Source organism: Calonectris borealis, chromosome Z (genome assembly GCF_964195595.1).
Source record: "Calonectris borealis chromosome Z, bCalBor7.hap1.2, whole genome shotgun sequence".
Taxonomy (NCBI): domain Eukaryota; kingdom Metazoa; phylum Chordata; class Aves; order Procellariiformes; family Procellariidae; genus Calonectris; species Calonectris borealis.
This window is the reverse complement of record NC_134352.1, coordinates 891100-963188: the sequence shown is the minus strand read 5'-3', so window position 1 is coordinate 963188 and position 72089 is coordinate 891100. Positions and strand designations below refer to the sequence as shown.

At 43.6% G+C, this 72089-nt stretch overlaps 1 protein-coding gene and 1 long non-coding RNA gene across 2 annotated transcripts; one reads left to right on the top strand and one right to left on the bottom strand.

Moving 5' to 3' along the window:
- Positions 1 to 32690: 32690 nt before the first annotated feature.
- On the bottom strand, positions 32691 to 63642 carry PCSK1 (proprotein convertase subtilisin/kexin type 1). Its single transcript, XM_075136596.1, has 14 exons — positions 63448 to 63642; positions 61678 to 61782; positions 58227 to 58337; positions 55239 to 55385; positions 54709 to 54785; positions 52570 to 52658; positions 48348 to 48520; positions 45871 to 46083; positions 44594 to 44694; positions 43390 to 43623; positions 41754 to 41911; positions 39639 to 39772; positions 37380 to 37541; positions 32691 to 35880 (listed from the first exon to the last, which is right to left on the bottom strand). The coding sequence occupies exons 1-14, from the start codon at positions 63625 to 63627 to the stop codon at positions 35518 to 35520; spliced, it is 2247 nt and encodes a 748-aa protein (XP_074992697.1). The 5' UTR covers positions 63628 to 63642; the 3' UTR covers positions 32691 to 35517.
- Positions 63643 to 64340: 698 nt separating this feature from the next.
- LOC142075651 (uncharacterized) lies at positions 64341 to 69911 on the top strand. Its single transcript, XR_012670973.1, has 3 exons — positions 64341 to 64400; positions 64875 to 65165; positions 69762 to 69911. It is a non-coding gene; the product is annotated as an uncharacterized LOC142075651 (long non-coding RNA).
- The last annotated feature ends 2178 nt before the right edge of the window (positions 69912 to 72089 follow it).

The window sequence follows — 72089 nt, the reverse complement described above, 5'->3', positions numbered from 1 at the left end:
AAGGAAACCACAAAGAAAAAATCCATCTCTTTTAATTATAAGCTATTTCCTAGTCTTGCTGGAGAGACCCTGAATGCCCACAAAAAAAAAACTTATTAAAATCTCTTTTTCTCATGCTGATTATTCAAGCTAGCGGATGGATACTATAGCTTGCAGTCCTTAATAACTCTCTGAACAGGTAATGAATCAAGCAGGCCAAAAGGAAAGGCTTGCCATTGACTAGCCCTATTTTAGGTGCTCTAACCACAACGATGCTGCGTTTCATCGAGACCTCACAGAATCACTCCGAGCTGAACTCCAGCTTTTCTGAAGGAAAATGTAGATGTCTCTTTCTCTGATTATAAAACAACAACAAAAAAAAACCCAAACCCGCAGAACTTGTCAGAATTCCTTGATGGAGGCACACTAGATGGGCATTCACTTGGTGGCATAATTTTTTCTTTGTAACGAGATCTCAGTGCAGGTTATGCTGACTGATAGGTGAGGGCTGTGCTACCACTGTGTACCCTCCCGGTTTGGAAACGCAAATGCCCACATTTGCAGGTGAGAGGAAAAGACTGTTCCGTCGGTAAAGCTCCATGCCCAAATTTGCAACACCAGAAAAAGCTTCTGGAAGAAGGACTGCCCGTCCCACGGCCCTCACAGAGGTGGCTTCCACAGAGGCGGCACTGGGGCTGAACATCCCTTCCTCCGCAGGTCAAGGCTCAAGAGGACGAGTGACTTTGTGATGGGTGTAAGGGAAATGGAAGCTCTGCGGTCAGAACAGAGACACACATCACACGCTCAGGACCCTTACGTCACTTACTCTTTTGCTGACTCAGCTTCCTCGTCTACGTGCCAAGATATTTCTTACTACATATTGCAGAAGTGAGGTGAAATTAATTGGTGTTTCTCAAGAGTTCAGATACTTTGGTGAGACACATAATTTGGAAGATATATGTGTTGGGATGACCAAGTTCTGCATGGCGACCACCTGGCATCTTGCTGCTATTTGTCCCTGGTTTGATTTATATTCCAGTGAGAAGCTTCCTCCATCATAGGACCCTTTAGGAGAAAGGGCCACTACAGCAGCCTGGCTCCTTTCCCTGGGATGTAGTCAGAATCCCTTTGTACCCTACAGTAGAAAAAGCATGCGCCTTTTAATTTTTTTTAATATGAAGGGGTGCAAGATGTTTCTTGGGGCTATTTGCATAGTAAACAATTTAATAATACTTGAAGTATTTATTACTGCAGAAAGGGAGAGCAAAAGTGAGACCCACCCAGAAGTGACGTGTCTAATTTAACGTGTTTCTGCTCAGTTCGTGCACCAGCAACAGGCACTGCATCAGCTAAACGCAGTGCATCATCAAGGACCAAACCCAGAGCTGAAACCCTCTCTGACGCTTTTAAAGGCACATATTGTGTGCTGAAAGGTCTACAGACGCTTGTCGGAAAGCCCCGCCAGAAGCCTACAAATCTATTTCATTAACCCCAAAAGAATTCCACCAAGTTGGATTTCAATGTACAGTGTGTCCATTGTTTCCACGGACTGTGCAGGGAGGCAGGAGCGACCGACAGCAGCGGCGCCGTGCTCGGGTGGCTGCCCCGGCGCAGAGCTGCCGCCGGGCTCGGGCAGAGCCGCCCGGCGTTCGGGCGGCGAGCGGCTGCCTCAGCCAGTGCTCTGCAGCCGCGGCTCCCTGCAGGCGCAGCATCATCCTCTGCTCCCAGACTCTTGCCTTTTCTTTCCTCCAGTGACCGATTTGACCCACAACCCAACTTTTTAATTACGGCAAAGCATGCTGGCAGAAACCCCCCACGTCTGAAGCAATGAAGCTCCTCGGAGGGAACTGCTCTCTCCTCGCCGCCACCATCCCACTTCCAGCGGGACTTCACTCCAGAAATTAAAAAATCTGGGAAGATCATAACCAGATCAAGCTGACTGACAGATACACAGGTAGGTCCCTCAGGCCTAAGTAATATTGAAAAACGCATTTCTGGTGGGGATAAGAGCAAGCCAGCACAAGCACCCGACCTACAACCACGACCAGCAGAACTACGTCTGCACGAGTGCAGTCTTTCAGGTTATCGCTTTGCATGTCGGCAACAACCCCATTAAATCCTTTAGATACTCTTGCACACGAAAGGCCAGTAGAGCTATATAGGGTATGTCACGGGGAGACAAGTATATAAAGACTCATTTGCAGAATTAATATTTCCCCTTTTTGTTCGTCTCTGGAGCCTTTCATTACAAACAGTAATTATAGTAATGAACGTTTGCAAGCCAAGAGAGAGACAGTAATTATTCATCCACTTGGGGAAACTGAGGCACTGAGGGTCAAACAGACTATTTATTTCATGGGACCACATCATAAATAAGTTCAGCTTATGGTCACAACTAGGCCAGCGTTGTGAGCAAGTCAGGGGAAAGGAAGAAGTAGAAATTGAAGAGCCACCTCCGCACCTCGCGGTTCGGTGCTAGCCTGGTCTCTGAAACAAGAACTGTCCCGGGGTTGCAGAGGAACCCCCTTCCCAAGGGCCTTTTAGGAAAGGTCTTAGAGCTGGTCCTGCGTGACTCACCTCGTACTCCGCTGCAGTAACTCAGACCCAAGAGTGCACTATCTGAACAGAAAGTGGTACACAAACAACTTCACATGTAAGGAGAGATGTTGATGACCAATGACATCACTTGTTAGAAATACTTTACAAAAACTCAATGGCTACGATGGCTGGTGTAAGATCTTGGCATAAGCAAAATGCATTAATCTGGGATGTGACCCTCCTTTCTAAACCTTATCTAAAGCTTAAATGAACCCACAGTTTTAAGGTTTGGAAGATCGGCTGAAACTTTTTTATTAATTCATATGATTTTATCTTTACTCCATCTTCCTCCATGCCCGAGAGCACATTAAAGTCAGCAAGATAGCTTCACCTGCTACAAGTCTAGTGCAGCCGAGCCAAAACGTGCCCAGCATCTCCATAAGATCGGGTTTGTACACCACAGAAAGAAATCTGGATAGGCGCGTGCGTTGATCGTTATCGACTACTATCTCCTCTCTTACAACAGCAATAGTTTATGATAATGCAGAACAGAACACGTAGAGCAACTCACAGGTATAGGTTATCCTATAGATCTAGGTGGATCAGTGCTAGCAAAACCCTGCCAGGTCAGGTGCTGCCTGCAAGAAGAAGCTGCTGTCCCTGTTAGCACTACGCGGTGCCTTCGTCCCTGCACAGCATCACGCTCACGATTTTCACCCCTGTGCACAACCCAGTAGGTACCACGTACACTGCGCCGGGCAGTCCTGAAAACCATGGGCTGTCCTACTGCAATAGTTGTTGTTCCTTAAGAGCACAGCCTGCCTGCTCTTACTTTGGGAGAGTCTGGGTCTGTAATCTTGATACAGAGAGGTGACCGAGTCTGCTGCATGATTGCCAAGGAATTAATGCTGAAGAAGTTAATTAGTAAATATGATAACTTGTACTTTTGTGCATGCTCTTTGATTTTACCCTTTTGCATTTCTATCCAGTTTGCGGGGTAAACCTATTGAAAAATTGGCAAATAATTTTGTAATTATAGACAACTAAAGGCAGAGCTTTGGGGTCATCTGCCGCATAAATTTAAGGATGAATTACTATATTCAACAAAAAAGTGCTCTTATTGCCAGGAATTGGACATAAAGCTCCTGCTTGTTATTAGAAATCAAAGTTAAGGAAGGAGAAAATGAGGCTCCAAGTTAAGCTTTTAATAAGCAGCAGTACTCATTAGCTAACACACACAAAAAGACATTTGTTGCCTGGCCCTTACAAGACACGTCTCCACTGAATTTCACCTCCTGTGACAGTCTGTACGTCCTGTAACGGCCTACAGATATTGACGAACATGAGATGAGTATTGAAAGGTGCTCTCATTTTTTTATGGGTGGTGAAAACCGAGGCACGGTGGTTCCCCGATTGCTAAAGGCCATTAAGGAGACGGGAAGGGGATCCACTCCCGGGGATCCGCTCGTGCCTCCGCCTGAAGGCCCTGCGCTTTACCCCTGTCTGGTGGCACGACCTGAACGGGGCCATGCTGGGACAAGGTGTCGTGCTTTGAGGAATACAAAGATTCGGGGCTTTTTGGGTGTTCTGGGACTATAGTGGTATCTGACGTTACACCCAAGGGTCCAGCACCACTTCTTCTCCCGTCCAGTTTTTTCCCCACTTCATGGTGAGTTATGGCCGAGCTGAAGTTTTGCGTTTGTTCAATCTTTGCGTTTATGAGACTGAATTTTGAAGCTCCAGCTGAAGAGACCTTGCCCTTTAAAGCCGTGCACAGATGAGCTCTAGCGCGGTGTTTCTGCACGGTAAGCATGTCTATACACTGCTTTTCAACTCTTTCAGTTACAAACCTCGGATCCCGTGAATTACTATACATTACTGCTCCACAGACCACCTGGGTGGGGGAAAGCAATGCAGTTACTTTGTAGTTTTGAAATGACTGAAAATTACTTTGGGAAGAGCTATTCAAAGCTGGGTTGGCTTTTCAATCCTCTGCCTGGGGACATCAGAACATTTCTGTACTTTTTTTTTTTTGACTGCCTCTAACGAACTTTGTCTTTAAAGAGCCCAACGAGGAGGATTCCTGCTGACAGCTCTTTTTTTTTTAAGTAGGCTTAATTTCCTGCCCTTCTCTCCCTTTGCTGCTGGTGCTTTATAGGAGTCGCCAGTAACAAAGAGAGACGTGAATGCTAATCTTGCCAGTTCTCAGAGTTGGTCAAAGAAGGTGTTTTAAATAGGCTGGATGTCACTCTCATGCTGCTACTCAAAGGAGCTGATGGTAGAATTCGGTTTGTGAATATAAATTACAGGATTTCTAGCTTCACTTCCCCACCAGCCCTATCAAATTGCTTTAGGTGCGACTCAATGCCAGATGGCTCCTCACATGTGTCAGATGTCCATGCAGAAAATTCATTTCAGGGTCACTTCTTTGTTTTGTTTCCCTGAAGACCCTATTGATTCCTGCTCCCCACGGGGAAGGATTTTATTGGGAAAGGGAATGCTGTTTAAATGAGGCTGCTGAAAGATCAAATCCCTGAAGAGCAAGTGGCAAACTCAGCTAAACCAGACACACAACACGCAAGAGTTGGGGGAGGGGGACTTACATTCCTTTAAATTGGTTCAATGTTAATGAAACTCAATCAAGACTTAAGAACTTGGTCCTAATTTGCAGTAAAGTTCTTTTGCCATTGCCAGAAATGTTTAGAAGGGTCATGAGGCGGTTAAAATGGAGCTTGATTTAGTTAAACCAGAGTAAACTTCTGTGCTGGCTGAAATTGGCCACAGGAGTTTAGCTTGTGCTTGTAAAAAGAAAGTAATGAGGTAAGCTAAACTGATATAAGAGGTTTAAAGTGCGAAAAGGATGTTCACTCAGGGATTTCTATGGTTCAATTAAATAATTTAAAATGAACAAACTGTGTTTTCGGTCAAACGTTAGCATAAAGGAAAACCTGGTTATAGAAATCGTTATGTTGACCTCTCTGATGATGGGGCCAAATGGAGCAAATGGAAAAGGTAGCTTCCAAAATCATTTAATGCAGCGATCCGCAAATATTGGCAGTCTAAATCTGAGGACTAAAGGAGCGCGGAGGTGGCTCTGTGGCGGCTTCAGCTCTTCATCGCCACAGCAGCATCTTCCTCTGCCTGCGAGCGAGCATCCACACGCAAGGGCCTGCCAAAACACACTCGTCACTGGAGGATCGTTAGATCAAGAACCCAGAATCTGGCAGTTGCCTGGAGCAGGCAGGTTCAAATACAGCTGCAGAAGATTAAAGGATCCTGGAGTCATTCCATGCAATACATCTTTTCTCTGCGCATCCCGTAGGCTTGGTGCTGTCTGGAGCAGGTCAGCGCGCCAGCTCCAGCGTCAGAGCGCGCGATTAGAGTCGGTGACAGGCTGGAAACGATCCTGTAACATTTGCTTTCATACCAAATTGGATTTACACCTACTAAGCCCACTGAAATCAGAAGGATCCCTAGATGATCAGCACTGCTGCCAATTTTGAAAGGCGCAGTCAAATAAGTTGTAATTGCCTCCTGTTTTATTTTAAAATATTTCTTTTTTTTTACAAAAGGAGATGCAGACTAACTTGTGAAAATAAATTGTATTTATATTTGCCATAGGATATGGTTATTATTAAAGAATGTGGCACTAGAAAAAACACATCTATATCTATCTATATATCTATATGCCTGTATACCTATATATCTATATTTCTATGTATCTCTGTATCTCTGCATCTATATATCTGTATATTTATCTATATGTCAATACCTATACCTGTATCTACTATCTATCTATATACAGATATATTTAGATATACATATATGTAAGTGAATAATAGAAAGAATATTACCAGTTTATTACTTGTATTACCCTAGAATTAACTGTGTCAACAACTGCCTTGGCATTGCATTAATTTTACTTTTGGTTTAAGTATTAGAAGAATAAAGGACTGCACTGAAATTTCTCCACCAATTGTTCATTTACCTGCTACTGTATTTTAAAAACTAGAACTTTTGCTTAATAAGAAACTTAAAAAAAATTATTAGTAACATCATTTCTAATAGGTAAAATGACTTATCCCAATGAGATGATGCAGTATGTATACTGTATTAGGAATAATAGTGCATCAAGGATGCAGGGGCCATGTCTACAGAAGGGATATTAAAGACTAAAATCTTGCTGTCAGCCACTTTAGGAGCCCTGATACAGGCAGGATGCTGTGACACCATTTTAAGCACTGTGTAATTAGGCTTGTCCTCAGCAGGATTCAATCAACGCTTCCAGTCTGCCGGCTGTTGCTCTGCCTTCTAATATTAAGACTGAAAGAGCCAAACTGGTTCGAGCCATGGGAGGCAGGCACGGGGATGAAGTCAGGTCCTCTCCCTCCCAAAGGGCCTTTGCTCTGACCAACGGACGCATGAAAATACCCTGTGAAATAATGGACATTCGTTATAATTAGGAACTATTACACACACATATAGAGCTTTGTTGATATTTGTGCAATGGCTGCATTATTCTTCATAGGCAGTATACAGTGTAATGCCTCTTCTGGGACCAGTGTTTTGTGCTGTGGAAGCAGACTAGCAATAATGCCGACTGCGCTACAGACCTATAAAACTGATTGCAAAGCAAAAATCCTCAGAAAAGTAGGCAGAGAGCACACAGTTAATGCAATTAATCACAGCTGCTTGTCATACAGGCTTTTTAGTTATAAAAGTGCAGTCTTTAAAAACAACAGTTGCAAGGCCACTAACTTTTAAATTTCTCTTCATCTTCTTCTTCTTTCTCCTTTAAATTCTTTCATAAGGTTTTAGCTGAAGACTGAGGTATATGTGATCAAGTGCTGGGCACCAGTGAAGTCTCCATGTGTTTGGATTTCTATCTATAGATGGAAGCGGGTGCTCTCCTTACACCAGAGCTCCTAAAAGGGATGCTGTCTGGATTTGAACCAAATGGGACATGGCACGCTCTCCGTGCAGCGTTCGAAGCTGGTTAGAGTCCAGCTTCTTGAGGTTTTGGGGTTGGTTGTTTTTTTCATAGCTAGTTTCAGAAAAGCTGCTGGCACGGTCTGGAACTAAAGTAATCGAGTTAGGTAAATTAAAGTGGAGTGGGAAACCTGAAATAAAAGATACAGCACACGGTGCAGAGGTTACAGCTCAGCAGCCTCATTTTGCCAGCACCCAGTCACCCCCGAAGCAAATGCCAAATTATTCCGAGACCGTGAGCGGGTCGGGCATGGGGAATCAGCCGCGGCGAGAAGAACGCGGGGTGACGCCGGGCGGGATGCAGCCAGCGCAGCTGAAGGACATCACCCCTGCTCCCCCGGGCAGCGGGGGGAGGAGTGGGAGGGCTGGGAGGTACGGAGAGGGTCCTGCCCTGCCCCAGGCTCCATCCCGCCGCGGGGCAGAGCAGCGGCAGATCCCTCCCAGCGCTTTGCCTCCAAGCCTTTTCCCGTTAGAAGTTACTGCTCTGGTTGTAAAGACCCGCTGAGATCGGACCACATTAAGAAGTAAGGATTTGTGTGTCTCTCGTGCAACAGTTTGTAAAGTGGCTGTAAAAAACCTCAGAAATTCAGGGAACACAGAACTATCACAAGGCTGCACTGTGTTTTTCCCCCCTCCTCAAGAAGCCAGTCACGCACTGCCTCACCGTCTATAGCGAAGAAGCACTTAAGTGAAGGACTTTTCTCCTGAATCAGTCCAGGTAGGAGTAAGATGAGGCCATCTGAAAGCTGCTTAAGCGCAGAGGGGCGTGCCGGCCGCCCTCCGAACCTGCCCTCCACGCTGAGCGTACGGCTCCCCACGGCCCACAGCCACCGCTCCACACAAACGTCCCCCCAAATGCAAAGGCACGAGAAGCCTTTTTACTGCCCACAGCAAAGCAGCCTTTGCCCCTGCCGAGAACAGTTGGTTCAAATCAAATGAAGGCAGGACAAGGTCCCCAGATTGCTCCCTGGAGAAAATCAGGGAGAAAGCTAGAAAGTCTGTGGCCAACTCTAGCTCTGCCTATCTGTGTTCCTGGTTACCTTTACAGATAACCACCGTGAGAATAAATGAATAAACACTGCCACCAAACCTTGCAGAGCTTCGGCTGGAAGAGATGGTGTTCTGGAAAGCTTTTGGACAAGAGGACTTCTCGGAGAAAGGCACACACAAAAGCAGGCATAATTCCAATGTAAGAGCCCAAATACAGCGAATGAGGCTTTCTGTTGGTACTCACAGTCAAAAAAGGACAGCCCCGAAGGAAAGGCATGAGCCTCACATGGCACTGATGTTCCTGTGAACAGTTTGCTCTTGGACTGGTGATAAGGAGAGGATGGTCTCAGACATCAGGCACAAGCATCAGAGCCAACTGACTAGATTCATGCCATGAAACAGCCATTTAACCTTGCTCGGGATGAACCAGATCTCAGTTCTGCATTTGTAAAATGAGGAAAATACTTCCCAAGTTGGTTAATGACTCCATGAGATGCAACGGTGGTGGACACACTACTTTAAAATAGGAAGAAGTCAGACTCGGTTGTATACAATTGAATTCAGAGTCAAAAGAGTTTTGCTGCTGCTAAGAGGGAGGTAGGAACCGAGATTGAGCATGAAAATGAACAGATGGAGCTTAATAGGCTGGACTGCCAAAAAGCACCTAAATCACTTTTGAAGATATAACCTGAAGCTCCTGGAAATGTTCACTTCAGGGTCCGGTATGTTGGAGGTTTCCTTGTGCACAAAAACCTCAGAAACCACCTCTCAGTCACTGTAAGTGCCCAGGCAGACCTCTCAGCCTGTGTATGACCCATGTCTTTACCAAACCCATACGAATCTACATCAGTTGTGTACACTGATTACTACTTTTACCCATGTGCTTCAAGATGCAAATGTACTTTGAGTACTTGTCCAGCCAAGGCTTCTGTTGGGCAGTTTTGTGTTAGCTCACAGGTGGCTGTGGAGAACTGCTCATGCAGCAGCACAGATCCACCAAAGCAGGTCTCTGACACAAACCTACCTGTGTTAAAACCCTAACTAAAAACCCAGCAGAAAGGCTCAGCTCAAATTATTTTTTCTTAGTGGATAAGGGGTTTGCTGTAAGGTACCCCTAAACACAGAATGCATTGCATGGTCCATGAAGTTGATTCATTTAAAGAAAAAAGAGTAGTTTCATAAGCACCAGAACTAACAAGGCCAGGTTCCCTGCCAGGTTCCCTGCAGATTTGCATCCTTTTTGTGATTTACTTTGACGGCAAAAGGAAGCAAGAACTCCATTGGAAATTTGCCCTGACTTTAGAGAATTTATAAAGTCTCTTTTTTGCATGAATTCTCCCGGATATTAGAAAATACCATCTGATATTTTATCTTCTGTAGTAACTGCAACTCTGAAAGGCTTTTCTGCTTGGCTGTCTCTTTCATGCACCCGGTAGGAACTTTGCAACATCTACACTTCTGTAACTGAAGCTGGCTAAGGGAGCTGAACGTTGTGTTGGGATCTTGACATGTCTGATCACTCTGTGTCCATGCATAAGCTTTGGTTCCTGTCGGACGGTTCAGCACCTGCAACTTTCAGTCTCAGCCTTTTCTGCATTCCTGTACAGATACAAGCAAGATCGCTATCTCCCAAAAAGTTCTTCATATACCTGCCTATTACCTGACCTACGGGGTGACTTTCCAGTAGAACAGGCTTAGCACTTCTGTGTGTTGTTTGCCAGAGAATGGGAAAACAAAAGCCAAACTGCAGGTTAACTTCTCAAGTTCTGTCTTGCCAGGGTTAGGTTTTCCTTTCCTGGGGTTTCTGACTTTATTTCGATTAATGCTGGATTAATGCATTCATCCAACTCAAAGCCAAAGGAGACCGAAAATATCTAGTCTAACTTCCAGGCTGATCCATTTCATCCAGTTACTCCTTTGCTGAGGGAGGTAATTACATTTCTGCTGAGTTATCTGTGTTCCAAAAAAGTGATCCCATCTTTACTTGAGGGCTTCAGGGGAACACCCCATTTTCTGGATGTTTTACTTCAGCGATTCTTTGCCTCGCTCTTTATCCACGTATGACATACAGCTTCCTGTTATGTTTCTGCTCATGACACTAACGAATCCTTCAGGATGTCTGTTTTCCTCCCCCATCAGTACTTTTTGATTATAAGCAAGTCACCTCTTAATCTTCTCTTTGACAGACCATCAGTGCATTGAGCAGCACTCAGGGACGCTACTCAGCTGCCTGGGCAAACAAAGTGTTTCTTCCCTGGAAGCTTTGGCCAACATTTGGGCGAGCTATGGGCACGTGCTCGGGATTCAGGCAGAGACTTCTCCTGCCTGCGGCTGCCCAAAGAGGTTAGCCCCTTCCACCGCTGCTGGCTGCATCGCCACGCTTTGTCGGTCCCTGCCAGGGTTAACCATGTTAATGTCGGTGGCTTAAATGGTGCCTCTGCTCTAACCTGGGTTAGGGAAGGTGCAGCCAGGGGAGATCACCACCGTCCTCTGGAGGTTGCTGCTGATGAGCTCTCACCCTGCAGCAGCTCAGCCGATTCCCGCCTCATCCATCGCCTACTGCTACCACTCCACAAAATGGTTTTGGTGACTTTTGCGTCTGCACGCAAACCTGACACCTGCTGAACCTGACATATGCCACATATAGGAGAAAAAACACTTCTCTGCTGTTTTTTATCATTCCTCGGTCTGTAACTCCAACATCGCCCCTTTTCTCTACAGCACTGTGCTGCGGTGCCTCCACCATAACCCCTAAGCTCTTCTCTGTCGCTGCTAGCCGGCTGCGGTCAGCATCTCCCCAGCACTGTCCGTGCCGCACTGTCCGCCCCAGGGGTACGGCTGCCTCGGGATTTCATATTTCATGTTCTCTCACTGTCAGGAAAATTTTTAACTATCAGTCATTGCTTAGCTTCTCTTCTTCTCTTCCAAGAAAACTTCAAAGTCACTGTTAAAACTTCACCCTGTCCAGCAAATGATATGGATTCATGCCAGCAAATTGGTTCTAAAGACCATAGGATTATGGGCTCCAGCTCCACTGTATTTATAGGGACCGTTTAAATTTTAAGTGATAAGTTTTGAGGTGAAACCCCTACTTTGTGGAGGCATGCTCAAACTCGCGTTTGCGTCACTCATTTCACTTGGTTTTGCATCTAGACCTCATCTCGTTCAGATAGTCAACAAGTGCCAGCAAAGGTCCAGCTGTCACTTAATTAGGCGTAATAAAACCGTCTCTTACACAAAGCTGATGGTACTCCACTGACCAGACTAAGCCAGAATGCCTCTCTGCCCGCCATGGAGCTATGGGATGGCCAAAAACAGTTTCCCTTGGCGTTGCCCATGCTTTCACAGGACCGAAGCCAAACACAGCGGTACCTGCGCAGGGCGGTCAGCACATCGCAGGGGACGGGGGCCAGACCAGGGGACGGCGGCCGGGTGGCCGTCCCCCAGCCGGGACGGGCTCCCTGCCGGACTGCAGACAACCCCGCCAGCCTTTGTTTCCTGCCTTTGTAAAAAATCCTTTTTTGAAGGCCCAGGTTTATTTGGACTGCAGTTAGTGGTGACGGTGCTTGGGCAATGGTGTGTGTCATGGCCACCCATTCAAATAAACCTCCTGCAGGCGGCGGTCCCCGGGCACAGGCGGGTGCAGGGGCCAGGCGAGGGCCGCAAGGGCCATCGCTGATGGGAGAGGAAGGTGTCTGCAGCGTGGGCTCCGGCTCTGCCTGGCTCGGGGCCAGCCTCTGCCCAGGAACACCCGCAGGTCCCACGTGGTCACTGCGAGGTCCCTGCGGGACCGGCTGTTCTGCAAGGTGCTGTAGCATGGACAGGAATAGGGTTGGTGGAGGGTCATTTATTGTCTATGACATCCCTTCAAGAACTGCTTTTAAGAAAAGGATGTATTTTATCACAAATAAATTATCATCACAAGTACAAATTTTGCTATGGCACATCACGGAGATGCACGGGTTTTTCTGGGATCTCTTCTTTCATTTCTCCTCACTGCTGCTTCCCTTTCAAGCACCCCCATTCTCCCTAACCAGCTTTTCAATTCCCATTAGCTGAGGAGAAAAAGAGATATTCAGCTTGCATCTTTTGTCTACAAAACTTGGAAGTATACCAGGATTTTCCAAGAGGTAAAACCTCTGTCCAAAGTGCCATTCCTCTTCCCATACTAAGAAGGTCTCACATGGGGAAGCCTACCACCACCTAAGGCCCAGAGAGTTTCTCCTGCCATTTGATTTAGCTGGCACTATGTTTAACCAGCTAACGAATTAGCTTCCTGCTAATTACTGTTGTTTCAGAAGTTGCCAGAGAAAGAAATAGACCTCTTCAGGGAATAAATGAGGAGAATTGAAGAGAAAATTCAGCCCAGGGTAGCCCCTCCAGCCCTCTAGATTGCATTGAAGCCAAGCAAAACAGCTTTAACTGTGTCAGAACACAGCTGTCGTGAACAAAGCTCCTGCCGTTTGTGAATCAATTGAAAATCACAGCTCTTACAAGTCAATAGTTCAACTACGGGCCAAACGACAGAAAATGATGTGGACTTTAATAATGTCAGAGCAGTTTTCATAACATGTTCCTTTTTGAACCCATAATTCCATCCAAAACAAACTTTCAAAGCAACCAATTGACTTCATACACTTGTCTAAATAAATCTGGTGGCAGCTGGAAACTTGCTTTACTGCCTGGACTTCCAATTCCTCCGAGATTTAGAAACAGAATCCCAGTGCTTCACCTGCTCACTGCCTCCTGCCAGCTGCGGAGCGCAAAACTCACACCTGTACCACAGAGAAACAACACAGACTACTTTTAACACAATTATTTGTCTTTTTTTCTGTGCCAAAGTCCGGACCGGGGCCAGAAGCAGAGACACGGCATGAGGATACCCTCTGAAGCCTTGTGATAGTGCTTCTCCCCAGCTAGAAGTAGGAGGCAGCGTTGGAGGGTGCGAACAGAGGAAGGTCTGTCAACGAGAAGAAGCCAAGGTTTCATTTTCCATTGAACTTAGATAAACCCTGGTCGGACAGAAGTCTCTTCTTTAAGGATATTCTAGAAGTAACTGCTGGTAGGTTGGATCGAGGGCCTGGCTACTTATATATAAAGAAAACAAAACAAAAGAGGAGTGGTTCCCAAGCCTCCAGCAGATTCCAGTTGCAACTTTCTTTGGAGCTGGTCCTGCCTACACGCAGCTCAAGAGGCATCTCCTCTTCTGCTGGCCAAGGCGTAGACCTCTGGCATGTGCTAGGTGAGAGGCCACAGTGACGCATGCAGAGATGGGAAGGTATCCCCTCCAAAGACCACTCCTGCAGCTGATGGCTCTTCCTTCATTAGCACACATCTGCACTAACACAAAACCAGTTTTAGTGATAAAAGTCATAACTGCAAATACAGCTTTTGCTGTACTACGCGCCTTTTGTCGAGGTTAGACGCCCACGGGGAGCTGAAGTCTTTCAGGAGGAAAGGCTAACGCTGTCTCAGCAGTGGGGAATCTCCCCAGACATCCCGAAGGAAGAAGTGCAATTTTAAATGCCAAGTTTGGCAGCCAAGAGGTCCTCTGCACAAACGGGACAAACGTGGAGGTACTCTGGGAGCACGGTGCCCTCTAGAGCCTTTGGCTGGAATAGGTGTTTAGTTCAGATCAAGAGTTTGTGCCTGGCACGCACCCCTCGCTGACCACACCGAGCGCGTGATTGGAGTTAAAAAGTAATTTACCTAGCGGAAATGTGTCTGGGCTTCTGCACATCAACCACATCGTGCTGCCACACCACTCCTTTTGGGGCTTGCGTATCGGCACTGTATCAGCGGAGCTGATGGTCTCTGCTAAAACAGCTGTCAGGTGCAGACATTTTCACTCCCGGGTTGGCTCGATGGAGTTGAAGCAGGGATTGCATCCAGCCCATGAAAACCTGACAGATAGCAGCGAGGTGGCCTGGCTTGCCAGCTCTCTGCAAGGTCAGCCAACTCGCCCACCACCTTTTGTGGCTTAGAGAATGGCAGTTAAGAATTTCCCCCTCCACAGAGGATTTTGCGCATCAGTTCTGCTGTGTTAGTTGATCATTAAGAGCATCTTGGAAACGGTCCAGATGGCTGTTCAGCAAGGGCTTTATTTAGCGCTTGGTCTGTAGCCATAAACATCTATATGACATGGCAAAAGGAGAGGTTTGCTTTCAGAGACCAGGTGGGCTTTGGGGTGTGAACTTTGCTCCGGCATCTCCTCCAAATGCTGTGGTCTGGAGGGCCTCGAACCCCGGAACGGCAGCCAGACACTGCTAGCTAGACCTGTCCTGCGTGTTTGCCATGAATTCATTTTTTCATTTAAAATCTTTAGCTTCTGCATCCTGTCAGTGCTGTAGAGGGATGGCTTTTTTTTCTCTAAGTAGTTTAATATGGATCTGTTTAAAGGTTCCATAAAAGAACTACAACCATTTTAGCTTGACTGTGCTTTAACAATAGGTACTCACTGTGAGGTATTCTCCGTCCAGGGGATTAACTTATATATTTCCTCCAGCACAGGGTTTCTTCACTGTGGCCATAAAGCCCCCAAGTCCTCATTTCTCACCACCAGTTTTGTATTTCTGTCTAAAATATCAACTCAGCTATTTACATCTCTTTTCATCAAAAGATTTCTTATTTCTACAGACCTCTGTTGTCACGCTTACCACGTTTCCTAATGCAAACACAGCACGTAAGTTCGCTCTCTTTGCAAGTGTTCTCCCCTTCACCTTGAGGAGCCCCAACAACAAGAACATCCATATCTGGCTCCCCAGCCATTTGCAGAGGCGAATCTCCCCAGGAGTCGGTGCTGCCTGCGTTGCCTGTTGGCGAGGATGTGGACAGGCTGTGCCAGGGTTGACACCACTTCCCAAGACGTACAGGAGAAGATGCACATTAAACAGTTCCTTATATGCTGCTTTCATCTGACAGCCTGCTACTGACTTCTTCCCCTATAGTTATGCACATACCTAGTAGAGACTTTTTTACATTCTCCAATGACTTTGTCCTAGTTCTCTCTGAAGAAAATGCTATAGATTATATTAGCATATAATAGTTATAGTTATATAACTGTTATAACACTGTGACATATATGGTGGAGTGTATTTCATAGCAGACATATGGACACTGCACATCTTTAAAAGATCATAGGCAGCCAAACATGCCTCTTGAAGGATCAGGGCAGCACTTCAGTTAAAGATGAAAAATACTTGCACATTAACTATTTTAATTAGGCAAAGCAATCCCTTTTAGTCCAGCTGTTTCATGACAGAGCAGAAAGAATTAACAGACAACCTCCAGGACATGGAGGTAGGTCTATCAGTAGCTCCAACGTGGACATTTAAGATTGATTTAACAGCACCTGCACTGCATTTATCAGCATTAAAAAATAACAGTAAAAAGATCACTAGAAAGCATGCCCATGGCTCTGACAGCCTGGTTCAGCTCCAGATACCGAAGAGGTTTGACAGACCTCAGCATCCCTGGCCAGTGGCCGCTGTTGGTGGCCAGCCTCCACGAGGTGGAGCTCCGAACGTTGCCATGAGCCCTGTAAGGACACTCGTCCTGCACGTTACACTCGTGTTTTCCCTCTTCCCTCCCGCAGAACTGTAGAGCTGTGGCTGGGCAATATCCATTTTCTTATTAGTTGAGTGCTTGTTTCAAACGCTTGAGGCTTTTCTTTCCCACCTGTTTCTCTGAGTTTACCTAATACTGGCTTGCGCTCTTGTTCAATCACAGGACCTCTTAGATACGAAATACAAACCCAAGTGTCTCATTAGAAAATGGGGCACAGCTGTGAACAAACAGTGTTAGGTCAGCTTCACTCTCCTCTCACGCTGAAAGCTGCGGAAGCAGAGATTATCAATAAATTCAGATGGTAGATAATGACAGTTAATGGTCATTGACACAGGCAGAACCATGTTCAAGAATTTCAAGTGTTTTGCTTAAAATTTTTAAGTAGTTTCACCTAGCCAATTTCTGTAATTGTGGCAGGAATGTAAATGTCTTTCCTGCAGCCCTGGCACAAACAGGTCATGGTAACTTTAGAGGATTGGAAACAAAATGAGTAATTAGAGTAATCTTACCCACCTTTACAAGGGACAGTTTGTTCAGGAGAGTTTTGCTTGTTTTTCTCGTAAGGTTGAGAGTAGCAGTGTGATGTCAGCCGAGGCAAGCCAGAAAGTTACCTTTCTCACTGCAGGTTACTGAGAAGTTCCCGTCTTCCCATGAGCAGTATGACGTGCTGTCCCTGTCTAACCTTGGGGACTCAGCCCTGCGAGCACGAGCAGATGTGCTCAGCCTGTTCTACCAGTGCCTGCCCGCCCCCGCAGGTGGGCTTCGCACCCCGCGCCCCAGTCCTCCGGCGCCGGTTCGGAGAGGGGACGTGGGTCTGCGTCAACACGCGGAGCCTGGACCCTGGTGGGTTTTGGGTCAGAAGCCACCAACCCTGGTGGGCTCTGCCCCAAATGTTAGCATTTTGGTAGCATTATATTGCTTGGCCAAACACCACTGAGCCAAGATCCTCAACTCTCAGCATGTTGCTTCTCCTGGCAACTATAATTAATATCAAACACAGTAAGTGCCAGTTTGATTAGAGCTCATTTGAAATCTGGTGGGTAACCACCAGCCTGCTCAGCTCCAGCACCCCTCGCGCACCCACGCTAAAACCGGGTGATCGGAAGGCAGCCCCTTGCAGGCGGCTGGGCTGCGGGTGCGGGGATGCTCCGTGCCAGCCCGGCACCCTGGGGTGCTGGCAGGACCTGCTCACCCCAGGGACGTGGCAGAAACAAGACCCCTGCTCCTTGCAACAGCCCCGTGCGCTGGTGTACGCCCCAGCAGACGTACTGGTGCTGTTCGGCGGGACATGATTGTTTTCCTATCGCTTTTTGATGAACGACTCCTTCAGCTGGGACAGCCGCTGTGTATCTGTCACCTGGCTTTGACCTCCTGTTGTGGCAGCAGTGACTCACCGAAGGAAAGCCGTGCCGTAATGTGAGGCTGCAGCGCGACTGGCAGGGTGACGTCCCCATCAGGGCTCATCAATTAGGGTACTAATTCGCTTCCATTTTCAACTGCTGGAAAACATCACAATTTATTTCAGCCTGTGCAGGAGGGCAGGTTTTGCCCTCTGGACAAGACCTGCTGCCTCTCGTGCGCTGGATCCTCATCCTACCTAATGACCTCTGCTCCTCTGCTGGTGTTTCAGGTCTCAGCCCGAGCCCTGCGGCGCGGTCCGGACTGCCTCGCTGGCAGCTATGTCGCCCTGACCACTCTCATCGCTCACAGTAGACCTTTGGCATCTCTCGTGCCCGATCCCAGGTGCTTTGCTCTCAGGGTTGGTTTCTGGCCAGGGAATGATAACTCGCACCTTGACAGCTCCCGCTGAATCCCTCCGGCTGAGCCGGTCCTCAGGAACACGATTCACTCACTGCTAGAGCCTAGCTTTTGGTGCACCAAGGTCCTGCGGACCCTGGCTGGATGTGCTCGGCAGGAGGTGTTCAGGCATCTCTGTGGTGCAAGCTCACCCATACGGGTGTGGGATGAGGTGGAGCATTTTGGGAAGTGAAGCACCGGAGACTTGTGCTGACCTCCCAGAGCCGCTCAGAACATGACTGCAGAACTAAGCAAAGGGCTGAAAAAGCCTCTGCCGAAACCCAAAATAACATCAGCTAGGTGGGACGTTGGAGAAGGCAGGCAAAAAAATAAAAGCATGGGCATAAGAGATACTCACGTCTCTCATACCTGTACTCGTACCCTACATCTTAAAAGATACATAGCTCAAGATTGAGACAGATGAAATATTTTCTAAAGAAGAAGTTACACTACATGTTTGCACCTGAAAAAGTGTTCCTTGAATTTCAGGATTGGTCAGTGACGTTTAAGCAATGGTACTGAAAAGCTGCCTCTGGCTGCCATGAGTAAATCCGATGACATCTTCCCTCCCATACCTGTGACGTCGATGAGGGCAGGCTAGCAGGCAGGGCACGTTTTAACAAGCAGAACAGCTCCTTTTCCCACATGCACCAGGAAGATGGAAGCTGGGGTTAAACGCACCCAAGACCCACGCCACAACAGAAGTTTAATCCCCACAACTGACATGTGCTGGACAAGCTGGGGGGGGCACAGTCCCTAAGCAGGGCAGGACAAAATTAGGGGGTTTTCCCCCATCCCAGGCACACACCTCTGCTTTGCCCCTCAGGCTGGACCGAGCAGATCCCTCCATGAGCCAACTCACCTGCGAAACAGCAATATTTGGGGCTGCCCCCTCCCCAGGCAAGGCTCTCAGAGGAGAGGGAGGGACGAGAGGTCGGTGGGTTGAATGGCAGCTGAAGCCATGACACCTCGGAGGAGTCGCTTTTGTTGTTTTTTAGTTCAAGTTTCGGTGTCACCTGCAAGATTGAGAGGAGGAGGGCAGCACTGACTCGACCCCTCGCTGCTGGAGAGCTGAGCAACCCAAAGGCTGTTTACGTCCTTTACTCAAAGAGCATGTGCCTTAAATGCATTTATTTATTTCTGTGTGTTCTAATACAGTATTACAAATTGTGTTTTCCGTGCAGGTCAGGGTCCCTGTTTTCAAGCAGCTGAGCCCCCGTCAGCACACGACGGGGCTGGGCGAAGGACCTCGTCCCATCTGCAAACCCTCGTCCCGGGGACCGGCAGCACCGCAGCGTCGTGCTCGCTGTCTGCCTGCAAGGAGACGGCCAGCCTGCTGTCTCCAGCGCACGACCTGTGCCCCTCGCCGTGGCTCTCCGCAGCAGCTCGCCGGGATCTGCTCGCTCATCCACTCGCCACACACAACAGCGTCGGTCTGTGCGCGGGAGCCGTCGCTGCTGCAGCTCTCCCCACTCCCAAACTTTTGCTCAAGTGACATTAAAAGCACGGTGGGAACAGCAGCGGTTCCTGGCTTTGAGCATAAATACAGAGCAGGGGGTTGTCAGCTCTTTGGGGAACGTTGGCTTATTGCTTTGAGTTAACTTATGTTTTGCAAGGAGGGTTCGTGCTCTGCCTGGGAGCGTCTCAGTGCCAAGTCCCAGAGTTTCTGACCAGCGTCGGGCACCTCCCTCTAGACCAGGATTAAGTGGCTTTGCTCCCCGGCGCAGGACTTAAGGCTAAACCCTCCCCACAACGTTCTGCTCGATGTAACAACCCCGAGACGTCCGAGCCCTCTGCCCTGATTCTCCTCCCGTCTCTAATTTGACGCTGTGGTTTTTGCCTTGGGAGCCGGCTGATGGAGAGTAAGCTGCTGGGCATTTCAATGTGCAAATTCCTAGGATCCAGCCCTAATTTGTCCAATTTACAACTACCTTGTATTCACGAGGATTTCTGCCCCTATCATCAGCTAACTAAGAACAAAACAAATCATTGTTTTTCCTACAGAATTCAGCGTGGCAGAGGCCTCTGGAAGAAGATGGTTGTTTCTGGCATGGTTTTTTTGAAGGGTCTATACAGAGTGATAGTCAGGGCACGTCATTGCTGAGCTCCAGCATAAAGGTGGGCTGCCCCAAACAGAACTATTAACTTTCAAATTCTCAGGGTCTTGCTATGGAAACAAAATCTTCTGCATTTTGTATGCAACAGTGGCTATGAATTTTCTGTTTGTTTTGTTCCTGGGTGTTTGCGGTTGTGCTTAATAGCAGCATTTTCTACCCAACTCCATGCATAGAAAAATTCCATAAACTTCGAATTCTCATTACTGATGAACCTGTTTTTGATATACCAAGATGAAGTTTTGAGAAGATAATCTAGTAATAGTTGAAGAGATCATCTGTTTAGGAAGAACAGGCTACAGGGCAGACATAAAGAGTTACTAGCACCATCTTCATACCTGCCATATTAGTCAGTAAAACAGAAGTTTTGATCCAATAAAAGTACGTTAATACATGCAGGGACAAAATTTTTTGCACTCAGAAAATCCTGCTCAAAGGATGAGCACACTTTGTATGTAATACATGCTCACAGTAGTTCCTTCATACCCCATTATCCAACCAAAACTTTCCTCTCTCTCATGCAAATAGGGTTTTGTTTTAACTGCGGCCTGGTAAGTTAAAGCATTTGAAAGTTTAGCACGAACGCAACCAAATAATTGCAAATAAGTATGGACTTATGGTATTGATTCAAATGTACTTGCACACTTTCTTTCACAGTGATGCTAAGCAAAAAAAGCCGCAGGTCCCTATCCTGGAAGTTTTATATTAATTTTACTATTATGTGATAAGGGAACTTTAAATAGCATGTTGTTAGGAATGGAGCACCACAGCCCAAGGTAAAGGTAAAAATGTTGCACCTGGCAGGAGACTTGTTGGCTGTAGAGAAATATGGAAGGATTGAATAAATCATGATATTTATGCACCTGAGGAAGTCAGGAGGAACACTTCATGCAGCTAATGACAAGGCAGCAGTCATCCTCATTGCCAGGTCAGGCTTTAATTAGAAACAAAACATACGGTGTCAAAGAGCCGAAGGAAAACGTGCAATGCTACAGAGCAATTCTTTCCAAAGGTCACAAGGTGGTATGAAAATTAAAAAATAATTTTGCAATTCTTCACAGTAATACTGGTTTTGCCTCCATTTAACTGACAGCAAAATCAAGACTACTATTGAACTTGTATGCTGTAATTATTACATCAATAGATAAGATGATTCAGTAAATAAAAAGAGCAAGAGGTTTTCATGCTATTAGTACTTTATCATTTACTGTTTCAAGCTTTTATCAAGTAGGGTAATCAACCTTTATTTGCTTAATAAATTCTTATCCCAAAGTGTTGATTTTATCAAAATTACCTTCTCAGTAAAGGGTGTAATTTTCCAGTGGTAAAATGAAGGATGTTCTCAATACTGGTAATTGTCCAATTATTTTTGTACAATTGTACAATTTTTATGTTTTAACAACCTGGTGAGTTTCAAGGCAGCCTGAGCACTCTGCATGGTTTGTAAGCATGCTAAATAGGAAGGCACCTGGCGGCATTTTAATTATACACGGTCTTCTTGCTAACTAGGAAAATAAGACCTAAGCGCGTTTTTTCTTGCTGAGCCTGAAAAAGACATCACAGTTTCACACACCATAACACAAAACAAACATTATTCAATTCGCTTTCCACTCCAAAAAACACGTTATTTATTAGTGCCTACCAGAGCACAAAGCGAAGCCCACTGAAAAGAGCTCTGCGCAGTTCGGTGGGGACAGCTACCACCAAAAATACGATGATTCTGGGTGCAATGTTAAAACTGGATGTGTGGTACCACTGATAAGCTGTGTACTCGTGTATCCACAAATACATGCTCTGCTGATGCAGACACCTACCCCTGGGAAGGCTGGCGTTCCCCTGGAGCGGGAGGAAGAAGACTCGTACCTTGCTTACAGCATGGTCGCTCCCACCAGATTAGCTGCCGGCCAGTACAGAGGCAAAAGGAGGAGAAGGGAAAGGGCTGGCTACAGCGAGCTGCGAAGCACAAGGCAAGGCATAACACCAGTAGCACCAGCAAACGCTGCACAAAACCTGAGCTGCGAGCACTGGATGTCCGCTTGCATGGACAAAACCTTCCTGCATTTATCTGCTCATCCGCAGTCACATTTCTACCCCTTCTCCTTTCCTGCCCCAGCTTTTCTTGCACCGTTACTGGAATGGCAAGGAATACGTGTAAGGGTTTGCAGCTGAACATGCTGAAAAATGAACAGCCATCCAAAAACCATGTTGTCCTCTACTCCTGTGCTTCTGTGAAAATACTACATCTGCAGCAGGTTGCGCTTAAGAAACAACAGGCTGTACCAGATAATCATACCAGAGGATCTTTGTCACTGGAAAGACTAGATGAGTCTTAGCACAGAAATAAAACACAGATTATGCACGGCGATTTGTACCACCAGTAATAAGATGGCCAAAAACCCCCGAGCAGTGAGAAACAAGTGTTGCCTGACAATATTATTGATTTTCTCATTTTGAAAGAATCACCAAATAAGCACTAGAGGACAAGGTTGAAGGAGAGCAAAACCGACCGGATTAGGACTGCAGTGAAACACTTGACACACTAATGAAATTTCCTTCTGATAAATTAATGTAAATTGGGCTTGCAAGGAACACTCTCATTTTAAAGTTGGCTGAAAGGCCGTAAACAAAGTGGTAAGTGACAATATAGCAAACTGGGGAGGGTTTGTTTAATATGGTGGCAAAGGGATAGGTGTCAGGGCTCATTGTATTTAACATCCTCATTAATGACCCAGAAGAAGAAACAAGCAGCGTGTAATGAGATTTGATACTTGGAAGGATTAGTTAGCACCGGTGAGAGCTGCAAATTAATGCAAAGCAACAGACACCAGAATCATGGGCAGAGAACAACAGAAGGCACACAGCACACGGGTGGAAAACAAATTTAATAAAGAGAAACCTGAGGAAATTGCAGCCAGAGGAAACATCACTTCAGTAAGAGTAAACCTCGGAAGCAGTAACATGGGAAGCAATTTCAGCAGGAGAGCAGATGAGCTATTACGCACCAGGCTGTGCTGCGAAGGTGCTGCAGCAAAAGCCGGGGACGCGTAAGGCTGCATCGCCCAGTGGGGAGCTCAGCCACCTCCACGTCTCAGCATCATTTTGGAGAGCACCATCGTGCTCAGCTGCTCCATCCCGCGCATCGCCGCTGCTGCCAGACTTCAGAAAAGAGCAATAAAAGTGGTGGCAGGGACTCGGGCAGCTCGATCTCCGGGAAAAGCCTGGAAGCGCTGCAGTTTCGCTGCTGTAGCACAGCTTGGCAAAGCCACGGCTTGGAAAGGACGGGGGGGCACAGCCGTCACCTACATCTGAGGAGGCGTAGGAAGGCAAAATGCAGCTCAGAGCACTGAAACCACAGCTTCGCCTGTCAAGCAAGGAAGACACGACTCTTTCCAAAGTATTTGGGCCACAGCGTGTATGGAAATTCCCACATTTGAGAATATAAGAGCAATCTGAGTAAACTCTAATGAAGGCAAAAACCTGAAAAATCTTACATAGTTAGCAAGATGGCAATGATGCAATATTAATACCTGCTTGAAAAAAATCAGCCTTACACAAATAAGGCTTCTGATTTATCTGAGCTCAGAAAGCAGAGCAACAGCATGGAAAGAATATTTCTAAGCAGTTACAGGTGGTTACAGACTTCGATCATATAGCTCAAGTAATGCAAGAGGCATAGTAAACGCCAAAGATGACTTGGAGGCAGACTGCAGCCCCCCGCCACACCAGATGAGCAGCTTTCTGTTAGCCAGCACTTGCTGAATCCCCTGGAAAACCTGAATCCTCCAGAAAACTACAAAGGGAGCAGCCCCCTGTAACACGGGTGCCGTTCTTCAGCTCGTCTGCCACCATCTTTTGCAGGGTCAGACCTTACTTGTTTGCAGATGATGGCATCCCGCAATGCAGTCTCGTGCATTGCACGTGGCTGCAACAGACAGCAGCAGGGCTTTAACAAGCAGTAAAGGGAAGGGCATTTGGGATCCAAAACCTCATGGGCAATTTGCTGTTTCACGATTTGAGCTGCAGGAAGAATTAGGTGTTGTTTTCCCATTTTATTAGCACTACGCCCTTGTTAAAAATATTCCTGGACAAATTCAGTAACTCCCTCCTGACAGCGCTGTCACGTAATTCAGGTGTATCTCAGATTCATTTCTAGTACAGCCGCCTCTACTTACCCTGCTCTGCGTTTCGGCAGGGCCGAAGCAGTATAGCAGCACGAAGGGAGCGTCTCTCCAGGTACCCCACCTGTCCACGCAGCTGTAACAAGGCTTTTAAAATTCTCAAGAAGTCAGAAAAGGCGAAAGCCCACAGGGTATTTTCTATCTCAGCGGAGCCACGTGGAATGGAAACTGAAGCCCATAAGGAGTAATCCATTCAAGTTCACAGGAAAAATTAGGTACCACAAAGAGTTAATTCCTCCACATCATACGGGCAAGGAGGAATCCTCTGGTGCTGTTGGTTATTTGTAATGTCAGAAATACATGTCTGACAGTCACCTGCCCCGAGGCTTGGCCCCCACCAGCACCAACGGGGAAGCTCGGGAGCGATACGGGCGCGGAGCCCGGCCCCCCCCGGGAGGATCAGGCTGAGCCCCGTCAGGCAGGGCTGCTGCGGCAGAACCCATGAAGCTCAGCAGCCCCATCCCTCCGCTCCTTGGCCCAAACTCCCCACCTTGCTTGCCAGAAGGGAGCGGAGGCTTGCTGGCCGGGACAACGGACGTGGGCCCTGCAGCCACGGCAGGAGGTGAGCTGTTGCCCACCTAGGACAGTCACAGGGAGGCTCCTGGGTCTTCTCCAGCTTTGCCGTGAGGTCTAGGACTCTATGCAAGCCACGTCCTCATGGTCACGCAGCCACGGGCAAAACCACTGCTCCGTGGGCTCTAGGGGAGCGAACGCCACGCTACCACCGTCTCCTTCCCCAGTTCACTCTTTCTGCGGGACAAGCTGGAATCCCTTTGTCCACAGTAGGTGCTGCACAGTGTTGGCAAGAAGGTTCCTACAGGTCATTGGAAACCTTTAGCTGTTCTCTCATGTCCTTTTTCAGATGATGCCTGGATTGCAAGAAGGGACTCAGGCAGACCTGCCGGCGGAGGGAGCTGCCCATCTGAAACTGCCGACCCTGCAAGGTGGACCCTGCCCTAGCAAAGCAGCAGCAAAGGCAGTGAGGATCTCTCTGTGTCTGGACATCGGTGGGATATGTGTGTCTCTGCCTGTCCTGAGCAGAAAGCAGAGCTGTGTCAAGGAAGGGGCTGAGCAGCATCCATGGAGCAGGAGCTCTGGAAGCTGGCAGCTCCCTGCAGAGCTTGGAGTCTTTGTGTTCGCAGCAGTAGAAAGCAAGTCGTCCTTGCCAAGAACATTCCCGAGGCTGATTATGATTCTTCAGAAAACAAAAATGTTTTCTTTGCACATGAAGGATCATGACAACAGCACCAAACGTGAATGCCATAAGCACAGGCATGGTCTTTGCCACTCCAAATTGTAAAGACCAGCTGTTGGGTAACGGGACAGAGACAGGGAGTCGTGATTATTGCGATTACTGCCAGACTGGTTGGATCTATAAGCACAGAGAAGTCTCTGCCAAAGCATGCCACTGTTGTCTGACACCCATATCCTGCTTTCACCCTTCATCTCGTGCATCCTGCTCTGACTCCAACCTGCTCGGAGTAGGGACTGTCCTACACTGCCTATCTGCTGGCTGTCTCATGCAGCACAGCTTCATCTTGGTCAGGCTGTGTTTATCTTGATGAAGCCAGAAAAGCACTGCTGTGGATTCACATATTACCTAAACCTAAAAATATCATGAATAACATTTCAATCTGGCTGGGGAGGGGGTTCCAAGCAACCTATTTGTCAGCGGTAATAGTTAGGGCATGCCAAGAATAACCCCGAATCGGAAGGTTTTTCAACAACAGTCACACAGATGGCACAGCAAGCTACTAAACATGCGATGTGTCTGAAGATGACTCATGCCTTCCCCTCTTTCAGGGTAAACAAAAGGTGATCTTGCCTCTCCTGTGTTACTTTTCCGGTTAGCTGAAGTGCTAGTGCTCATCTTTCTCCTGGCCATCTGCAGGCTGGAAAAAATTAAAACCTAGGACAGCTGGTGGAACAAGGAAGCTGTGGCACTCTGCTCTCCAGTTGCTGCCTACGAACAAGCGTGAAACATCATCACTGAAGGAAACTAATGCTACCCAAGAAAGGAGTTAGTGATGCTTATCTTTATAAGGTTTATATTGTTTTATATAGAGATACATGCATGCTTGTATGTGTATGTTATCAATAATTCTAGAGGAGAATGGCCATTATCCTCAAGCTGGGTAGTTCTGTTTCACATCTCACAGCTCTTGGCCAATTTACAGCTTTCTAGTCCTGAAGATGCCCTTATTTCAGGTTGGTTACAATCGGGAGTCTGCTTTGGTACCTACAAGGGAACCACTAAATTCCCACGTGTTACAGGACCTGCAAGGCTTGCACACAATGTGTAGATCCTATTGATGGTAACGAGAATTAAATGCATGAGATACGGTGTTTTGTCATTAATTTCACTGCACCGAAAATGCGCTGGAATCCAAAACACAATGTTTCTATTTAAATGCCAAAGAGAGGAGAAATGTTTGGACTGCTAGAATGTATTGGTGAAAACATATACCAGTAAAACAAATGCTTTTCCAGTATAATTTGTTCTGTCTGAAGACTCAGTATAAATGATACTGGCAGCATCACTGTTTTATTGATAATAAGTGCACCTGGACAAGCCATACCAGAAAACATTGCCCAGCACAGACGAAATCTCAGCTGTTTTGTGATCGTAGGTAGGGGTGGAGAACAGCAGAAAGAAATTACTTCTTATTTGGGCATTTTGGCAGGAGAATTTATGTTGGGCAGGGCTGGGCTGGGCTGGACCCAGGTGAAATACCAGCCTGATTCTGTCAACACTGCAAGAATTACTCTGGGTTTTACAGGTTATTCAAGCTTTCCCAGGTTAGGGAAAAAGATGCATTTTTGCTAAGTTCTTGTGTGTCGTGTGATCAGTTCCACGCAGGTAGCCTCTAATGGAAAATCACCTTCAACCATTCTCTGAGGGTTGAGGGCAAGGACGATGCCTCTCTGAAGCAAGAAGATTGCTCTTTTTTAAATGTATACAGCCTATAAGGTTGTTAACTCTTTTTTGTGATTCAGTTCTTTGAACAGACTGAGTGACAGCAGCACTGCCTGATGAAAATGAAGAGCGTGAGCAGATCAGCTCCGTTTGTGAGTCAGGAAAGGACAAGCTGATCGGGCCCTGTAAGGAGACAGGGTGAGCTAGACATCAGCCTTTTTTGTGTGCAAGGTGCAGTGCAGTAAATTAAATCTCTTCCTCTTCCACTGTTACTTCCACCCACACAAAGAAACTAATTGTATGACTCTGCACACTGCAGATGCAGGCAAAGAGAAGACATTTGCAGGCTGCGCCTCGGCTTCGTGCTAACAGAAGATGATTACACTCAGTTTAGCGCATAATCCCCTAGCCACACTTCGCAATGCATGCAGGAATATTCTCTTCCAGAGAGAGGCAATATGGGCTGGAGTTTAAAAAAATCCAAAGGGATTTAAGTCCTCAGATGCCATTGAAAGGTTAAGGAAGTTGGGCCCCTACTCCCTTCTGTTTCCTTCTAAAGTTCAGCAATGACACACTCCTTCACCGACACATCTTTGCAAGAACAATGTGTTGTGGTCATGCTTCAGATAGGTGTAGGGTTTTTGAATAGTGCAACAAGCTGAGCTGACAAAACTACCACTAGCTTTGCTGAAAAAAGCAAACACTGAGCATCTCTAAAGGTAAGCACACGTTGATGACTGTTCCTAAAAATGGATAATGGCTTAGACTCCCAGTTAGTATAAAATTACAGGGGCGAAGTGAAGGAACTGAGCTGATTAACACAAACTGCAGAGCTGATGAACCTTGAATATCTGGAAATGCTGGGCTTTGGATTTTATAATTAGAATTCTGGTAGGAAATGGAGACATGAGACATCAAGAAGGCAATGAATTTTGTTACAAAACAGACCATATCTGACTCATCAGCATGAGCTGAAAGATCTTTAAAATTTGTCCTCTGAAGCCAGGGTAATGCAACTGAGAACTGCTTGAATAAAGAGAATGAAAAAGCACAAAATTCACTCTTTCCTGTCTGCGTCTGTTTCCAATCTGTCATCTCTTTCTTTTCTCTTCCTTTCCACTGCTATGGAATAACACCCAACTCAAGTTATTTTCAGCTAGTTTCATTTCTCAGGTGCATGAGAACATTTGGAGTGAGCCTGTAAGGACAGCGGAGTTATTCAAAATTTATGTCAAAGTACGTAACAGTGCATCTGTCTTCAGACTGTTCTTCAATCCCAATGCATTTGTACAGCACCGTAATATGAAACTAAATTAATTATTATAATATGCTATGGTCTAGCTTCTTATTAAACGGATAGCATTCTCTGAACTTTGTAAGAAGACTAAGTCACACAGGTTCGAAATGTCTGCACATCTGAAATGTTTAGTAAGAACATGAAGTTAACGTGTGTGGAACTAAGGTGTCCAAATGTACAGGGCTTGCCTGGGGCTTCGCAAGTGTTGTTTCCCTGATAAGGAAGGGCTTGTATGCACTTCCCCAAGGGAAAGTGATTCACCATGCTAGGTTGAGACCCAGTACACTGCAACGTAAGCAACTCATGAAACTCAGTTGCACGCTGCGTGGAAATCCAGGCGTGACTCACGACACTTAATATAGAATTGCAAGCAGACGTTTGCAGTAACTGAGCAGAACTTTAACATCACATCCCCTTACTCTGTGCAGAGGTACCCTGGAGGAGCAGTCCTTTCGATTCAGCCAAGCGCTTGGTCGGGTGCTTGATCCCATACATGCGCTTAAACAGGACAGGAGAGTGATTTAAGCAGGCGGATAAGATTAAGCACATGTTTAATGCTTTTACATCACCTGCAGCATGTGCTTAAAGGACTTGCTAAACTGAAGAATGTCCACTGTTTCCAGAGTTGATTTTCCTCAAGCCTGGTCTTTATAGAGAACAATCTTGGACTGAAATGGGAGATCTTAGTAAATTTTCTGTAGCGACCACTGGACTGGAGAACCCCAGTGTCTGAACAGATGCTTAACAGCTTCAGCCTAGCTTTTCAAAAGCACCGAGCAGCCGCACCCAGGTGTGCTCAGCACGGCTCAGCACCAGGCTGGGAGCAAGAGGGGGAAAGAGATGAGGACAGATTCACACTGCCTAACTTTAGACATGTAAATTCAGCACCTGAATTAGACCTGTGATTCAGCAGTGAGCTGCTATGTACCCCGTGAGACGGTCTCCTCTATCACGCGATTCAGAACAACCTCTGAATCCTATAGATGCTCTAAAGGAGACTATTTATATTAATTTTAAAGGAAATCTAAAGAAATATTCAGAGTATTATGAATACCTTTCCCTAAGGGGTTTCAAATTTGATGCTCAAAGCCACGAAGGAATATTGACTGCAGTGTTTTCACAAGAGACCCAAGATCCAGCATTTACAGTGCCTGATACAATACTTAGTGTTGTCTTACAAAGCCAGCGCTACTTAACTGTCCAAACTGTTCAAAGCTCCCTACAGAATTATGGCTTTTTTTTTGCATAGTAAGAGTAGGTCATTTTTCCATTAGTGCAACTGCAGAAATACAGAATTCTTTGGCAAAATGTACCTCAGCTGTTGAAAGGATTATCAAATTAACAAATCTCCCTTCCTCCACTGCCGCCCTCCAAAACAACCTGCATTATCAATACCACATTGATGCAAAATCTGAGCTGAAATTTAGCTTTAAACTCTGTTACAGCGAATTAGTGCTGCATCTTCTTCCTTCTTGCCGTTCCTGCTAAGAGTTGCTATGTTGTGCCATCAAAGAGAGCTTACATGGAGTCATGTAAACATGTACATATATTTTTTTTCATGTAAAGGTGTAAGCAATGAATTGCATTGACTTCAGACAGCCTGATGCAAGTCACTGGTTGAGCAGTGTTTTTAACATTTTCAGAAAAGTTTCATTCAAGTATGGTGCACCACTCTAAAGCAGGTACCTGAAATACAGTGTAAAAGAGGAGAAACTAATAGCTACAAGTTTTTTCTAAATCCTGTTTTTAGTATGTCCCTCACAAACTGTGCATTAGCATGAAGGTAAAGGAGTTCCCTCTTGAACTGTGGTACCGAACATTGCCTTGACTTCCTGGATGTTTGCGATGCTCTGCCTCACACCATTGCTATTCTGAAGCGCAGGACTAATTCGCTACCTCTAATGGAGCTGGCATATGGCTCTCCTCTTTGTCTAACCTTTATAGGTCTGTTTCATATGAGCACTCTGTGGATCAGCATATGCAAAGCTGCACGTCTTTAGTTCTAAGTGCATTTCCTTATCAGAATATATGGCACTGCATTATGCTGCATGTTTATGATTTGAAACACCGACTGATAACGCGAGCATAGTCAAACAAAATGGTACATGTAACAGCAACCAATTCGTTTTAGAGAGAGAATATGACATCAGAAAGAAAGAGATATATGCTCAGCTACATTTGATTGGAGGCGGTCAAATAGCTGAAATGATATAACCATTAAGATATATTTTCCTGATAACTACCCATATTCACATATTATCTATTTATTTTTCTCTGGTATCTTAGTGGAACTTGGAACACGTCTGACCTATTGTTTTCCACTGGGCATTTACTGCGTTGCTGGAAGCAAAATTTCTCGTTCTTTCTAGTTACATTACCCTCATAAATTGCAATAAGAGAAGCGATATTTTTAATGAGTAATTGTGTCATTAAATAGAAAAATGTTTACTGAAATGATCTCTATTAGTGCATAGTAGGGTTGGAGTTTGAGCCTTTTCAGTTTGCAGTCAGAAATATTAGCTAGCCGAGTAATTGATTCAGTGCAAAATACACATTTTCTAGAGTTGTCCCTTTCTAAAATGCTGTTGTGAATGGCATGGTTCCTAGGAGCTCTGGAAATGGACTTCCTGAAAGGAAAGATTTGATCAAACAAAAAGGTTTTAGGCTGTGCAGATATTTTGTATCTGTATAGACACGAAAGTGGTGTTGTGTAATAATGACCAGTTTTTTTCCTGTAATTTTTAAACTATAATTATTTTCAGAACTGAACTAATTCTTTTCAGAGCTGAACTAAGTTGGGAGCCAACTTGCCTTAGGTTTGTAACGATTGGAAAATTGCATTGGCAGAGGTTGGTTTGCTGTGGGACAGCGCTGCTCCTCCTGTTGCTCTGATGCACGTGGAGTTAGCGTGGCTGTCACCTCCACGGTGTGATCTGCACAGAAGATATGTAAAAGCTCCTAAGTAACCTTCAGATGTTTCCCCTTCTCATGAATGTGCTCTCTTCATAAACAGTCTACATCCACTCCTAGTTTCTGATACTAAGATCAAAGACTCTAGTATTGTATTTGTAAAGTCCATTTTTCTCTTAAAATAATTTTCTTTTTACTGAAAACGCTTACAATTGTTTTCAGATTGAAGTGACTTTGGGAGAAGTAAGGAAGAGGACACGTGCTTTTGAAAACTAAATTTCCAAGTTTGGAGCTACAAGACATGACTGATCAGAAACCCTGCTTAGATAACTCAGAACAGCTAAAGCTAGAAAGTTCAAATGCAGCCTGACATTTAAAAAGCAAGTCAACTTGAGAGAAAACCAATTGTTTAGTGTGGAAGCTAGTTAATATTGCTTGAATGTAGACTTAGATTTCTTTTTTTATGCTACTTCAGAAATCTATTTTCTATGCACATTTACTAAAAGTATTTCTGCTATGGAAATGTGGCTTATTGAAAGCACAAAAAAAGTTCTAATTATCCTTACAGCATTTGACAAAGCAGGTTTTGTTAATTGAGCAGCAGTTAGCTGAGACTTGAGAAGCAAACTCAATCTGAGTGTAAGTATGATCCATAAGTCCTCAAGAAGTTAAAGCTTTGGAAAGCAGGCTCGTTCGCCTCCACATTTGCTCAAACATGATGTCCTTTCAGCCTAACAGGGAGAAGGGGGGTTCATGGAGACGGCTGCATCTTTCTGGCCATGTCTGGGCATCAGCAGTTAGAGCAGCCCAGGGAACACCCCAAATTGTGCGCATGGCTACGTGGTCCCCACAGAGCCCCCTCCTCCGTACGGACCAGCAAACAGCTACCCCTAGAAAACAGTTCTCCACAACTATTTCCAGTATATACGGGTATACGAGGGCTTGTTTCTTTACTGGCTTGAAATGCGAGTAGCAGGGTGGAAAAAAACCAAATATTTTAACAGCTGCTGCTTTGATGCAAGGAAGCGAAGACCTGCATATTTCATTTGACCCCCTGACTCATTCTGCTGTATTATTTCATTCTGACACACACGTCTGTATGTGAAATGGGCAGAATTTTGTAATTTGGAGCCACCGAGTCTGAATTACAGACAGTGCTGCTGTCACTGATGTCCACAGCAAATCTTACTTTGGCTGCAGCTCTGAAAAGCAAGCACTCCAGCGTTCCTGGTGAAGAAATCCTCTGCAAGTCTTCACTTTCAATAAACCACACATTTTCTCCACCCAACCCCCTGTCACTTCCTCAAGCCACTATTTTTAATTCTAAACTATATTTCCCGGTCCTTTTAAGTCAATGGCTTGACTTCATCTTACTGTTTTCTTTACAAATGTTAAGACCACACACTCTGAGCTCTGCTAACACACTGTATTATGCTACTAGCAGACAAATTTTAACATCACATCACATACACGTTGCGGTTGCTGTTGGAACATGCCTTTTAAAAAATACCTTTATTGGATGAAATTGTCTCTTTCCCAAGAAAAATCTGGTTCTTTAATATAATTTATTATGCCTTTTAAAATTCTGTCTGTTCAATAAAATCTCTGCTATATTATAAATACCTGTAACGAAAATATAATTTAAAATTCTGAGAGAAAACATTGGTTTTTCCTTTTACATTTTTCACAAAACCCACACAGGCACCAAGGAAAGACTAACAATAAAAATAATTTACTCCTGTACAATCTACTCTGGGTTGGAAACATTCAAAAGAGAGATTTTAAACTTGTCCTCTAATGAAACTTTGGCTACAACATGGGAATTGATCTTGAAACAAAGGAGGGTCCTATGTTTTCCACCCATTTAATCTGAAGATTTCTTTCAAGGGCTGATTGAGTGTTCCTAGTACTTGCCTTGCTGTAACATACCTGAATGAGGACTGGCTAAAATCGCTATCATCTGAGGGGACCAGCCTCTGAGCTTCATTCCACAGGACTAAAAGTGGTCCTACCTCACCAGATGGGAATATATATCGTGGAGGTTAACTTCTAGTTCTGAAAATTAAACATTAGTGGAAATAAGTTAATGTTCTCAGTCTGCAGTAGCAGCAATTAAAATTTTTACATTTTGCTTGTTCAGTGGTTATGTATTGCCAGAAAGCTTGTGTATTGAAGGGACAGCAGAAAAAAGGTTTCTAATTTGGACCACTTGCAGGGATTTCCTTAATCACTTCTCATTCTAAGCAAATTTTTCAGTAGAGAGGGAGCGATTCAGTATAAGAGACATTCAATGGTGGAGTTGTTATCTTTGAAGTATGGACTAGAAATATGGAAGAATTCTTCAAATCAACTAAGCTCAATCTATTTAAAGCTGGCAAAAAGCAGACTAAGCCCAAGACAGGCATGAAACCATCACAAAGAATGAATAAGCAGAGATTTTTAAATCTTGAGTTTGGTAAGACAATTTTCAAAGTTGGCTTTAAGCAGTCCCTTTTTCCATCAAAGAAGACTTAAGTACTGTTACAGTAAATAGATTTACTTTTAAATTACAGAATTTAGTGTGAAGTTTGAAAAATCTCTATCCAAACTGATGACTTATAAGCAAAATGCTGAATTCCTGTCTTAGAGACACTTGCATCATTTTAAAGAATAGACAATGAAGGAGAATCAAGTATTTCTAGAATGTCTGGAAGATACATTTCTATACTAGATGAGACAGAAAGAAAAATTTAAAAAAGTCAGCACTTGTTTGGATTATTTTTAGCACTGCAATGAGATAACTATCCCCTGGGAATCTTCATTTCCTTGTTCTAGATCCCCTCCAATTTCTGAGCATCCAACACTGCATTATTTTTTTTAAATTATGAAAAGCAAAATGGTATGTCAGTCTTGACTCTGACTGTAAAATGGTATGTGTGGAAAACTGTTCTAGTATAATGCTCATGTTAGGTAGCCGCCCGCCTTTGCTGCTTTATGACAGCCACCTCCATTTCCTCCTCTTCCACCTTCTCCTTTCTTCTATTCCTCTCCCTCCTCCACATCCCATGCGCTCTTTCCCTCCATTTCTGAGTCCCTTCTCAGGGTATTTTTTTAATATCTCACACTTCTTTCCATCCATTTTGCCTTAACTTCCTAGGTATTTGGGAAATGTTACAGTCTACCACTGATACTCCAAGATCCAGTCTTTAAATGGACTTTGCTGGTATAGTTATCCTTTCTATTCCACTTTGGTCACCGTTCAAGGAAAGGACAAAGTGATCCGAGCTTTGTTGTCCTGACCACTGCAGACGTAGGCACCTCAGAAGGCATTGATATTATTTAACTTTAGAAATGTAACTGAGGTTCCACAGGTAGGAGATTGGTCCCCCAAGGCTCATGTAGTCGATACAAACAGATCAGCACTCCGTCGGGTAATTCAGGACCAATGTAAAGACTAGCCAAGTGCTCTGAATTGCTATCTATAGGAGCCTCTGTCTTCATTAACTACATGTAGCCTAGAAAGACTAGGCTTAAAATTCAGGCACTTCACTTAGGTAGTTAAAATGAGGTGATGAGAATGCCATGCCACGGTCTGGGATGCCTCATTTGGGGCTCTTTTATGTTAGTGTATGTCTGTAGTCTAAATCGTGAATAACTTCATCAGTGTTCACTGATGCTCCAATCCAACTCCAGCCTCCCAGCTGCTCCTTTCCAGGAGAACAGAAGGGTAAGGGAGCATTGCTGTTTGGAGAAGGAACAAAAAACCTGTGACGGAAGCAGTACTGGCTGCAAGTGTTAAATCTGGAATGAATGCCAAATACAAGAAAGACTGCAATATTCATTACAAATCCAGGGATGAGACTATCTCCCCATAGCTTTGGCAGTTCGGTTCAAAACTGCTTGGTAATTCAGGTTTTGAATCCTATTGCATGCTAAGTGAATAGGGTGGAAGAATAAGTAACGTGAAAATTGTTTATAATAGAGCATTGGGGTTTTCAAGGGAATACTGTTGCATTTCATGCCTGAGGGGGCAAATCTATCCGATGGTAATGAAGAAAGGCTTTGAAAAAAGCTATTACTAAAAAGCATCAGTTTACTGCCTTATCCTCCCACACCCGTTTTTTCCCTTCCTTGATATTTGTATTAAATATGAAGCAATCAAAGCAGCAATCACACAAACAGAGCATACAACGGACTTCTGAAAAAAACTACAGGTGGGGTGGGGAGAATGAATATTTCCAACTCAGTGCCATACCCTATAGTTTAGTTCCCTTCATTTATAATATCAACCAAGGCTTGCAGCAGTCTATCATCTCTATGCTTGTATGGTTTGGCATTGTAAAAAAGATCAACATAGTCACTGTACAGACTTTCTTCTGAGTCTCTCAACTGGGAGGGCTTGTTTAATTTTTCGAGGGCTTGATAGAAGTGTTCATATGGAATATTTAACTTCTCGCTTGCAGTCTTCTTTGGCAGTCGCTTCTGAGCCATCTGTCTGCTAAAAGCACTTTGCAGTAAATGTAGCATAGCCTCTGATGGGATTTTATCTTCTGCTTTGTCACTGCTACTACTGGTATCTTCTGTGACTTTGGGTTTTTCACTCAGGTTCTCCTGTGTGGTATGGTCCTAGAATACAGATTAGCATAAAAAAGGTTACGTATCAATGAAAAACTGACTGGATTAAGATTTGCTCTGATTAGTGATTTCCATCTATGTGTGGGTAGATGCTATTTTTTCACTCAGGAGCCACTTAGCATCTAGAAAAGAACTACACCATTATACACCAAAGCAGACTATCAAAAGGACTATATTGTATAAAATATCAAATCCTTCCACTACGTAGGAAGTTATAAATTCAGATTCCACATTGGCAGGACACAACATGTCATTTTATAGCAGGATTTGTCCCAGTCTTAAGAGATATTTCTGGTTGTACTGCAGGAGACAGCTCCTCAGCAGTCTAACTGAAGGAAGTATATGCAGTGGTGATGGCAGCTCTGACTGTGCCACATACCCTTGTGAAAAGGACTGAACCAGTGCTTCCATATAACCTTCTCTGTAGATGATCTCACCTGAGAAAAGACAGTGAAGTATGGCTCACGGGTGTCCATGACATACACCTTGGAAACCTTGGAAGACTAATGCCAGATACAGATGTGCTATGCCTCCCATACTGACACAGTAGTATGTGGCTGCATAGCTTCCTCATTCACACCAGGGTTGTCTTTCTAACTCAACACTCAATTTTGTCTTCACCTGTTTTTTACTATGTCCACCAATCTTCTCCTACCGTACCTCCTGAGTCCACTTTCACTTTCTTCCAATTTATTTTCTTGCACATGGCCGCCACACCTGTGGACACTTATTTAATGTATTTAAAGACCATAATCATATCTCCCTCAATCTTCTCCTTCATAACCTGGCTGAGGAAGGTTAATCTCTCTATACTTTATGGACTTTATTATCCTAATTACTTGATGGGGAGACAAATTGATGTGACATGATTAATAAAGTATTCCGAAGATGTTGACACAATCAAGTATTGTGAAAATGTACAATACTACCATCCTGTGCATCCAGAAACCCACTGTCACTCTCAGAAGCCTGGAGCATGTTTAAAGCACTCTACCTGAAAGGTAAAGAAGGGGTGACAAAGGACCTAGCACCAATAGATTCACTTAACCAAAACTTCTGAATCAGTGAGTCCCTGACTTTTGTCATGTCTTTTGTTACTAACTTCTTTCCAAACTTCCTGGAAGCACTCCAGCAGGCAAAGCTCAGTCTGGATGCGACACTTGCTCTCACTAGAATTACATAAATTTAGTGTGTCTGTCAGAAGTGTATTCCTCCCTCCTTGTACCACTCAACTGCATTAGCTACTGAGTTCACTGCTTTAGCAGCAATATCCTCTTAACATCCTAAAACCCTTAGATGTTGGCATAAGAAAACAGAGGCTAATAAAAATGTCAGTTGTTGATATGGACAAAATTACAATACACAACTCAGAAGTGGTCAGGAGCTAGGTGAAATGAATAAAGAATGAATATGTGTCTTCTTACTAGGAAAAAATATCATTTTCTTAGAAATTGAAATATACATAAGGAAAAAAATTAATGTAACACTACCTCTACAAAGTCCGTCATCTTCTCCACTCCTCTTCTGTCATTTTGCACAGCATTGTAGGATGTGTACACACGGGGCTGCTTCATATGTTCAGGCTGGGTAGCAGTGCCATGCAAAATCAATTTCCAGTTTACAATCCTTCCTTCATTTTGCATTCTTCTGGACTAAAGGACAAACATTAGCATAGGTTCTCAGGCCATAAGAAGAGGAAACAGAACACTTGATCATAAAGTAGACAGAAGTGACTGAAATAAATTATAAGGCTTTCAATATCTACATTTAGGCAATGATTTATAAACACCAAAAGCCTGATTAGAGACAGGATATATCAGAAAGAGGGATTTAATACAGTGGCTTAACTAGTCCAAATATTCACATTTTGATGCAACATAATTATTAATTAATCATGTAAGCATCAATGGAATGCTAAAAATTACCTCCGAAGTAGTATTTTGTGTTATTAGTATTTGTTCACTAAGCCATTCCTTGGCAATTTCCTCACAAAGTTACTATTGGAACAGTAATTTGGAATAATACTCTGTTTACATATACAACTTACATGACAACTAAATTATGAGTAACTCTGCCTGGGAATCTGTGATTTCAGTTAGGGTCATTAATGTGAAAACCTACTTCAGGAATCACAAAACCCTACAAGCTGAGGAGAGAGTGCATTACCTCTTTGTCGTGGTTTAACCGGGCAAGCCGCCAAATACCGCGCAGCTGCTCGCTCACACCCCCCCACCACCCCCGCCCCGCCCCCTGCAGCGGGACGGGGAGAGAATCGGAAGGGTAAGAGTGAGAAACACTCATGGGTTGAGATAAAGACACTTTAACGGAACAGAAAAGGGAAAACAATAATAATAATGATAGAATATACAAAATGAGTGATGCACAATGCAATTGCTCACCACCCGCGCTGACCGATAACCAAGTAGCGATCGGTACTTCCTGGATCACGCCTACCATTCATAGACTGGGCATGACGTCACGTGGTATGGAATACCCCATTGGCCAGCTGGGCTGGCTGTCCTGATTATGTTCCCTCCCATCTCGTGTACCTAGCTCAGTCAGTAGGCACGGGAGCTGTCCTTGGACTAGGAGGGCACTAGGCAACAACTGAAAACATCAGTGTGTTATCACCATTCTCCTCATACTAAATCCAAAACACAGCACTAGGAAGAAATTTAACCCTATCCCAGCCGAAACCAGGACACTCTTGATGACAAAAAGCTTGGTTTATTGTAAGTTTCAGGAACCTCTTACATGAAAATGGAAAATGAGAGATAATTACAAACAAAATGCTCTTCTTAACTTTGTTCCAAAAAATGCATTATATTAATTACAAAGAGCAGGATCTCTGTAACCATGGTGTTATCTATAAGCCTGCAGTATTGAGACTAAACTGTTGATAATAATATTTACTTCTACTGCCTTGTTCATCTGCTTAGCACTTGGCATCATCCTCCTGTTTACAACTTGAGGCCTATAGGGGTTGGAGGCTCAGTGCCTGATATGAAGCATTCAGTTTCTGGCAGGATCTGACCCCTAATGACAAGTTTATTAAACAGACAACTTCAATGAAATTCTCCAGAGACAAGTGCACTTGATCACTCTCTCTTTGAAGAGAACGATTTTTCAGTTGCCTATCAAGCAGCTTTATTCTGGTGTCTCGCTGTTGTAATCCATATCCCCAGGTGGTTTTAGTAACCTTATTTATTTCATATCTGTAGATTTCTTGATTTAATCCTTAAACATTCAGCAGTAATTACTCTAAGAAAGAAGTTAGGGAAAGGTATACATCAGAATAGCTCTTTGAGGTCACCAGAAATTCGTTAATTCAAAAGGTTTTGAGTTAATGAAAATTATGCACATGCACTAAGAGAAGACTAGATCTATCCTGTGTTCTTTTCTGCAGAAAAACCTAATTTGCAGTTAATCATATGTTAATTCGATTACATATTTCACTCCATGAATCACAGAAAATTATATTAAGTGATTTCTTTCAGTGACATAGAATGTGTGAAAAAACATAGGCATGAAATTTTTTTGACAGGTACATGTCAGTGAAATGAGGATGGTCCTTTGCATTTATGTAAAGAACAATAAAATCTGACCCTATCTTTTTTCTTTAATCTTTAATCCAGTTGGGTATTTAGTGTAAATGAACTCTTGTTGTAGCTTGTTTACTGAGAAGACTCACTATTCAACACGCTTGGTAGTGGTTAGTGATCATTTTAGTTACAGACAGACATACTTACCACATCAGTAATTCGTAAAACCCAGGTGCCTGTTGGATTCTCTCCCCATGTGTGAACAGACATGAAGTCCCAGTTCTTAAAGCCATTGGGAGACTTATCTCTCTCTCTCTCAGCCAGTAAGACAGTGCTGGTCCCTGTGTTAGTGCAAGATCAACAGTAGTGACTGCTCACACAATGTCCGCTTTTACTTTTCACATTGTTCAGCTTGCACACTATCTAGTGCATAGGTAACTGGAAAATACACTATTTAACAGTGGCTTGTGGAACAGGAAACATGCTATTTCTGATCAGTGTTCCTTTAATTATTTTCACAGTCGTATTTAAGAGCATAAAAACTATGACATTAGGTCATGCTAAAAAGATGCATCTTGCTTAGTGTTCAATCTCTAACACAAAAAATGGATGCACGTAAAGCATAAGAAACAGACGTCAGACAGAACCAGTATTTTTTCACTCATGAACAGTTCAGGAAACTTCTGAGATTGAAATTTTGAAGGCAAACCAGCTCACACAGTGGTGAAACCAAAGCCTCATCCTGAATTCATCACTGGTGGTTTTTTGGTGAGTGGATGTAAATTGTTACAGCCTGGAACTCCAACAGGATGAAAAGCATTTGCATTGTTATTATTATTACAAAAATGCTGCAGTTCACTAAGTATTTTTGCAGCAGAAGAGATTCTGCTGCACAGCAGGAAGTTTGTGGTGCTTGTTTGCATATAAGGAGAGAGCAAGGGAGCTATATTTACATAATAAGGAGCAGAGAAGCCCCAGGGAGCCTGATCGCAAGCTATAAATATATTTAAAGGTAACACCATACATATAGAAAAGGAATGACATACATTTGGTAGTGGTAGTTTTTCAGGGAAGTGGAAAAACAGCAAGAACTAAGGGAAAGAACAGTTTAACCATGATAGCAACACGATACAATAGTGGAGGCAGCAGCACTTGACTACTGCTATCTCAGTTAAACCCACAGAAATGCATACAAAGATGAAGAACATACTACTGTCATCAGTCTTTCAAAAAGGGGTGTTTTTCTAAGATGAAGCCATGCTTCCTACATATTAGCAGTAGGACAGTGTCTTGGGAGGGAAATACCTCTATAAAAGTAGAATGAGAGCTACTGTTGCTGTCACCTCCATGATGTACCTAGAGACAGTCCATATTTACTCCCAAACTAAAATTTATCTAAGACGGAATTAAATTTGAAAATACCACCAAGAGTCAAGGGTAAAACACCTCGCAGCACCATTGCTCCCATTAAGACAAAAGGTAAACTCAGAAAAGGAAGAATTAAGGTTAGACTTAAAAGGAATCCCAGACAAGGTAGGGTTTGGAAATATACTGTACGTACAGTATCTTAAGCCTGCTTTCCAGTGAGGTCCTGCAATAATGATATGAACAAGGCTCTAATGGTTCATTATCTGTGAATTAGTAAATTAGCCTTTAATATCAGTAAATTAGATTAGCCTGATGTTTAAATTCATACCTGAAAGGTTGTCTGTTTTATCTAATAATATCAGTTGATCTTACAGATCTTACTCTCTGCAAAGTTGTTTATAGTCATTCTCCTCTCTTTTTTTTTTCTCCTTAAGATGTTATTTCGGGGCATTGCCATATTCTAGCACATTTAGCATAGTTGTACTAAGCTGCCGAAGAAAGACACTGTGTTTTTAAATACACCAAAGGGGAGACACAGTTACATGAAATCTAGGGAGTCGGATGGAAAACCCTCTTTTCCATTAGTTTGTTAAATCACAGTAAGGCTGTTAAGCGCTATTGAACTATGACTTGTTGTCTGCCAGGAACTCTCAGTTTTTATAGGTCCTGTTGCCAGAATGAAAACGTATTAGAAACGTTTCATTGTCTGAAGTATGATTTTCAAACCTCACAAAAATAACCCAGAACACATGAAGGCTGGAAAGGGGTTTCAGAGAACCAGTTCTCTAGTCCTTAGGATGCTTTGTCCTCACACTCATGTGGTGGAGGTGACTAGATTTATAGACAATATATTTAGATCTTTTTAAACCACTGAAGAACACAGAGGTGGTTTTTAATGAAATAAATATTACACACTAGAGCAACACAAACAAAGCGTGTCTTTGCCTCCTGTACCTGATGGAGATACCAGAGTGACATGAAGATCACCTCTACGGGAATACTCAATCGTTGCCTCAAGCTGCACATGCTCCAGAGATGCAATGGAGTCGTCTTGACCCTCGCAGGCTTTTGTGGGAATTTCAATGATTACTTCCTCATTTGCTCTTAATAATCTGGCAAAATTACAGGAGTTCTTTGATTAGTCACAGGAACTTTTGATTCTGGATCATTATGTGAAGTGCAAATGACACATTTAACACCCATTTCAGAATTATGAGAAAGGAAGAAGTAGAGACAAATTCTACATTCATTATTTTTTTGAATGCTCCAGTAAAAACCATGGAAAGTTCTGGAAGCACAGATAATACTGAAGTGGATCAAATGATAGGCACTGCATAAGACAGACTTGTGTAAGACTGGAAGCAAGCAAGTTAGTTTGATAATCAAGGGTTTCTGTCAACAGTTCATTGTCCCATAGAGACTACAAAAAAACAGTCTTTGCTGTCAGCTACATCACAGGACTGTATCAGACTTACACTTAGTTCCCTCATTCAAATACCCAGAAGGGTGTTATCATGGAGTTAAAGTAATGCAGCAGGCACAGCTGTAGTCAAGAAAAGAAAGCTTACATCTTCTGTACATTCTCTGTACAGAGAGCTACTCTGCATAGCTTTCTCTGCACAGCTTCCATTACTTATTTAAATCTCCACATAAATAATTCTAAACTCAGAATCTTGGGATCTTTGTTTTTATAATGTAACATAGAGGACTACAATAAAAATACATAAACAGGCAGTATTACACACATCAGTACTGCATCAGCACTCTGTGGAAAGGAGAGAGCTTATAAAAGCAAATTGATAGTAAAATAGCATAAATAGTAAGGTTACCAAGCAGTGACACTCCAAAACACTGTAATATGCTTCTACAGGCAGATTTTTGGTGCACTCACACAGTATAATTTCGATCTTTGAAATAGCTGTATTTTTTCTAGACAACAAATCCATAAAGGAACAAGTGGAGACAAAAACGGTCTGGATATCCTTATTGATTAACCAGTTCACTGACTAATTACAACTTGCCTGTATGTTGAGCTCAGTTTAGGCTCACTATGCTGGGAACCCTTGTGAATGTGGCTGCTAGGTCTTTTCAGTGAGCCTTTGAGACACTTGTGTTTCATAAGAGACGTGCTATGGATGTGACTAAAGCTCAGTATATCACCTTCATTTTAACATATACTATGCCTGTCACTGGAAAAGAATTGCTAAGACTAATTACAGATGTTTTTTTAAAAAAAACCCTGGGAGACTTTGGTATCTTTTTGTTCATCTTTTGATAGCGGTGTAAACATTTGTATCTTATCTGATCAGTTCAGTCTCACAGTATCATCCATCCATACGCTGGCTGCACAAGCAGACACAATAATCTTATTCATTGTTAAGGCTTCATGCTAGTAATTTCCATCAGTCTCACACTAAAGAAAGCAAGCAAATTACTGCTGCTTGCCTGCCCCTGAGGAATACAGTAAGGCAAAACCAAATGAATCAAAAGAAATTTCTGAGTCTGGTTCAGAGCAATCTGTGCAGAATACTATCCTTCAGGCTTTACAGAGCTAGACATAAGCTTAGTTACTGCTAATGCAAATTCTTACCTTGGTTCAAAGCTTTTGTCTTTGACAATACACTCTCTCTTTTCTGGTACACCTTTCCATCTTTTGGGATCAGCTAAATCTACCAACGCGTTGGCATTGAGTAGTCCAAACCCAAATCGGCTGTTGACCATCAGTCCCGCTCCATTCTTTTTCCATCCTGGATTTCCAGCCAGTGGATCGTATTCTGAGGTCCACACTACCAAGTGCTGCATGTCCCTCCATGACAGACTTGGGCTGTTGAGAAAATGTTCCTGGTTAATTGTTTCAGGGCTATCTATCATTTTTCTCTCAGTTATTAGTCTGCAAGAGAACATGCGCTGAATGTATATGGCATCCCATTGTTTTAAAATACAGAGCATGTCGCATGCTTATCGTCACTATACTTCTCCAGGTAGACAAGATTTCTATGTAAATGAAGAACAGGTATCTAGCAAGATTAGAGTCCAATTCTTCAAAATTATTCAGGCATTTAAAGTTAACTAGCAAAACTAGTATTTCCCACCAGTGTTTATGGGACCTGGACTTTGAAAATTCACCGGGTATTTGATTCTATCTGTGATTAACTCTACCCTTTAAAATACGGCCCTACAGACCTTGGCTTATTTCATCAAAGAAGTATGCAATAGAACATGGAGCTGAACCTATACCATTCAAGTACTGAGCCTATGCCCTAATGCCTGAAGTGTTTTCTGTGAAAAAGCCATTGTCCTGTCCTGTCCTGTTCTTTTTTGCCCTCTCTAAGTCATACATCCTGACTACCAGGCCTACAGGATCTGAACATGCCTGCTCCTTGCCTGCTCTGACAGTCAAGCTTGAGTACCTTCCATTTTATGTCTTATCACTGGCAGAAAAGATTCTGTAAATTGACTAAAGACTTAACTTCAACTCCTGCAAGCTACTGTCTTCAAATTATGTTCTCCTGATACACGTGCAATTGACCAGAACTTAGTAAACAATTGTTGCCAATGCACAAAATGGACTAAAATTCCTCAGTCATCACGTTTTACTTACATTGGTTCTGCTTTGCTAGGTAGGTGTTGAGGCAAGTAGCTGCTTATTTTTGTCATCAGGCTGAGCAAGTCTGACTGACAAAAAGTGGAGCTGCAGCATTAGATGGTGCCACTTTCAAATAGACAACGTTTCAGGGAAGACGGTGGGGCGGCTGAGAGAGAGGAGTTTCAAAGGTAATTGTGTGACATCTTACTTTGCTTCCAGAGCTAGAGCAAAAATTCCTGCTGCCAGTGGTGCAGATGCAGAGGTCCCAGTGTGAGTCTCTGTACATTCATTGTGAAGATCAGCACTTGTCTGACAGAAAAAAAAACAAAAAAAAAGGTTGTATGAATAAGCAGTTGTAAATACAATCATATCCACACTCACAAACATAACCATGTATCCTTTACTTGGTGCGTACTAATATATTCTTCACCAGCAGAAAAAGTGATGCATGTTTAAATCCGTCCATGTTTCAATCCACTCTTTTTACTTCAACTATAATTTTTGTATCAAAATGCTTTGTGTTGGAACAAAATACTCCCACACTGAATATCTTATTTTATTCTAAGGTTTCACAATAAGTGTTTCAGGCTTACTGGTGAATCATAAAAACAGATCATTGTGTTGGGCCTAGAACATTTAAAATTACTGCTTGCTAGAAAATTACTCATAGGATTAGTATTGGTGTTCTGCTCCCTCTTCAGCAGAAGAACTATAATTTGCAATGAAACACGTGCTTTATTTGGAAATTAAATACCAAACACATCTGCCTATGTATCTACATCTCGGCTATGAAGAGAAGCCACTTAGGAAGGACTGATCTCCTGGATAACCTGGAATGACATTGTTTTAATCCCCATCAATGTAGTTTATCATAAAATTAGCATCCACCAGGGCTGAACAGAAATTATAGGTACTTCAGGATTATTTTATCACAACAATTTTCTTCAGTACAAGTTATTTCTTGCACAGTTAATGAAGGCACACAGACTGCTCTGCCTGCTTGCTGAGTACTTTTTACAGGTTTGGAAGCACTATTGTTGCTGTCGTAAGTGGGAACTTGGGGGCTGATAATCTTACAAAAGCTAATTGCAAAGTATATCAGAGGTACTGACTCATATGGTACACTAACTTCACAGGTTCTTTTTTCTTTTACTCTAAACGTCTCTTCATCTGCCCTTTCTGAAGAATGGGACCGTATCAAACTTCATGCAGAGACCTCTGTCATACACAAACAGCAAATTCAGCATGCTGATTTAACTGCATTGACACAATGATTTTGTTTAGGCATTGCTTTACAGTAGATGTTGCAGGAATACGATCACTTTTTGGATTACAAATCCCTCAGTGTTGCAAGGCAAAAGCACTAAGCATGTAACACATAACATAAAGCAGGCACTTGAAACCAAGCACTTAAGAGCTCTCACTTGTTATTTGCATATATAATACATTTCTATGTTTGTTCTGAATCTGGTAAAAACAACCTACAATTCTTTGGTCAGTATAATCCCCACTGCTGTATGCTGTGGCCAGAGTTGAAGAGCACTTCTCTGCATACCAGGGAGAAAGGCCTTGCTGAGAAGCACTGCTAATGGAGATAGTGTAGATACTATCAGTGTAACCATCACAGTCACAGTTGTCACCCTGACGGCCTCCGTTCCCAGAAGCCCATACGAAAATGGAGCCTTTCCCATTTCGGCCCTAGAGAAAATGGAAATGAGTGGTTATCAAAGAGATTTCAGTCTCTGTAATGTATTCTTAACAACTCCTCCCCCTCAAAAAGCCTAATATATCACACATTTTCAGGCAGAAAAGGACAATTTTCCATAAGCCCTGTAGAAGACAGAGAGAGAAGAAACCAGCTACTTGAGGTATTCTACTGCACACCCTACAGTACATCTCTTAGTTTGACTGGTCTAGGTTTAGTGTTCCAGGTACAGCAACTTTCCTCAGAATGGGTTTTCAAGTTAAAAACAGAGTCTGTGCTCAACAGGTAAGTTTTCCCACATGCTGATGTTTTGGTCCTGAACATGTCTAGGAAAAATGCCCTTTTTTTTTAAGAAACAGCAAGTTTATCAAGGTTTATTTCACTTGCCTCTCCTGTAGTCACAGAGGTACGGGTAAGCAGTATGAATTATGTACATGATATGACTTTTCCACCAATTTATTTTTCGTAAGGAAGCCTTTCACGGTTAGCATTCACTCGCTGAAACACAGTGAACCAGCAAGCATATCTGACTGAAAACCCCCCCTTCTCTTACAAGTCTGTGGGCCAGCACCACAGTCTCCAGACATAACCACGTTCATGCCCTGCTCTGGTCTCCAGTGTGCAATGAGGGAGCAGCAGCTAACAACTGCTGCTGACAGCTGACAGCATGTAAACCGTCACAGCTACCATAGAGGAAACGTGTATCACCCTATCCAGTCTTAAGCTGTGCTAGTCCTTCAGAGGAAAAAAATGTGTTTCATGTTCATTATTAATATATGTACATTCACTGGAAACAGCAGTTGAAATACAGATTTTTATCATCCCACTCAGATGGGACTTGAAGTTACTCATGCAAGTGCTAAGACATTTGCAGCATTTAAAACATTAAAAATAAAGAAAAGTAAGCTGTACTCTTTGTGGTACAACTGGTAAATTGGGAAGGACAAGCCACATCAATTACAGAAAATGAGATAGTATCTTCCTTTGAGAATAAAGGCTGCAGTCCAGAAAAGCACTGGTATATGTAAACACCTGCTCTGATTTCACTTAGAGTGCTACTAACACCTTTCAGACGCTTAAGGCTAAGCATACGCTTAAGTGCTGTACCAGGCCAGCAATGAGGTCGTCAGGGAGGAAAGTCGTTGGCAACCCCAATTCTGGCTGACTTTAAGAGAATGGAGACCATCCAGATCCTTGCAAAAGGAAGCCTCACAAATTAATGGGTAAATTTGCTCCCCTTAAGAAATAAAACAAGTTGTAGAAAAGATACATTCTTCACCAAATAACCTGCTTTTTTAGAGTAAAACCACTAAACATTGGTTCCCTAATTATCGCCTTTAATTTTCCCTCTTCTCCTGCTGCCTACCTATGGACTAGATCTCTGTTTATCACCAGCCCACTCCTCTGTCTCCATTCTTCTCTGAGAGTATGTTTGTCAGCTGTCAGACTCTTCTTTCTTCTTCTCTCCTTCTGTCTGCTAATGTTAACTGCCCTTTTTCCAAAATCCTCTTTCTCTTTGCTTCTGTCTTTCAAGCTTTCCTCCATTTCTCTCCTCTCCTGTCTCTGATGCAGTCTTCCTCACTATATTAGTACCTGTCCACCTTTAGGTATCTTTTCACCTCACTGGCAAGAGCAAGAGTAGTTTGTCAATATATCCCTGGTGGCTCTCAGCTTGCACCCTACTTATGATCCAACCAGATCTAAAGAGGATAACATAAAAAAGAACTGTAAAAGCATTGTTTCCAATATTCTTCATCATGCATTTTTACTATCTTCATTTTAATTGGATCACGATACGCACCAAATTATAAACTAATACAATTAACATAATACAAGCCCATCCACAGGGTGCTAAAATGCATCACTACTTCACACAAATACTCACAAAGCAGAAATTTTGTATTAAATTTTACAGGCTTTCAGTGCAGAAATCCAATTACTGTTCAGTGCAAAACAAGCAGCGGAGAAGGGTGGGGGTAGGGTGAAACAAAGGCAGCAAAAGTAAGGATGGAAAAAGAAAGCTTATCTGTGGAGAATGGCAACTTAAAACCAGCTCAGAAAGCTCTAATGGTGCTTTTTAAAAAGTCCTGTTCTGGCTGGCAATTTCTCTGACCTGTACTATTAAAATCTGTCTCCTCCTTTTCAAATATGTTTGAGGAAAGAGAGCACAAACCATTTCGTTTCTTCCCTGATATCAACCATTTTAAAATTCTGTTCTCTGCCACATTTTATTGTATCTTTCTCTTAAGTATCGTACCTGTTTTATCCCATACTCAAAAGCCTTCTGTGCCAGCCTCCCAGGTCCCTCCACAGTTTTACCATCATCATTAGGGCCCCAGCTTGCACTGTAAATATCCACATGTTCTGGATTGAAACCGATTGAACTGGCTTCGATAGCATCGGTGACTATTCCATCCAGCATACGTATACCTTAACAGAAAAAAAAAGCAGACTGGATTTACTTTCTGTTCCCTCTTCTTTGTCTTTGTTAACTGTTTGTACAGTTTCCAGCAAAATTAATCCGTAACTATTGCAACCACAGCCTACTGCTGTTCATGTAAGTCATACTCAGGACAGTTCATGTCAGTGTGAAATAGTACATTTACCCTTTATTTGCAGAGCTCAGTGCTCTCTACAAACGTTTAACAAAAAATTATTAAAATCTTGGTTGCCTCTTATTTACTTCTTTCTCTCTTTCTACAGAGAGCCAAGAAGATGATGATTTGCTTACTGTTCCTGCTTTTTCTTATTGCATTGAGCTCTTTCTTTACTCTTTGTTAACTCTTTACTCTTTGTTTACTCTGTTAAATCTGTAACAAAGACTTTTCAAACTGCTAGCTGTCACTAAAATTAAATAGGTTTTATCGACATTATTTTATCTTTACAAGTTCTAAGAGTTTTACTTCAAAGATATAGTTCTGAATGTCCTGACTTTGTCCTCAGGGTCATTAAGGTTTTGCTGTCTTTGTGACGCTGCTATTTCACTAGCTCTTCAATCTTCACCACAAAAAATTCTCACTGTTGTTTTTTTACTGCCACATTTTTTCCACTGTGAGCAACCCAGAGATGCCAGAGATATCTAGCCATTAAGATTTTATTAGGGACTGCATGATCTAATCTTCTTCAGAGCAAGTCTGATCTCAGTGGTACTTAAAATTCAGTGGCAGACAGCGGTTCATCTGCACTGGATCTCTCGCTCTGCAAATCTCTAGCTCTGCAGTAGGACTGCTACCACTGTCCAGTGCTGGAGGAGGATAGAAATAGCAGAAGTCTGGCAAAATTCCCACTATGGCATGGCTCTCCCAGCAACAGCAGTAATATAAGAGCCACAGCAGTCAGGATTCAGCCTGTGTTTTCAAGCAATAAAAATGTCTGGGTTGTCTTGAACTTGGCAAGTTAGTGCTACAGCAGCTGCACCATTACTGGCAGTTGGTGAATTATGAGTACTCATTTTCTAGTATTTTTCACAAAACAGGGATTTTTCCAAAGCACAGGAGGCAAAATGTGGTCATTCTATTGAAAAAAAAAACACAAACCCCCTCACCCTTGCAGCTCAGTGTCTTGTTCTTTTTTTATACTACCAAGTAGGAAAAAAAAGATTGTAAGCATAATTCTTTTCCCAAAAGGCTGGCCTCTAAGACTCGTAATACCTCCGAGATAAAGCTGGGCTTTATTATTTCATATTAATTAGTGGCAAAAATAGACAAAGGATTTAATCCGCTCAACCACTGCTACTCCACTATCACTCACAAAGCTGGGAAAAGAATCAGGGTATATCCTGTGCCTCAAGTACTAAAAAGACCACCACTGGATAGGCTTGAACTCGTAACATTTTGAATACTCATTTTTCCATTGGCTCAAAATTGTGAGATTCTCTGATACCAGCGCGCTGTGAGCAAAGATCTGCCTGTGTGGAAATGACTGCAAGCTCCGGGTGCTAGCTTGCAACACATAATGAGACACTGGGAATGCAGAGAATAGTGCACAGATATTTCCCACAGAAGAGATCAAAGCCATCTCTCCAGATAAATAATGTAATAAGGAAGAAAACAAGAACACTGACAACACACTGATGAAAACAGTTAAAGAAAAAAAAATGCTGCCTTGTCTTTGTGATCTCCAAAAATCCTGCTTGTTTAAATCAACTCAGGGATTTGATGACTGCAGTGATATTTCCCTAAGCAGACTCCAATTATGTCCTCTTGCATAAACTCTTCCCTTGCACATGCTTGCTCCCATCATCAGTCCCACAAAATCAAAGGGCAAAGCCCAACGTAATTTCAGATGCATACATGTATCTGCCTGGCAGAACGCTATTTTTAGCAACACGTCACTGTGCGGGAACTCTCAGCCCAGTCCTTTGTAAAATGGAGCTTCTTAATCATTTGATTTCCATGGCAGCACCAGAGAAATATCGTAGCACAGTGCTATGGTTAGGTATGCATGAATATATATTCACCCTGCTTTACTTTATTCACTTATCGATATGTGATTGATAAACACACATTTCCTAGCTCTGTGCAGAACAAGAGGTGACTGTTAAAGGACATTGAAAGGTGTGACTTTGAAAACTGGCATTAAGAAGTATTTTTTTTCACACAGTGCACAAAAAAGTCTATGGGATTCACAGCCACAAGGTACTGAAGAGACTAATCAAGGTTTCAGAATAGGGCCAGGCATTGATGTGACTAGTGAGAACATTCACGATTATTAAAGTCAGTATTTTCACGGAAAACAAAAAATTTTGCATGAAACATTTGAATGTAATATTTCTCAAGGCAAAAGTAAACAACCTCTGATTGAAGGTCAGAGAACAAGGTATTCCAAATGTCAGAGTTTCTTTCCCTAAAGCAGCTATTGCTGACTATCAGAGAGAAGGCATTGGCTGTGGACCGGTGGATTTATCCAGTATGGCAATTGCTACAAGCAAACAGCCGCTTAAAGAAGTCATCCTGAACTAATGTCAAATAGAAGTGTGTAATCTGTCATTTCAAGGATTTAAAAAAAAAAGGAGGAAAAAAGCCTGTAAAAAAATGAATCCTGTATAGCTTGGAACATCAAAAAAGCCTTCCAATGTTTAGCCACTCCAAATTTAACTGAATCTTTCGAAGACTTCTCCTATCTTCCATTGCCCTTTGAACATATTTTTGTTATGTCCCTATCTTAATCAGGTTGGTCATACATAACAGCTTACAATTTCTTTCAACTTTTCTATTCTTTCTCCTCCCGCCCCGCCCAGGTATAAGCAGCTTTCTGGGTAACTTGGATTGCTGGACTGGGATCAGGACTTTTCCTCCTGTTATTTTCCTTTTCTAGACAAATCACTCTGCGCAGATCTGTAGTTTGCATTTGCAAATAAACACAGAGCATATGCAGATAACTGTGAAAGAACCTTCTCTGTAGATGCAAGTGCCTTAAAATATGGGCACAGCGGGAGTTCAGACATCTTTGCAGCTTCATCCATTTTGCCCTGCTTTGAAAATTTGACGTCTTCGTCTTATGAGTGAGATATTTTATTTAAACAGAGCATGACAGCATAATGCATTATGGCAAAGGCAGGCTGCAAAGCTGACATCTATGACAGCTCAGTAGAGCAAATGGGAACCTACAAACATAAGACTGAAATGGTGGGAACGGCAGTTATGGGTGTCAATTGCCACTCATCGTCCTTTTGTTTAAAATGAAAAAAGGGAGTAATAGAAAAACTAGGACTGTACAAGTATCTTCCTCTGAGCTAAATAACCATTTGCAACTGATACGTTGATCATGACTATTTCATAAACCTCTAATGGATTAAACTTTTAGTCACTGCTTCAAAAAAATGGCAATATTGATTGACGGGCAAGCAAGACTCTACTTATTTTCAAAATTAACTTACGATGATAGTAGAGAAGTAAGTTGTTGAAACAAAAACCACAGCAGTTTGAATATCTTGACTGACATGACCTTTCGAATGTAATTGTGTAGATAGAAACAGTATGTTGCAAGCAAGGGTGGGTATAAATTTCTATATTCTTACTTTCACTCTACTCAATCACTCTCCTCCTCCACGCCACTTCCTTCTAGGGCAACCAATTATAAGAAGTGAGACCATCATTCCTTAAAAGCTGCAGTCTTATCTCTGGGTACAATATAGGTTGTTGCTATTATTATTATTATTATCATCATCATCATCATCACCACCACCACCGCCACCACCACCTATATTGTTGTTGCTGTTATTACATATTCTACCTATATGCAACCAATAACCAAATTCCAGAGAGTATGCCGACATTCAAGAAATGCTGTCATATAGATGTAACACTCTGCACTATGGCGAGACAGGATTTTGTAGCCTAATACTGCAAGATCAGTGTTTTCTGAGAAGGACCAATCATTCAAATTTCAGATTAAAGGTAGCTGAAAATACTCAGTACTTCACAGGATCTGTCTGGTTTCCATTCATATTACACATCTAATTATTTTTGTTTTCTTACCTCCAACTTTGGAATTGTAGGCTACTCCAACTCCACATTTTCTGTTGTTGGCTTGCATGGCAATTTCTCCTGCACACCGTGTCCCATGTCTGAATAAATATAGTAAGAATAAACAACATCTCATTACGTCTTTGTGTAATGTACACAAAGACTCATCAATGACCTTCTTGATTTGGTGGAAGTCTTCCTTTAAATGAATGGAATGCAGCTATTGAATAGTTTTTGAGTTATATCTACATGATACAAAAACACTTGTTTCTCTTAGGCTTCAATCAACATAATTTTACCTACTTAATGATCAAAGATCATTGTGATGAGATGATAAATACCTAATCTAAGTTACAGTGAAGTCCGTAGACCTATTAGACACCAGTATTTTAGTAGAGTGCAAAAGTAGCATAAAATTATGGGGCTAAGAAGCTGCTAAATTTCTTCAGACAGAAATATGATACAAGTCTTTTTTAATCACACATTTAGATACTCTTTTTTTAATGACTACATTTATTTAGGATTTCAGAAAGTTAGCCTTTAAAGTATCCTCACCATTGCTAAATTTCTATTGTAACCAACTATTTTCTGTGCAATTCTTTTTTGCCATAGGCGATTCTTATTCCACAACACAGAAAACCTTCATATAAGTGTAATTGTAAAAGAGTTGTGTTATTTAATACTACAGACTGTTATTCAATGAAGCGCTGGAATGCTTCTGGGCTGAATTCCATTCACTTATTAATAAAGACTAGAGGTAATACAGGTAGATTTAAGAGATAATGTCGTCGGAACAAGAGGATAATGGCTTCTTGCTCTTAAATAACACTGTAACAAAGTAGAAATGTCATTTTTCAAATGCCTTATTCATGAGACATTTATCCTTTGATTGATTGTTATTTTTCCCCACACACTGATTTATGTTGTGGATGTTATTATATTGTCTGATAGACATTAAGGAACCAGTGCATCAGTTTTTTACTGTATCTTTATTCAGTAGCGGCATCCTAATTGGTTTAAGAAATTGACCTCTTCTGTGTACCAGCTTTTAAAGAGATCCTTTCTCTTTCTGATGGACAAAATCCCTCCCTGAATTATCCTGGATACGCCTAGGTGTGGCAGACCCATCCAGATGTTCCACAGAGTGTCAAAGAGGAGCTCTAGAGAGAGCATCAGAGAAAATTCCACAAGTCCACTAAGTGAACTGGCTGGTTGTCTTGTGTTCAAGCCTTTTGAAACTTTCTAGGCTATTACCTTGAGGACATTTAGGCCAGATCTGGTCTAAATAAAGCTTCCATATGCCTCGGAAGAGACAGAAAGATTGTCCCAGGAGTGAACGTAACCTCCTCCAGTGTCTGATCATGTGTCATACCCACATGAGAGGACATCAGAAGCATGACTTCATCTGTGATTGCTTGCACTGAGCTAGAAACTGTTCTATTGGTTCAAAAGGTACTGCCAAAACTGGAAAACAGCATCCTTGGCTACAAAAGCTGACCTGAAGGGATGGGTTTCTTGGTAGGTTCCTCTAAGACGCAGTCTCTTCCAGAGCCCTTCATAGGAGACATATTCTTTTAAAATTCCCAGTGCAAAGCAGAGAACTGAAGTCAAAATCTGCTTAGGGAGGTATTGTTCTAGAAACACACATGGTGACATGAACAGATTGTTCCCTTCAGCTTACAGAAACATATCAGCACCTCACATATACAAAGATATGAAGAAATTCAGGACATTATAGGAAGATTACAGTTATGAAGCTCATCTGGGAATTTAATTTCCTTAGTTTCTTATGTGTTCAAATCTTTGTGCAAACTGAAACACAGGAGCTTCCTTCCGAACATCAAGAAACACTTTTTCACTATGAGGGTGACCAAGCACCGGCACAGGGTGCCCAGGGCGGCTGTGGAGTCTCCCTCCCTGGAAATATTCAAAACCTGTCTGGATGGGTCCTGGGCTCTAGGTCTCCCTGCTTGAGCAGGGGCTCGGACCAGATGACCTTCAACCATCCTGTGATTCTGTTATACAAATTTTTCCTTTTATTGTACAATTGTCATTGGGGACATACATAGATATTTCTGCATTTGCATGTTCTAACGTACAAATTAATAACGTCCTGTTTTGTTCTCTTCACGCAACTGGGAGGCTACTCACTTGTTTTCGTTTGTTGGGTCATATCTAGGAAAGGGATCATAATCGTTGTCATTGAAATCATAACTCGCCTTTGGATCCTACATTTAAAAAAAACCCAGAATTAATTGGGACAACTAGAAAATGCATTTTAAAATTTGTAACAAAATGGGTTCTGGAGCCTGTATTTATTTATTTGGTGTGCCTCATGTTAACAGCAATCAAGCTGGTAGAACTTGACGGGCATTAACAATTCCATAAATTTTTTACAGAGCTTTAATAATTCAGCATTAAACCACTGTATACAAACATGCCTGGGAACTAAATCCACTGAGGGAAAAAAACAACAAAAAATCCACCCCACCATCATTGCTAAGTAACATTCACCTTCCTGTGACAGAGACCAGGTTCCAAATCACGCCTAGGGCAAATATTTCAGTCTCTGTACTGCAGGAGCTGACTTACAGAACAGACAGCAAGCTGGAGAAGAGTGTCTGTATATCAAATTTACAACTGATTAATTTATTCCGTAGCATTCTAATGCCCAAACTTACATAGTTAGCATAGATGTCAGTGTGATTCCACTCCAAGCCATCATCTAGTACTGTGATGACAACACCCTTGCCTGTAATCCCTTTTTGCCACACAGGAATAACATGGAGATCCAGTTTGGGCAGGGATGGAGTTATTCTTGTATCTTGCTGGGGGACAGAAAGGATTAAAATATGTCAACATTTTTATCCATTTATGCTACACAGGTCCAAAGTCGTATTTTAAAGGTGCTCGAAACCATCCCAGCCTGAACTTGTATATTTTGCTTAAATTTTGCAAAGACAAAACAAAAATTAGTTTCTTCAAATACTTCTAGCACTGTAAGATTTACCCCACTGCTTGAAGATCCCTGAAGACCACCTCTGAACAAAGGGCATCCTGTATTTACTGGAGGTAGGCAGCAGAAACACGGGAATGGTAGGGAAGTACCGATGAACCTTGGAACGTTGAGTTAATAATCAGACCTGCTACTGTTTGTTCTTTCCACTTGATGAGAAGCCAAGACAGTACCCCACAGTACAGTAAGCTGCATATTCTCCAAATGTGTTTTCTCTTTTGACGTTCAAGTTAGCCAGAGCAAAATAATTAATGGATAAAACAATTAAGGTAGTTGTTCGGTTAGGAACAACTGTGCTGAATCACAACTTTCTGTTTACTACCCTCATTACTGTTCCTGTGGTAAATCAACTGGAAGCATGAATCATCTATAGCCTTCTCCTCCACAGCAAGTTCTTTGAAGAGTAGCTCCTAAATGGGTCATTCTTCCTCTCTAGTATTAAATGTGCAGTACATACATCTAATTTAGAAAACTTGCTTACAATGCCCGTAAGAACATAGATGTAAAAAAAGCATTTTATTTCTGTTTCTCTGTGCATAATTACATTGGTTGATCGCAGGTTTTCCATTTCTTTGTTTCCAAAGGAATGCTGCATACAATATGAGGCTTAGAAAAAGAAATTTGCTATGGGAATGACCTTTCTGTCATTTTATGCTTTTTTTTCTAACTGCTGCTATTCAAGGAATTATTTGAGGTTTCAAGTCTTGTTCTCTAGAATCCATCCAATAATCATTTTTTCTGGTGATATGTGAAGAATACGCTGAATAGGGCTAAAAACTGTTGCCATCAAATCATAATAATAAGTCTGCTGGTTTGGGCTGGGGTAGAGTTAATTTTCTCCACAGTAGCTAGTATGGGGCTGTGTTTTGGATTTGTGCTGGAAACAGTGTTGATAACCCAGGGATGTTTTCGTTCCTGCTGAGCAGTGCGTACACAGCGTCAAGGCCTTTTCTGCTCCTCACCCCACCCCACCAGCGAGAGGCTGGGGGGGCACAAGGAGCTGGGAGGGGACACGGCTGGGACAGCTGACCCCAACTGGCCAAAGGGATATTGCATACCATGCTCATCATATAGAGCTGGGGGAAGAAGAAGGAAGCGGGGGGACGTTCAGGGTGATGGTGTTTTGTCTTTGCAAGTAATCGCTACGCGTGATGGAGCCCTGCTGTCCTGGCGATGGCTGAACACCTGCCTGCTGGTGGGGAGTGGTGAATGGATTCCTTGTTTTGCTTTGCTTGTGCGCAGCTTTTGCTTTCCCTATTAAACTGTCCTTATCTCAACCCGCGAGTTTTCTCACTTTTACTCTTCTAATTCTCTCCTCCATCCCACAGTGGGGGAGTGAGCAAGCGGCTGGGTGGGGCTTGGTTGCCGGCTGGGGTTAAACCATGACACAAGGTAATAATAAGTTATTTACTACAAGGCAAGGAACATATTTTTAAAAAAAATATTTAACATATTTATGCATTTAATCAGAAAAAATTCAATGTGCACTGCAAACAAGGGTAAGCATTGCATCATGTTTCCGTTTCTCATGTGGGAAAACCAGAGGGAAAAGAAGTGAAAACCACAGAAAGGTGGAAAAAGGAACTATGTCTCCTGCAGAGCAAGACATTGCTTTTTTCACAAAACCGCTCTTCTCTGTGTGTTTGTGTATTTGTCCAATACAGACATCTCGGAAATTTTCTGCTTCCTATTGGAAACAGGCAAAGAAGCAAACAGCTTCAAAGAAAAGCTAAATTCTTAAAGATAACCATTTTTTATGTTGAAAAGAAGTCTGCAGGAATCTTCATGGAAATATTTTATGCTATACGGTTTATAATTTATTTTTCCTAGCTCAAACAAAGGAAAGAGAGGGCAAAGCATTATACAAACAGCCTAGAGTTTGGTCTGTTTTCTCTAAGCTGAACGGAAGAAGAGAAAAATATTTCCAGCCACTTGGGCCATATTTGTGCTTGACCTTTCTTCTTGATTTGTTACACCCACCTTTAATCCCATCCCTATCCTGAGTGAAAGCAATGAAGTCTAGACTGAAGGTACAGGTAGATGCATAGTGGAAATACAGACTCTCGAAAGAAACCATATAAAACATAAATGATCAACTGTATTTCTGAGTTGTCACATGCAGACAAAAACTACAGAGCTCAGGAAATGTCTTTTCCTTGAGGTTTTGAACATGTGAGCTGTCGAGACCCTCCTCTATTTAAATCCCAGTCCAAGAGGCTGAAGGTGCTTGTCACATGCACATATATGCTTTTGTTTTCGTCTGGAGTATGCACTCTGCACTACCAATTTTAATAAAGAAATACATGGCCAGCTTCAGACATGGTAAGGGACTTCTTATACGCCAACCGCGCATATTTTAGAATTATCATAAAGGTAGATTTTAACTGTTACACTGCTTTCTAATATCAATCCCCATCCTAAGCAGCAACCTGAATTGGCTTTTAAAATCTTTGCACAAATGACACTTCAAAGAAAACAGAAGGTTGCCTGGAAATATTATCACAGAGATCTCTCATTTTTATACCGTATGCTAATGAGAGGGACTCTTCATTTACTCCCTTCAGTGCAATCGCTCTGATATGAGTGAAATAATACAGCTGATAGCATAACTGAAATTCACCATCCCACATTCCACAGTGAAACAAATTCTTACCAGATACCACTGCTGATTCCACATAGGATCATTGAAAAGATTTTCTGCCGAGTCTCTCATGGTGGCACGCTTAGTTCGCTTTTTTTCATATTGCTGCTCTGCCCATGACACCTACAATTATTTGTATAAATATGACAAGTAAGCCTCTATAGGTTAGGACTTTCTTAGCCTAGAGGGTAAGGGGTTTCCTCACACAGCAAAATTTTGATGCCTAAAGCAAAACGAGCAACGTCTGATGCAGAGAGGAGGATTATTTACACTGTAATACAGTGTACTTTGGGGAGGCGGACTTGGTGAAATCACAATACTATAGAATCAACTCACAGAAAATTATTAAGTTCAAGTTAACAGTAGAACTCTTGTGAGTGCCACACAATGCAGGATTTTATATCAAATGTGTAGTATGGTTAGAAGGTTATCTAAGCAGTGGTAGATACCAAAACAAGCAAAACCACAGCCTGCTTCTTTCTCCTACCTACGTTTTAATGCCTATCTATTTCTATTGGGAGTTAAAAGAAAAGGAGAAAGATTCTCTCTGGCTTTAGTCTAGCAATCATAATGACGCTGTTACAGCTGGACCTTCAAGTCTCCTTCCCAGTGGTGTTTTGAACTGTGATCTATTAGTAAGCTATGAATATTGGACTAACTTCATCACTGGCATAATTCCACTTAAGGCAACTGAAAGCCAAAATGCTTCAGCATGTTTTGCTAAAGCATCAATACAATGAGTTGTATAGCATTTGTGCACGGACACAGCAATCTCTAAGTCACTAGGCTGCATTTTGAAAGTGCATCCCACCTTGTTTCCTTGAATGCATTACTAAACCCAGTTCAAATCAAATCCTGATTCTGATACCTGTCTCTGTGCTGTGTGCTCCTTTTGGAAATGGGAATAAAATGTTACTCATTGCTAGTATCTGGATAGTCACCTTGACACAGATCACGTTGGTGCTTTTCCACCCAATTTCCAGACAAGCAAAGCAAACTCAGGCTCAGTAGATTGCCAAGATCCTGCCACAAGCCTCAAGTGGAGGATGCCTTGGATCTAACCTTTTGCTTTAAATGTCTGAATATATATCACCATATATGAAACAATAATAAAGGTGACTCAGAAATTACAATTAAAAAGTGCTGATTTGATTAAAATAAGATTTTCTAGTGAGAGCCTAATGAAAGTTCACTACAAGAACATAAACCCTTGAAAATGGTAGCTACACCAGGCACGTTTACTGAAAGCTCTCTAATACTATTCTCTATTTGATATATATTTAGTGCTAAAACTGTAGGGGTTTTAAACTGCCCGACTGATATCCAGGGCCATACATACTTGTGCACAGGTTAGAACAATTACCTTTATCTCTCTTCCCTGCCCACAGCAAAGCTTGGCCTCTTCATCACCCAACAGTAATTAACTTCCATGCTTGTTATTTTTTTCAATGTGGACAACTGCACTGAGGGAAATGAGCTGAAACTACTAAGCACATATGTCAGACAAACAAGCCAAATGTTTGTCACTCAGCAGCTGGGTGAGGCTCCAACCATTCATCTCCAGCAAAAGCTGAAGGCCCTGTGCCAAATCTCCAGTCGCTGATATGTAAAGCAGTGAAAATGATCTTGATTCAGGTCTCTTGCAAGAAAGTAATTTGGAAACTAGTGCAAATACTGGAAGAAGTTAGGTAACTGGATAATTATATCCTTTCAATATATTCACAGCCTTTATCTGTTTTACAACACACACTGGGACATCTATAGGAAGCAGATAAATACTCAGATTAGAGCCAAGTTTTACCCCAGCTTTCACACTTAACATACCGTAAAAATCATGAAGGCATTATACAAACAAAAGCAGGATTCCCTTCTCTCTCCCTTTTTAAAGATTGAATTTACATCTTTTTAAATAGGCTGTTGCTGAACAAGAGTAGCTCTTTGGAGCAAAGGTCCATGTATAACTACACAGCATTACATGATTGCTTTGTGTTTATATACTTACATAATGACATAATTACATCTCATTCATTCACATAGTTAATTTGCATACTAGATGGTAAATAAAAGGGAAATCGGAGTAAATTTAGCAAATCACCTGCAGCACTTTGAAGCTCTGTTTTTGGATCTAAGTATGTAAGTCTGCAATAATGTTTGGCATAATGTGTGTTACACAATTGCTTCCATTCTGCTTATGATATTAGAACTCAGTATATTAAACATGGTCCCACTTCCCTGTGTAAGAGATGCATTCAATGTAGTAAATCCAAAAAAGGGAGGAACTGCAGCCAAAACTCTGTTCCTGAACATTGTACTATGACAGCGTTGAACATTTGATCATTGGTATGAGTATAAATTAGAACACTAATTTACACTAAAGCTGTGGATTTTAATATCCCCAATTTAGAATGATTTCACCTAGAAAACTTTAGCCGTTAAGCCAATGTTTGCAAAGAGATAGATGGGAGTGTACAGTTTTGAAACAGAACAGGCAAAACAAATACCCTGTCTAACCCCCTCCTTTAATTCTTCTACTTACGCATGGCGTATTTCCTCCTAGATGACATTTGCATCCAAAACCTCCAGCTAACCAATTACTCATTCTCAAGTGATTTGTCCTTATATGATAAATTGCTGTTTTTCACAACTAGGTTACTTCTTGTTTTGGACTGCCCATATTTTTACAATGATTACTGCAATAATGCTGATTCGAAATTCAAATTCCATTGTTCTGAAATTTGCCAGAAACTGTTTTTAAGAGGGGCTGACAGCATTCTGGTCTGTTCCTTAAATTTGCCACCCACCCCATTTTCTCCGTATGTTTACAAACACAAATGCTTCTCTCTTAAATAAAGTCAAATAAATGGGGAGTCCGCTTCAGCAGTGGATCGAACCTTAGAGCCCTGGCTCTCCAGCGTGCCTGGTCTCCGATTGCAGTGGGATCCCAGTGTACCAAAAGGCTGCAAGTCTAGAACGTGTGATAGATCCTTTGAGAAGGGGTTTTAGCTTGTCATGAAAGAAGCGAATCCAGCAAAACCTCAGCCCTTTTCCCCTACTTTTTTTTTTTTTTAGTATTCAGTCACTTTAAATCAAACCTAATTCCCATGGTAATTGCACAGACGTGGCCTGATTAAACTTACTGCATCTATGGATTTTTACTTTGAATCAAGCCCTGTGGTTCCTCATCCATATTTTTACCAGCGACACATCAACATCTGAAATTCCAAGCCTCTGCAATGCTGCATATCTTAAATCTTAATTTAGAAAGCACTTGCAAAAAATATGGTAAGAGAGGGTCAGATTCTGCCTGTTAATGACAGAATAATAAAATATTATTCAGCACAAGTAGGGATGGCTGAATTAGACTTGCAAAACGAGGAAAGATTGCCTGTGACCTCATTACAAAGCTAGCAATAAGGAGAGAGAATAAACAGAGAGCATGAAAAAGAATGAATATAACACTCACCCGCTCGTCATCAGAAAGTCTTTTAGTTATATGAATGGCACTTCTTCGAGACCGTCTCGGATGGCTTTTACGTCTGAATAGGTAGTGATTTTTGAGTGATCCAATCTATAAGACAGAGGCGTCTTTAACTATCGATAGAGATTTCCCCATTGCAAACAAATATCAACAATCACAACCTGACGGAATTCATTCTGCTTTCCTCTGCAAAAGAGGAAAGAAAAGAGCAAGAAACTAGCCTTCAGATATTTTAAGCTAAACTAAAAAACACTTCTTCAAGTAAGAAGTGCTTATCACAGGCTGTGTGCTGCTAGGGGAAATTGGGGGAAGCTGGTGAAGTAGCAGTCATTACTACTACAGTACTCAGCAGTGCAGTACTTGTAGTAATGACCAGTACACGCACGGAGAGACCTTGACACGGTCACATTTCGAAGGACAGGTTTTACGCACGGCCACACGCCAGTTTTATCTGCTCTTCCCGGGGTTCAGCTGAACAGATGTAAAAAGCTTCGTGTGGCTTCAGAAACCTCACTGCGGGGTTTGTCTGTACAGATGCCTACTGAACTGGCGCTTTCGCTTGCGCAGTAGCTGGTCACCCGGAGAGCTGGCTGCACCCCGCCGGCTTTAAACATCCCTCTTCCCTAAGCAGGGGATATTTGAAACCGGTGGGGGCGAATCCCCTGACTCCAAAGGCAGAAAGACCAAACCTACAGAGTGGGATCACACCTAGGTTTGAGAGTCCGGAGAACATGACCGAGCCCGGGATGTGGCGCGGCCCCTCCCGCACGCCCGCCTGGGCAGGAGGCCGGGAAGGGGCTGCCCACCGCACCGGGCCCACCCGAGGAGGGGTGACCTCCACCCCGCTCTCAGCCTGCTCCCGGCGGAGGGCCGCGGGGGGGAAGCGGCTCTGGGCGGAGGAGCGGGGTCCCCGGCGCCGCCAGACGCGCTGCCTGGCACAGGACCCTCGCCTGGAGGTGGGGCGAGGCTGTTACCTACAGGCGGTTACTCATCCCTGACAACGCTGACGTCACGGCATCCCAAAAAAGCGCCAGGAGGGCCTGCCGGAGAGAAGCCCCGCGATGGCGATGGAGCCTCCGTGGCGGGAGCGGGATGGCGGGGGGCCAGTCGGGGGCGGCGCGGGGCCGGAGCTAGGGCTGCCCGCGCCCTCCTCCTTCCTGCCCGGACCCCTCGGGCAGAGCCGGGTCGCCCTGCCCAACCCTGCCCGGTCTCCTGGGAGCACATGGGTGCCTGCCCGACACTGCCGGGTCCCCTCAGGGACAGCGCGGGTGCCTGCCCGGTCCCCTCAGGGAGAGCGGGGGTGCCTTGCCCGGTCCCCTCAGGGAGAGCGGGGGTGCCTTGCCCGGTCCCCTCAGGAGAGTGGGGGTGCCTTGCCCGGTCTCCTCAGGGAAAGCCAGGTGCCCTGCCTGGACCCCCTCAGGGAGAACGGGAGCGCCCTGCCTGCTCCTTGCCTGCTCCCTGCCCGGTCGCCTCAGGGAGAGCGGAGTCGCCCGGCCCGACCCTGCCTGCTCCCCTCAGGAAGAGCCGTCCCCGGCCGGCCGCCGCGGTCGCGGGGCTCCCCGCCAGGTGCGGAGCCGGGTCCGGGGGCGGCGGGGGGAGAAGGTGCTTCAAACTCCCCGGAGCCCCGTCAGCGGCAGCCGGGCGCAAGTTTCGGGACAGCCCTGAGGGGAGGGAGGGAAAGAAAGGAGCCCCCGCGGGGCAGCTGCCCCGGGCTGCGCGGCGCTGCGCTGCGGTCCGCCCCCCGCCCGGCCGTACCTGCCCCACGAGGTCGTAGTCCAGCTCCTCCGCGATGGCTCTGGCGGCGTCGGGGCCCCCCGGGATCTCCGCCGCCCACTCGTTGAGGAACTGCCGCTCGGCGCTGCCGCCGCGGGCCAGGCAGCAGGCGGCCAGCAGCGCCAGGGCCGCGCACCGGCCGGCCCAGCGGCGCCCGTCCATGGCCGCGGGGCGCGGGGAGCGGCGGCGAGGCGGGCTGCGGCGGGGCGCCGCGTTGCTAGGCGAGCGCGGGCGAGCGGGCGGCGGCGGCCCGGCGCGGGTCCCTGCCTGCCTGCCTGCCGGCGCGGCTGCCCGGGGCTGCGCGGCGCCCAGACCCTCCGGAGCCGGAATGGAAATGAGTGTTTACACGTCAAAACGATGACAGCCATCCTGACGTCAAGTGTACCTGGCCCCCGAGCCGGGGGGGTGGTAATTCCCCGGGGGGGGCGGGCGGCGTGCGCGGAAAGGAGCGGGCGGGCGGGGGCGAAGCCCGCCTCGGCCCGGGCGGGTCCCGGGGGATGGGGGCGGCCGCTCCCCGCGGCGGCAACTTAGCGGAGTTCTCGCCCCCGGACCGGGGGTCGCGGCGGAGGGGGCGCGGGGGTGCGGGTCCCCGCGGGCGGGGGCAGCTGCCGGGGGCAGAGAGCGCAAGGCTGGCGGGGCTTCGCGCGGGGCTGCTTTACGGTCGCTGCCGATGTGGGAGTTAAGGGCTAAGGCTCACCCCGAGCCGCGGGCGCGGCAGCGGCACGGAGCTCGCCCTCTGCTCCCACCCGGCCCCTCCGCGGGTGGGCTTCTCCCCCAGCCCCGCGGTGTCGTTGGGAGGCGCAGCGCTCGCCCCCCAGCCTTGGTGCGAGGGGAGAGCTGGGCGAATAAAGCGGTTTTTTCAATTGAGCTAATAACCCGGGACCTGCTGCGCTTGATTAATGCGCATCATCCTCTGATACTTCGACACACCATAGGTATGCTGCATTAATTGGCACTGCTACCCCATCCGATTATATAACAAATATCTTTACCCTGAAGTACAATTACTCATTTCAAAATAGTTTTAAATTCTCTCTCTTTTTTTTTTAATCACATCCAGTGGTCTGCACATTGCACTTTCTCGGCAAATATTGCAATTTGTTAAGTACTCATTTATTTCCATATTTTCATTTTGCACCTGCGTTTCCTCAGCTCCTGTTTTGTTTAGCTTTCCTACTACCATTCCATTGTCTGTCCTCACATGTCAGAAAATGCCTCTAAAAATTTCCTAATGTTCCCTAAATGCTCCTGCTTCTGCCTCTGAAACTAACCTTTTAGCAGCTTCAGTTTATAGTTAACTGTATTTCACTGCTTGATTTTTCCAGCATTTAAACTGGAGATTTTAATAAGTTGCTTTTAGGTATCAGAGCTGTGATTTAATACTGCTTTTCTTCTTCTGTTTGTTGTAGAGTGACAGATATGCCTGCCCTGCTCTTTGTTGGCTTCTAAAATAGGAAGGTAATGAAAAACATAAATACAGAACAATGAGGAGTGGAAAATATTGTAAAAGGCCAGCGTTTTATTGTCTGAAGTCTCAGCCTCGGACATCGTTGTGGGTTTGGTTCTGAGGGCCTCCTGAGGACCTGTGTGTTCCCGCAGGGATGAGGGGATTGTAACCACTGCAGCTGAAGTACCGGCCATGACGTGTACGGGAGCCCAGAAAAATGGGAATCTGAATGGACCAAAGAAGAGGAAAAAGGGTGAGTATGTAGTAAGTATACCAGAAACGCCAATAGAATATCAATAAATATCGATATAGAATAGAATACCAATAAAATGACACAGCACCATCCTGGTATTCACCCACACTCACTTTCTGCAACATGATATGACGACAGGACAGGGTTTGTCAAAGTCAAGCTAGCGGCAAGGACATGTGTCTTCCGTTAATTTTAATTTATTGTATTCACTGTGTGATTTCTCAGTGTTCACTGCCAAAAACGTATTTTCTTCACTTTCCTGGACAGATGCCTTAAAGATCCCTCTGTTCCATTTTTAGCAACGTTTCTGAGGCTTTCTTTAAATGCAGTTGTCTCGCCAAGCAGTTGCTGGGTCCACACGGGTTTTTCCTGTGTCAGTTTTACCACTACTGTTCCACTCAAAACACAAAGGGCTTTTTACCTCTCATTTCTCATCACTGAGACTGCAACTTGGCTTGAATTTTACATTTTGTATTAAGCAACTGTGCAGAAACATTATCTGCATACAGAAATGAAGTGAGAGCTATATGTATGTATAATGACAATTTATATTCCCAGGTCTTAAGTAGCGGTTAGAACATCTACATCCCTAAGACTGTTTTGAAAATCTCAGCACTCTTTTCTAAACGGTTAATTCATTCACTTGTGTTTATTTATTGGGATACCCTTCTGTGCAGGACTTCAGCTAGATGGGCTGTGTACAGGGTTCTGAGCTGTGCTAGAGCATGAGCTGTGTGCTACACAAACTTGGTTATGCTATCCATTAATGAAGGATACTGTCCAACCCACTACATTCCCACCTAATAATAGCACAATAAAAAGGAACAGCTTGCTCAGCAGCATCAGGTGGAGTCAAAGATAATTGTTTCATGCTCCATAAACAATTTAGGTTTGTTGTTTATCAGTGAAAGATTTATTTAGCCCCTGGTGTGCCCAGTGGTATTCTGCCTGAGTGTAAAATCAGAAACAAACACAAGACCAATTATAAAAATATTATTTCTAGTGCGTAACTTCAGTTTAACATGATACTCAAGACAGACGTGCTTCTAGGGGGTCTACGTTCTGATAAGGACCTCTTTGCATCTGGTGGAGAATTGTTAGTAAAGCGGCTCTTGAGGTTTTTTTTCAGTGTGTGGTAGCTGAATGTGAATCATTACATTTCCCCAGCTGAAGTGTCGTCTTGTAGACCAAACGCACGTAGGTAAGGTGTCCATCAATCCAGTGTGTAATACTGAGCATGAAATCTTAACCTCAGAGGATTGTAGCCACTGGTTGCAGGAGGGCCGTGAAGGAAAGCCCTCAGTCCAGATTTTGACCTAACAAGGGTGTAAATCAGAAGTAATAACTAAAATATTCTTTAATAAGAAAAGTACATTACGGTGGCGTAAACGAACTCAAAATCAGAACTCATGGGGCAGGAGTCTCTTCTCAAATCTTGTATTGCTTCAGCAAGTATAAATACCTATCTTCACCTGTTTATGTTCTGGATGCCTCCCTGTAGCACACTTAGCTCGCAGGGGTACATTGAAGAACTTGGTGTTAATGTTCGGTTCATCTGGATGAAAGTTATATTAGAATTGTCCTTCCACACCCTATGTGAAAACTTACCCCTATTATAGCCAAAGGCAATGTTCCAGCTCTCTCATGGCTAGGAGTTTAACTGCTTGGCTTTTTTCTTCCTCGTTGTCAAAAGGCATGTAAAGGTTTCAGGCCATAGCTGTGTTTTTGTATCTGCATTTCTGATCCTTCAAAAAGATGTCCACGAAAAAGGGAGACGGACTGCTTTTGAAAAGCCAAGCACTTACACACAACACCCTACTTCCGTGCTCGTTAGTAAGGCTAACACATTTAAACCTAGCAATTCTTATTCAAGGCTGAAGTCCATATTGTTGAGCCCAACTCTCTGCTTAACTGCTGTGGCACCGCTCCGGACACGCGCTCCTGACTGCTGCGGGACGTGGCGGTGGATGGGGGCTGCGCTGTAAGCAGGAGGAGCAGCAGGGCTGCGGCTGGCCTGGGAATTGCTCTCTGCAGCTGGTACCATGTGGCTTTACGTCCACGCTGGCCACAAACCCGTCCCGTCGGTCAGAACCACGCAGTCAGGCAAAATCTGCCGTGCGGGGGAAGGCTGGGAGTTCAAAAGCTTCACCGCCTCTGAATGGCAGCCGGTATCCTGAGAAATATATTGATTACAAAGTGGGAAGCACAGGCATGAAACCCTGCAACTCGTGAAGTGAGAAAGCTGTCACTGAAATGAAAGCACCCCAGGAAGCTATAAAGGGATAAAGTCGCATTCCTTCATCTTTGTCACCTTGTAGGAGAGGAGCAATTGTCTTTCTTACTGAGGCAAATAATGAAAGAGCACAGATAAACAGGAAAAAAGCATCAGGAAAACCAAAGGCAGGTAAAAGAATTAAGTTTATCTGCAGAAAAAAATCAAAAAGTTTCAGGGGAATGCCGTCATTTTATCATCTCATTATTTTGACAGCATATTCCTGATTATGTGTTGTATTATGTAATGACATTTCATTTTGAATCAGTCACAAGGTAAAAGCCAAAGAGCAAATTCATCTCTGATGTCACTTCATGAAGTCAACCCATTTGATTTTGCAAAATGAAACTGAGCATTTTTTTGTCTACCCCCAGAGCTTTCTTTCAACATGTAAACTTAATTAGGTTAAAATATAGGTTGTCCTTCGTGGGTAGATGATAAGCCACCACTGTGGGAAGCCAGAAGAGGCATGTTTACGAAGCAGGAGGAACACGTCCCGAACGTGTTACTGCGTCCCTGCACTCTGTCGCTGAATTGACAGGGAAAGATGAGGCCGGGTCTCGGTGCTGGGGATCTTCCACCGCCACAGAGGGCCGACGCAGAGACCCGTCCGCTGCAAGCCTTGCTCTGAAAGAAACAGCGATGCAGAGATGGAGACACTTGTTTGGGGGAAGAGATGAATGCACGGGGATCGAAGATCAACCCCATCCTAGTCTAAGTGTTTTGGCTGCCACCAGCGTTCACAATTTGAGGGTGGCTCTCGGCTGTTCTGCCAGCTGGGCGTGCACGGAGCAGCTCCCGGGCCAGGCTCGCTGCCAGTCCTGCAGAATACCTCTGACTTTCACCCTGACTGCCGAGGAACTGCTCTGGGCTATCGTCTGTGAGGAACAACACCACCTTCTTATATTTCTCCTCAAAATGCATTCACCTAGAAGAACAATGCATTGCAGAAAACCCGTTATACAAAGTGACCACTGATATTTCTGCCTGCATCTCATTGTAAAATCTGTCATTAACACTGCAAGATCAGTAGATCGTACACAGCTGTCAGGAGCTAAATGCTTTTGCAAGATAGAACCTCAGGTTAAAGCCAACAGGTCATGCAGGTGTTGATATTATTTTACTGATTCTATTTGAAAAGTCCAATTTGAGAATGTTAACACCATTCAAATGGGAATTTGTGTTATACATAGCTTTAATTTGTTAAGTCAGAGCACCGCATTTTAAAATGAGAGTAGCTGGAAACGCAGTTTGATGGCTAAAGTGGATGTGGTAGCTGCTGTAGTTTAATTATTTAAATACTAAAAAGGGCTGTGCTGCTTATATTTAATTTGGCTGTGGACCAAAGAACACCCTTGAAACCCACTCTTTTTCGGTAACACTATTTCTTTTCCTGCAGGAGCCAACACTACAAAGTAATTGAAGGATAGTATAAAAGAAGCCATATGTGTAGGCAATCACACAGAATATGGGAAACACCTGTTTTTCCGTCATTACTGCCTGCAAACTAGTGGGGCATGTTTATTTTGGGGGCATTACATTTGCTTGGGTAATAGTGCATGACACATTTTCAGTTTTACGGCAGACGAACACTGAGAACAGCTAATCATATCTGTATAAATGAAACACAAACATGCCCTCCCAGCCATACGTGCGGTTAAATTGGGGCCTAATGACACCCCGCATTACGCGCTGCACGCTCTCGGGCAAGCAGGAAGCAGTCGGTGAACAACCGTCCATTTGTAGCAACCTGGCTAATTCTGTTTACTCTACAGCTCAAACTAATTCAAGCAAAAAGCCTGGAAAATGCATAGGCAGGACTGTAGGAGAGGTGGAAAACCCCAGAAAAACAGCAATAATGTCATAATTTGGAAAAGACGAAGTATTTTACTGCTGGCAATAGAAAGAGGCACAGTTGCAAGTTCATATTGTCCTTGTTCGTAATCCAGATAACAGAGGTGATCAAAGAAAGGAAATATTTTAAGGGAAGATTTTATCAACTTCAGGTACATAGACATAAAACCCAACGTTTTAAAATTCTACATCTTTGGGTTATACTTTTAATAATATTTTACTTACAGCAAAGGACTTCATTGTCCTCACTTGCAAGCTTGTCAATAAATCCCTAAGCGAGGACCAATACATTCATAAATTGTTGACGTATTTTAATAACAGCATAAATAATATTTACCGTTGATGAAAACACTGCTGAGAATTAAGATTACTATTTTTGTTACGTGTTTAATTTAAAGGGGGCGGTTTTTAGAAGTCTTTTTAGAAGACTAAGTACATTGATTAATTATTTTTAAATGGCTCTTCTACAGTGTTCTCTTCATGTTCTATTTCAAGTGTGATGAAAAAGAGAAAAGACCGGAAAGAAGAGAATACATGAGAGGAGAGTAAAAATACATGGGTAAACAAATTAAACCCCACTTGGAGCTATATAAAAAGCTGTATAAAAAAAATTTGTCTATTCCTTCTCTCTCTCTTATTTTTTGGAACTTATAAGTAAGTAACAAAAAGTGACAATAAACGATGATTTTAGGTTAAAATTCCAGGAAAGTTTTCTTGTGTGAGGAAAGGGTAGTCTCACTGAAGAAAACTCTGAGAAACTAAATTACTAAAGTGCTTCCTACCAAAGTCGGTGCTGGGCCCATAACGTACACACATAAGGGAAATGAATCATAGAACAGAATAGAATCACAGGATCACTGAGGTTGGAAAAGACCCTTAAGATCACCGAGTCCAACCGTTAAACCAACACTGCCAAGCCCACCACTACACCATGTCCCTAAGCACCACGTCTACACGTCTTTTAAATACCTCCAGGGATGGTGACTCCACCACTTCCCTGGGCAGCCTGTCCCAAGGCTTGACAACCCCTTTCTATGGCAAGTGACGGCTGATGTTAGATGGTTAGCCTGTTGTGGAGGGGAGAGCAGTGCCTGTCACCTAGCAAGTTCCTTCTGGTGGTTACACCAAGTGAACACGGGGTGAGTGGAAGCGTGTGACTTTCACCTCCATCTTCCCAGGGCATTTCTTTGTGTTCCACCTGGCCGGGTAGGATGGTACCTGACGGCCCTTCGGAGGCCACATCAGTGTTTGAGGTCACCTCACCAGGAGATGCCTCTGTAAAAACTTGCCTGAAATCAGGCTGATTTGTTCAAACGGGAAAATTCCTCTCATCCTTGTTTCAGCTTAAAACACTGAACTTTGGCTTGCATTAGGTCAATGAAGAATAAATTTAAGTCTAACCGTTCTTACTCTGAAATTAAAATGTCCCCGTGTTGGTTTGACCAATACAGCCAAAGCAGCATCGGGCTGTTTCGCTCCTCCTCGGGGCGGAGGATTTCAGGTGTCTGTGCTATACATCCCGCGCTGCTGAGTGACGCTCAGCCACACGTTGTGCTTTTGGATGCTTTCAAGGGCTGCCTGTGTACTTACACCTAATAACTCAAGTGCTGATTTGTATCAAATGATTAAAATCCAGCTTGAAAGGGTTTGAGCTACTGGAGCACCACTGACAGCTGGAAAAGAGTTTTTAAATATTCTTTGAGCTATGATAAAGCAATAGCATTTCAAAGGAAATCACTCACCCCTGACCAAAGCTGCTCTTTAAATACAGAGCCAGCCCTTCTGTGCATGCATGTTGTGCACATTATTGAAAGCATTTTTACCAGTGCTGAGCAGCCAAAGCAAATACAATTTTTAGGAATAGGGTATGCATTTTAGAAACTGCTTTAAAGATGCAGTAGTAAAATCAGAGGATTTCCACAGCGGATTCGCATAGCCGTACACCCCCTCCATTTAACACTGCCCAATAACAGGTCCGTGTGCCTACCTCCGTGCTGCATGGGACTGCACTGAGCTCATTAGAGACTTTTCCAGATCCCAAAAGGGAATGCCGAGTAACATGTTTCTCTTATCTCATATACATACTCGGCCCACTAAAGATCATAGAATCATAGAATCATAGAATCATACAGGTTGGAAAAGACCTCTAAGATCATCGTGTCCAATGGATCTTGCCATGCTAGGCTCTGCATCTGTTGTACTGATGAATTCTTTCTCCAGAGGATTTTTAGTGGGGTTTTCAAAAACCTTCTGCACATCAGAAAATATAATTCCAAAATAACAAAAGCAAGATGTCACCCTAAATAAAAAGAGTATTAAGTATTAAGGGTACAAAGTTATTAAATATCTTCGTATGTGTGGTGGGTTGACCTTGGCTGGCTGCCAGGCACCCACCTAGCCGCTCTCTCACTCATCCTCCTTAATAGGCTGGCAGGGAGAAATAAGTTGCAATAGCTCATGGGTCAAGATAAGGACAGGGAGCTCACTTGCCAATTACTGTCACAGGCAAAACAGATATGACTTGGGGAAAATTAATTTAATTTTTAATTAATTCAATTTAATTGGCAACAATTTATTGCTGATTGAAAATAGAGTAGGATGGTGAGAAGCAAAGATAAGAAATAAAACACCTCTACCTCCCTCCATGGACTTGGACCCACAACCCTGTGATTAAGCACCCCATGCCGTTTCAACTGAACTGCCCTGGCCCTGCTGACCTCAGGGAGACCGAGACCTCTTACCACTCTGCTGGGGCTCGGCCTGTGCCTGTCGTGCCTCCGCTCAGCACCATCGGAGGA

Excerpts from the sequence above, each read along its gene's own strand:
- PCSK1 (XM_075136596.1), bottom strand. The coding sequence starts at position 63,627 with ATGGACGGGCGCCGCTGGGCCGGCCGGTGCGCGGCCCTGGCGCTGCTG. Across the intron at positions 54,786-55,238 it reads CTGACATCTATGCTAACTAT|GATCCAAAGGCGAGTTATGA; the intron begins GTAAGTTTGGGC and ends TTTTAAATGTAG. Across the intron at positions 41,912-43,389 it reads GACAAAAGCTTTGAACCAAG|ATTATTAAGAGCAAATGAGG; the intron begins GTAAGAATTTGC and ends TAATTTTGCCAG.